The following is a 69954-nucleotide window of genomic DNA, read 5'->3' on the forward strand; positions in this document are numbered from 1 at the left end:
TGACGGGGGAGAAGAAGATGTTCACCTCCTATGTCAAGAACAGGGATTCCCAGGATACGATCATCTTTGGAGATGGGAACCAAGGCAAGGTCAAAGGCTTGGGCAAGATAGCCATCACCAATGAGCACTCCATATCAAACGTATTTTTAGTAGAGTCGCTTGGTTACAACCTCCTGTCTGTAAGTCAATTGTGCCACATGGGCTAGAATTGTTTGTTTACAAATGTTGATGTTTCTGTCTTTAGAAGGAGTGATGGTTCATTAGCATTTAAGGGTGTATTAGACGACAAACTCTACTTAGTTGATTTTTCGAAAGAGGAGGCCGATCTAGATGCATGCTTAATAGCTAAGACTAGTATGGGTTGGCTGTGGCATCGTCATCTAGCACATGTTGGGATGAAGAACCTCCATAAACTTCTAAAGGGAGAACATGTTTTAGGACTAACCAATGTATGTTTCGAAAAATATAGACCTTGTGCAGCTTGTCAGGCAGGGAAACAGGTGGTAAGCACTCATCACAGCAATAATGTGATGACAACATCAAGACCACTGGAGCTTCTTCACATGGACCTCTTCGGACCCATCGCCTACCTTAGCATCGGGGGAGTAAGTATGGTATAGTAATTGTTGATGATTTTTCCCGCTTCACTTTGGTATTCTTTTTGCAGGATAAATCAGAAACCCAAGGGACCCTAAAGCGCTTTCTAAGGAGGGCTCCAAAACGAATTTGAGCTCAAGGTGAAAAAGATAAGAAGCGACAATGGGTCCGAGTTCAAGAATCTTCAAGTGTAGGAGTATCTTGAGGAGGAAGGCATCAAGCACGAGTTCTCTGCTCCCTACACACCACAATAAAACGGTGTGGTAGAGAGGAAGAACAAGACACTTATCGACATGGCGAGGACGATGCTTGGAGAGTTCAAGACGCCCGAGCGGTTTTGGTCGGAAGTTGTGAACATAGCCTGCCACGCCATAAACCGGCTATATCTGCATCACCTCCTCAAGAAGACCTCCTACGAACTCCTTACCAGTAACAAACCCAATGTTTCTTACTTTCGTGTATTTGGGAGCAAATGCTACATTTTGCTGAAGAAAGGTAGACATTCTAAATTTGCTCCCAAAGCTGTAGAAGGGTTTTTATTAGGATATGACTCAAATACAAAGGCGTATAGGGTCTTCAACAAATCATCGGGTTTGGTTGAAGTCTCTAGCGACGTTGTATTTGATGAGACTAATGGCTCTCCAAGAGAGCAAGTTGATCTTGATGACATAGATGAAGATGATGTTCCAACGGCCGCAATACGCACCATGGCAATTGGAGATGTGCGACCATAAGAACAACAAGAGCAAGATCAACCTTCTTCCTCAACGATGGTGCATCCCCAACTCAAGATGATGAACAAGTTCCTCAAGAAGAGGTGCATGATAAAGGGGGAGCACAAGAAGAACAAGTTATGAAGGAAGAAGCACCACTGACCCCTCCAACTCAAGTCCGAGCGACGATTCAAAGAAATCACCCTGTCGATCAGATTCTAGGTGATATAAGCAAGGGAGTAACAACTCGCTCATGTTTAGCTAATTTTTGTGAGCATTACTTGTTTGTCTCTTCTATTGAGCCTTTCAGGGTAGAAGAGGCCTTGCAAGATCTGGACTGGGTGTTGGCCATGCAGGAAGAGCTCAACAACTTCAAGAGGAACGAAGTTTGGAGCCTGGTGCCACGTCCCAAGCAAAATGTTGTGGGAACCAAGTGGGTGTTCCACAACAAGCAAGACGAGCACGGGGTGGTGATAAGAAACAAGGCTCGACTTGTGGCAAAAGGTTATGCCCAAGTCGCAGGTTTGGATTTCGAGGAGACATTTGCTCCTGTGGCTAGGCTAGAGTCTATTCGAATATTATTAGCCTATGCCGCTCACCACTCTTTCAGGTTGTTTCAAATGGATGTGAAGAGCGCTTTCCTCAACGGGCCAATCAAGGAGGAGGTGTATTTGGAACAACCCCCTGGCTTTGAGGATGACAGGTACCCCCGACCATGTGTTTAAGCTCTCTAAGGCGCTCTATGGACTTAAACAAGCCCCAAGAGCATGGTATGAATGCCTTAGAGATTTCTTAATTGCTAATTCTTTCAAGGTTGGGAAAGCCGATCCCACTCTTTTCACTAAGACTTGTGACGGTGATCTTTTTGTGTGCCAAATTTATGTCGATGACATAATTTTTTGTTCCACTAATCAAAAGTCCTATGAGGAGTTTAGCAGGGTGATGACACAAAAGTTCGAGATGTCGATGATGGGCGAGTTGACCTACTTCCTTGGGTTCCAAGTGAAGCAACTCAAGGACGGCACCTTCCTCTCTCAAACAAAGTACACTCAAGATCTTCTCAAAAGGTTTGAAATGAAGGACGCCAAGCCTGCGAAGACACCTATGGTAAACGACGGACATGTCGACCTCAACAAAGGAGATAAGTCTGTTGATCAAAATGCATATCAGTCTATGATAGGTTCCTTGCTTTATTTATGTGCGAGTAGACCGTACATTATGCTTAGTGTATGCATGTGTGCTAGATTTCAATCCGACCCCAAGGAATGTCACCTTGTGGCCGTTAAGCGAATTCTTAGGTATTTAGTTGCTACGCCTTGCTTCGGGATCTGGTATCCAAAGGGGTCTACCTTTGACCTGATTGGATATTCAGACTCCGATTATGCTAGATGCAAGGTTGATAGGAAGAGTACATCAAGGACGTGTCAATTCCTAGGAAGGTCCCTAGTGTCTTGGAGTTTGAAGAAACAAACCTCTGTTGCCCTATCCACCGCTGAGGCCGAGTATGTTGCCGCAGGACAGTGATGCGCACAACTACTTTGGATGAGGCAAACCCTCCGGGACTTTGGCTACAATCTGAGCAAAGTTCCACTCCTATGTGATAATGAGAGTGCAATCTGCATGGCGGATAATCCTGTTGAACACAGCCACACTAAGCACATAGACATCCGACATCACTTTCTGAGGGACCACCAGCAAAAGGGAGATATCGAGGTGTACCATATTAACACCGAGAACCAGCTAGTCGATATCTTTACCAAGCCATTAGATGAGAAAACCTTTTACAGGCTGCGTAGTGAGCTAAATGTCTTAGATTCGCTTAACTTGGATTGATCTATAGCATACATGTGTTCTATGCCTTTGATCATGTTACTTTATGCATTTATGTAATTTGTTGCTTATTTATGGTGCTCAAGTTGTGCAAGGGATCCCCCGGACCTCACAAGTCCATGTGTGTATGATGCATATATTTAGGGGGAGATGTGCTACAACTTGACCCTTTGAGACTAACCTTTGTGTTTAAGTATACTTGATGTAGTCTCAAAGGTGCATTGAAAGGGAAAGGTGAACTTGGACCATGCAAAGACTTCCACTGCACTCCGGTACTAGTGTACTTAATTCCAAGTTCATTCTTATGCTCTTATTGCATGTTTGCTCTTAATTGACATTTTTGGTGAGGCGATGGGGTTAAAGGGCCAATAATGATCCCGTTTTGGTGCTTAATGCCAAAGGGGGAGAAATTAAGGCCAAAGCAAATGGATCAGCTACCACTTGTGAATTTTGAAAACAATAGAGTTAGCACTTTTGATTTGTCCAAAATGCTCTTATTACAAAATTTAGTCTCTTGTGGGGGAGAATTTATGATTATGGGAAAAAGGGGGAGTTTTGGCACTTGTTCAATTTCTATCTTGGATTATCTCTCTTTATGTCCAAACAAGTGAGTTTGACTTAGAGATAGGAAAATGAATTTGATTTGCAAAAACAAACCAAGTGGTGGCAAAGAACAATCCAAATATGCCAAATTATAGTAAAAAACAATTTGGTATTCTATTGCATTGATATTGCACTTCTTTTGGTTGCTTTTAGTTGTGTTGGCATAAATCACCAAAAAGGGGGAGATTGAAAGGGAAATGTGCCTTTGGGCCATTTCTATAATGTTTTGGTGATTAAGTGCCCAACACATATTCTCTAAGTTCTAAATGTGCCAAAGATTGAAAAAGTGCAAATCAAGGCATGAGATATGTCTCTAGACTTAGTACATTTGTTTTTGTATACTAATATATTTGTCTAAATGTTAGAAACAAAGAAAAGAAGAAAAGAAAAGAATTGCATGTGACTTGGCTGTGTGCAGCCGAAGTCCAGCTCAGTCTGGCACACCGGACTGTCCGATGGTGCACCGGACAGCGTCCGGTGCGCCAGGCTGGACTTCGGTGAAAAGGTCGCTCTCGAGAAATGTTTTGCGGCGTACGGCTATAATTCACCGGACTGTCTGGTGAGCCAACGGTCGCCAGCGCAACGGTCGGCCGCGCAATCCGCGGGCGACGCGTGGCCCGCGCCAACGGTCGGCAGGGGGCACCGGACTGTTCGGTGTGCACCGGACAGTGTTTGGTGCGCCAACTGCCCTGGGGCTGCAATGGTCATTTGCGCCAGAAAAGGAAGGAGATCGGCATCGGACCGTCTACAGTGACTGTCCGGTGACGCACCGGACTATCCAGTGCGCCACTCGACAGAAGGCAAGGATGGCCTTCCTTGTTTGCCTCCAACGGCTCATAGCTGCCTCTAGGCGCATGGAGGAGTAACCTAAACTTACAAGAAACATTCTAAGACTCCAAGACTCCAACTTCACGCATTCGAATCTTTGAGATAGTGACTTGAGCTCCATTTGAGTTGTGAACTCCGTGCGTTGTGTTTTGAGCTCAAGTTGTGACTTGTGTGCATGATTGTGCTGTGGATTTGAGTCTTGTGTGTGTTGCTCTCCCCTCCCTTACTTCTGTGCTTCTTTTGTGATAATCATTGTAAGGGCGACCAAGTTGTGGAGATTCCTCGCAAACGGGAGAAAGACTAAGAAAGGAAAAACCGTGGTATTCAAGTTGATCATCGGATCACTTGAAAGGGGTTGAGTGCAACCCTCGTCCATTGGGACGCCACAACGTGGAAATAGGCAAGTGTTACTTGGCCGAACCACCGGATAAAGATCGTGTGTCTCTTGTGTGCTTTCTCTTTGATTGTCTGTGTTCACAAGAGCTCGTTTCAAGCTACTTAGCCGTTCTAACTTTAATAACTAAATTTTGTGGCTATTAGTGTTTAATTTTACAGGATCACATATTCACCCCCCTCTAGGTGCTCTCAGCACCGGACAGCTACAGTGTTTGTCCGGTGAGCCAACGGTCGCCAGCGCCAACGGTCGGCTACGCAATCCGCGGGCGACGCGTGGCCCGCAGCAACTGTCGGTTGGACACACTGGATTGTCCGGTGCGCCAACCGACCCCGAGGACCAACGGTCGGATGCGCCAGATATGGAAGGAGATCGCGCACCGGACAGCTACAATGACTGTCCGGTGGTGCACCGGACTGTCCAATGCACCACCCGACAGAAGGCAAGTTTAGCCTTCCAAGTTGGCCTCCAACGGCTCCTAGCTGCCTTGGGGCTATAAAAGGGACCCCTAGGCGCATAGAGGAGAACAACAAGCTTACAAGAAACATTCTAAGACTCCCAGACTCTGACTCCACGCATTTGATTCTGTGTGTTAGCGATTTGAGCTCCATTTGAGTTGCGAACTCTGTGTGTTGTGTTTCGAGCTCAAGTTGTGACTTGTGTGCGTGGTTGTGCTGTGGATTTGAGTCTTGTGTGTGTTGCTCTCCCCATCCTTACTCGGTGCTTTCTGTGTGATCTCAATTGTAAGGGCGAGAGACTCCAAATTGTGGAGATTCCTCGCAAACGGGAAGAATACTCTAAAGGAAAAGACTGTGGTATTCAAGTTGATCATTGGATCGCTTGAAAGGGGTTGAGTGCAACCCTCGTCCATTGGGACGCCACAACGTGGAAGTAGGCAAGTGTTACTTGGCCAAACCACGGGATAAAAATCGCGTGTCTCGTGTGTTGCTTATTGTGATTGCTTTGTTCGCACGAGTGCGTTCCTTAGCCACTTGATTTTACTAACACCTTGATAATCAAGTTTGTGGCTATTTAGTGTTTAATTTTACAGGATCACCTATTCACCCCCCCTTTAGGTGCTCTCAGTACTTCAACACCCCCATCATAGACATCTCGAATTTTTGAATCATGATCCTACTAAACTCTTCATAACTAGATTTGTTAGTAGACCCAAATATGATATCATCAACATAAATTTGGCATACAAACAAATCCTTTGCAATAGTTTTAGTAAAGAGTGTAGGATCGACTTTGCCGACTTTGAAGCCATTAGTGATAAGGAAATCTCTTAGGCATTCATACCATGCTCTTGGGGCTTGCTGGAGCCCATACAACGCCTTAAAGAGTTTGTAAACATGGCTAGGGTACTTACTATCTTCAAAGCCGGGAGGTTGCTCAACATAGACCTCTTCCTTGATTAGTCCATTGAGGAAGGCACTTTTCACGTCCATTTGGTAAAGCTTAAAGCCATGGTAAGTAGCATAGGCAAGTAATATGCGAATTGACTCAAGCCTAGCTACGAGTGCATATGTTTCACCGAAATCCAAACCTTCGACTTGTGAATATCCCTTGGCCACAAGTCGGGCTTTGTTCCTTGTCACCACACCATGCTCATCTTGCTTGTTGCAGAATACCCACTTGGTACCTACAATATTTTGATTAGGACGTTACACTAAATGTCATACCTCATTCCTCGTGAAGTTGTTGAGCTCCTCTTGCATAGCCAGCACCTAATCCGAGTCTCTTAGTGCATCCTCTACCCTGTATAGCTCAATAGAGGAAACAAAAGAGTAATGTTCATAAAAATGAGCGACTCAAGATCGAGTGGTTACCCCTTTATGAATATCGCCGAGGATGGAGTTCACGGGGTGATCTCTTTGAATCGCTTGGTGGACTCTTGGGTGTGGCGGTCTTTGACCCTAATCATCTTCCTTGTCTTGATCAACTTCATCTCCCCCTTGATCCTTGTCCTCCTCTTGAGGTGGCTCATCCTCTTGATCTTCATCTTCATTGTCTTGAGCCTGATCCTCATCTTGAGTTGGTGGAGATGCTTGATTGGAAGATGACGGTTGATCTTGTGCTTGTGTAGGCTCTTCGTACTCCTTAGGACACACATACCCAATGGACATGTTCCTTAGCGTGACGCACGGAGCCTCTTCATCATCTAATTCATCAAGATCAACTTGCTCTACTTGAGAGCCGTTAGTCTCATCAAACACAATGTCATAAGAAACCTCAACTAATCCAGTGGATTTGTTGAAGACTCTATATGCCCTTGTGTTTGAGTCATATCCTAGTAAAAAGCCTTCTACAGCCTTAGGAGCAAATTTAGATTTTCTTCCTCTTTTAACAAGAATAAAACATTTGCTACCAAAGACTCTAAAATATGAAACATTGGGGGTTTTACCGGTAAGGAGTCCGTATGATGTCTTCTTGAGGATTCGGTGAAGATATAGCCGGTTGATGGAGTAGCAAGCGGTGTTAATCGCCTCAGCCCAAAACCGGTCCGGAGTCTTGTACTCATCAAGCATGGTCCTTGCCATGTCTAGTAGAGTTCTATTCTTCCTCTCCACTACACCATTTTGTTGGGGTGTGTAGGGAGAAGAGAACTCATGCTTGATGCCCTCCTCCTCAAGAAAGCCTTCAATTTGTGAGTTCTTGAACTCCGTCCCATTGTCGCTTCTTATCTTCTTGATTCTCAATCCGAACTCATTTTGAGCCCGTCTCAAGAATCCCTTTAAAGTCTCTTGGGTTTGTGATTTTTCCTGCAAAAAGAACACCCAAGTGAAGCGATAATAATCATCCACAATTACAAGATAGTACTTACTCCCGCCGATGCTTATATAAGCTATCGGGCCGAATAGATCCATGTGGAGTAACTCCAAAGGCCTGTCCGTTGTCATGATGTTCTTGTGTGGATGATGAACACTAACTTGCTTTCCTGCTTGACATGCGCTACAAACCCTGTCTTTCTCAAAATGAACATTGGTTAGTCCCAAAATATGTTCTCCCTTTAGAAGCTTGTGAAGATTCTTCATCCCAACATGGGCTAGTCGGCGATGCCAGAGCCAACCCATATTAGTCTTAGCAATTAAACAAGTATCGAGTTCAGCTTTATTAAAATTGACTAAGTATAGCTGACCCTCTAATACTCCCTTAAATGCTACTGAATCATCACTTCTTCTAAAGACAGTAACACCTAAATCCGTAAAAAGACAGTTGTAGTCCATTTTGCATAATTGAGAAACTGAAAGCAAGTTATAATCTAAAGAATCTACAAGAAAAACATTGGAAATGGAATGGTCAGGTGATATAGCAATTTTACCAAGTCCTTTGACCAAACCTTGATTTCCATCCCCAAATGTGATAGCTCTTTGGGGATCTTCATTTTTCTCGTAGGAGGAGAACATCTTTTTCTCCCATGTCATGTGGTTTGTGCATCCGCTATCAATGATCCAACTTGAGCCCCCGGATGCATAAACCTACAAAATAAGTTTAGGCCTTGTTCTTAGGTACCCAAACGGTCTTGGGTCCTTTCACATTAGAAACAAGCACCTTGGGTACCCAAACACAAGTCTTGGATCCCTTGTGTTTGCCCCCAACATATTTGGCAACTACTTTGCCTGATTTGTTAGTAAGCACATAAGAAGCATCAAAAGTCTTAAATGAAACATTAGGTTCATTTGATGCAGTAAGAGTTTTTTTTAGGCAATTTAACATGGGTTGATTGCCTAGAGCTAGAAGCCTCATTTTTATACATAAAAGCATTATGTGAAACATTATGAGGTTTCCTAGCATGAATTTTCCTAATCTTATGCTCAGGATAACCAACAAGATATAAAATGTAACCCTCGTTATCCTGAGCCATGGGAGCCTTGCCCTTAACAAAGCTAGACAATTTCTTAGGGGCATTAAGCTTGACATTGCTTCCCTGTTGGAAACCAATGCCATCCTTAATGCCAGGGCGTCTCCCACTATAGAGCATGCTTCTAGCAAATTTAAATTTTTCATTTTCTATCTCATGCTCATTAATGCCAGGGCGTCTCCCACTATGTGATCATTTTGTTGTTTAATTAAAGCAAGGTGATCCTAAATAGCATCAACATTAATGTCTCTACATCTACTACAAATTGTAACATGATCAATACTAGATGTAGAGGGTTTGCAAGCATTTAATTCATCAATCTTAGCATGTAACATGTCATTCTCATTTCTAAGATTGAAATAGAAATATTGCAAACATTCAAATCTTTAGCCTTAGAAATTAATTTTTTATTCTCAGTTTTAAGGAAATTGATTCATTTAATTTATCAACCTTAGCAATTAAACTAGCATTTTCATTTCTAAGACTGACAATTGAATCATCACAAACATTTATCTTTTCAACCTTAGTAATTAAACTAGTGTTCTCAGCTCTAAGGTTTGAAATGGTGCCATGGAAAATGCTAAGCTCCTTGGTCAAGTTTTCACTTTTCTCTACTTCCTAAGCATAAGCATTCTTTACCTTAACATGTTTTTTGTTTTCCTTAATAAGGAATTTCTCTTGGCTATCCAAGAGTTCATCCTTCTCAAGAATATCACCTATCAATTCATTCAATTTTTCCTTTTGTTGCATGTTTAGGTTGGCAAAAAGACTAAGCAAGGTATCTTCATCATCACTAGAACTACCCTCATCACTAGATGTAGTATAATTGGGGGTGGTTCTAGCTTGTACCTTCTTTTTCTTGCCATCCTTTGCCATGAGGCACTTGTGGCCGATGTTGGGGAAGAGAAGTTCCATTCTTGGAACTCTCATCGGAGTCCCACTCCCGACACACGTGGGCATCGTCGCCCTTCTTCTTGTAGTACTTCTTCTTCTCCTTCTTCCCTCTCTTGTTGTCGCCCCTGTCACTATCACTAGAAATAGGACATTTTGCTATAAAGTGATCGGGCTTACCACACTTGTAGCACACCTTCTTGGAACGGGGTTTGTAGTCTCTCCCCTTCCTTTGCTTAAGGATTTGGCGAAAGCTTTTGATGATGAGTGTCATTTCCTCGTTGTCGAGCTTCGAGGCGTCAATGGGGAGCCTACTTGATGTAGACTCTTCTTTCTTCTCCTCTGACGCTTTGAATGCGATGGGTTGCACCTCGGGTGTAGAGGTGGTGTCCTGCTCGACGATTTGTTTGGAGCCTTTGATCATCACTTCAAAGCTCACAAACTTTCCTATCACTTCCTCGGGAGACATTAGCTTATATCTACGATCACCACGTATTAATTGAACTTGAGTAGGATTACGAAATACGAGTGATCTAAGAATAACCTTGACCATTTCATGGTCATCCCATTTTGTGCTCTCGAGGTTGCGCACTTGATTCACCAAGGTCTTGAGTCGGTTGTACATGGCTTGTGGCTCCTCTCCTTGGTTGAGGATGAATCGACCAAGCTCCCCCTCGATCGTCTCCCGTTTGGTGATCCTGGTCACCTCGTCCCCTTCGTGCGCCGTCTTGAGGATGTCCCAAATTTCCTTGGCCGTATTTAATCCTTGCACCTTATTATACTCTTCTCGACACAAGGAGGCGAGGAGTATAGTTGTGGCTTGGGAGTTAAAGTGCCGAATTTGGTTGGCCTCGTCCGAATCGTAGTCCTTATCCCCTACCTTCGGTACCTGCGCTCCATACTCAACAATATCCCATATGCTTTTGTGGAGTGAGGTTAGATGATGCCTCATTTTATCACTCCACATACAATAATCCTCACCATAAAAAATGGTGGTTCGCCTAGGGGAACGGAAAGTAATGGAGTGCGTTTGGAAATGCGAGGATAGCGTAGGGGAATCTTACTATACTTCTTGCGCTCATGGCGCTTAGAAGTGACGGATGCCGATTCGGAGCCAGGGGTGGAGGGTGACGAAGAGTCGGTCTCGTAGTAGACCACCTTCTTCTTCTTCTTCTTGTCACCTCTCCATTGTGACTTGATGGAGGAAGAGGATTCCTCCTTATGCTTGTGGCCGGACTCCCTCGAGTGAGTTCTTCCTGAGCTTGCGGACTTGTCATCGCCGGTCACAATCTCCCTCTTGGCGTGATCTCCCGACATCACTTCGAGTGGTTAGACTCTAATGAAGTACCAGACTTTGGTACCAATTGAAAGTCGCCTAGAGGGGGGTGGATAGGCGAAAACTGAAATTTACAAATTTTAAGCACACTTCAAGCTGGGGTTAGCGTTAGAATAAATATCAAGTCTGGGAGAGAGTGGAAAACAAATCAACCAAGAAAATAAAGCGGATGACACGGTGATTTGTTTTACCGAGGTTCGGTTCCAAAAAACCTAGTCCCCGTTGAGGTGGTCACAAAGACCAGGTCTCTTTCAACCCTTTCCCTCTCTCAAACGGTCACCTAGACCGAGTGAGCTTTCTCCTTAATCAAACGGGTCACTTAGACCCCACAAGGACCACCACACAATTGGTGTCTCTTGCTTTGATTACAAGTTGATTGAAGACAAGAATGGGGAATAAGAAAGCGATGCAAGAAAAAGAGCTCAAAGAACACGAGCAAAAACTCTCTCTCTCTAGTCACTAGGAGCTTGGAGTGAATTTGGGACTTGGAGAGGCTTTGATTCTTTTGAATTGTGTCTTGTATTGATTTCACTAGCTCTTGTATTGAATGAGATGTCTAAAAAACTTGGATGCTTCGAGTGGTGGTGGTTGGGGGTATTTATAGCCTCAACCACCAATTCAACTGTTGGGGAGTCTGTCTGTCGATGGGCGCACCAGACAGTCCGGTGCGCCACCGAATACCGTTGAGAGCACCTAGAGGGGGGTGAATAGGTGATCCTGTAAAATTCAATACTAATAGCCACAAAGCTTATATATTAAGGTTAGAACGGCTAAGTAGCTTGAAACGAGCTCTTGTGAACACAGACAATCAAAGAGAGAATAATCACAAGAGACACGCGATTTTATCCTGTGGTTTGTCCAAGTAACACTTGCCTTCTTCCACGTTGTGGCGTCCCAATGGACGAGGGTTGCACTCAACCCCTTTCAAGTGATCCAATGATCAACTTGAATACCACGGCTTTTCTTCCTTATATCTTTTCTCGTTTGCGAGGAATCTCCACAAGTTGGAGCCTCTCGCCCTTACAAGATTGATCACAAAGAACGCACAAGAGTAAGGTTGGGAAGAGCAACACACACAAGACTCAAAAATGCAGCACACCAATGCACACAAGTGAAGACTTGAGCTCAAATGACACACATAGAGTTCTCAACTCGAATAGAGCTCAAATCTCTAACACAACAAAGCGAATGCGCGAGAGCAGAGTCTGGATGCCTTAGAATGATTAGTGAAAGCTTGGGTTACTCCTCCATGCACCTAGGGGTCTCTTTTATAGCCCCAAGGCAGCTAGTAGCCGTTGGAGGCCAACAAGGAAGGCCAAAGTTGCCTTCTGTCGGGTGGTACACCGGACAGTCCGGTGCACCACCGGACAGTCACTTTAGACGGTCCGTGCGGATCTCCTTCCATTTCTGGCGCAGATAACCGTTGCAGCGCCGAGCCAGTTGGCGCACCGGACAGTCCGGTGCCCCCTGCCGACCGTTGGCGCGGGCCACGCGTCGCCCACGGATTGTGCGACCGACCGTTGCGCTGGCGGCCGTTGGCTCACCGAACAGTCCGGTGCACCACCGGACAGTCCGGTGAATTATAGCCGTACGCCGCCGATTTTTCCCAAGAGTGGCCTGTTCACCGGAGGCTGGCCTGGCGCACCAGACACAGTCCGGTGCACCACCGGACACAGTCCGGTGTGCAGACCGAACTGGACTTCGGCTGCACCAAGCCAAGTCATTTGCAATCCTTTTCTTCTTTTCTTCTCACTGTTTCTAGCACTTAGATAAAACATATTAGTACTTAAAACTATGTACTAAGTCTGGAAACATACCTTCTCTTGATTTGCACTTCTCTCTTCATTTAGCACATAAGAACTTATTTAAAATGTGTTGGGCACTTAATCACCAAAACATAATAGAAATTGTCCAAGGGCACATTTCCCTATCAACTGTCCGGTGCGCCATCCACGTCACCCAACCGTTAGGGTTCTGACGGTTTCGACCATTGGAGCTCTGACATCTTGGGGCACCCGACAGTCCGGTGCCGCACCGGACAGGTCCTGTTCACTGTCCGGTGCGCCTTCTGGCACTGCTCTGACTTTGTGCGAACTGTCCGTGCACTGTTCACGTTGCAGGCGACCGTTGGAGTCGACCGTTGCGCTCGCTAGCCGTTGCTCCGTTGGCACACCGGACAGTCCGGTGAATTATAGCGGAGCGGCTTTCCAGAAACCCGAACGTGGCAAGTTTGAAGTCGTACGGCCCTGGGCACCCGACATTCCGGCGCGCCAGACCAGGGTTCTCTTCGGTTTCTTTTGCTCCTTTCTTTTGAACCCTAACTTGGATCTTTTTATTGGTTTGTGTTGAAACTTTAGCACCAGTAGAATATACAATCTAGAGCAAACTAGTTAGTCCAATTATTTGTGTTGGGTATTTCAACCACCAAAATCATTTAGGAAAAGGTTTGACCTTATTTCCCTTTCACCAGGCATCTGCATTGAGTCATGTGGCCTGAACATAGTACTTCCAGGTCCCCGTATGGCACGAGGACGATCATTTACAATATCTTTTAAGCCTTGTACATTGATGGGTGACATGTTTGCAAGAGAACCAAGTCCTAAAAAAACTGATCTAGTAATAGGTGTATCTAGATTCAGTTCGGTCATGATTTGTCGGGGACCATAATTAGGGGTACCCTCAAGACTCCTAATTCTCAGCTGGTAACCCCCATCAGCATAAAGCTGCAAAGGCCTAATGGGTGCGATTAAGTCAGGGATCAGTCCATTCGAGCGACTCGATCACGCCTCGCCCGAGCCTAGCCTCGGACAAGGGCAGCCGACCCCGGAGGATTTCCGTCTCGCCCGAGGCCCCCTCCAACGGCGGACACATCTTCGGCTCGCCCGAGGCCCTGCCTTCGCTAAGAAGCAACCCTGACTAAATCGCCGCACCGACCGACCAAGTCGCAGGAGCATTTAACGCAAAGGCCCTGCCAAAGGCACCATAGGAAGTTCCGCCCGACACAGGGCTCGGACTCGGGCTCAGCCCCGGAAGACGGCGAACTCCGCTCCGCCCGACCCAGGGCTCGGACTCGGGCTCAGCCCCGGAAGACGGCGAACTCCGCTCCGCCCGACCCAGGGCTCGGACTCGGGCTAAGACCCGGAAGACGGCGAACTCCGCTCCGCCCGACCCAGGGCTCGGACTCGGGCTCAGCCCCGGAAGACGGCGAACTCCGCTCCGCCCGACCTAGGGCTCGGACTCGGGCTCAGCCCCGGAAGACGGCAAACTCCGCTCCGCCCGACCCAGGGCTCGGACTCGGGCTCAGCCCCGGAAGACGGCGAACTCCGCTCCGCCCGACCCAGGGCTCGGACTCGGGCTAAGACCCGGAAGACGGCGAACTCCGCTCCGCCCGACCCAGGGCTCGGACTCGGGCTCAGCCCCGGAAGACGGCGAACTCCGCTCCGCCCGACCCAGGGCTCGGACTCGGGCTAAGACCCGGAAGACGGCGAACTCCGCTCCGCCCGACCTAGGGCTCGGACTCGGGCTCAGCCCCAGAAGACGACGAACTCCGCTTCGCCCGACCCCAGGGCTCGGACACCGTCCTGGCCTCTGCCGACGACCTCCGCCTCGCCCGACCCAGGGGCTCGGACTCGGCCTCGGCCATGGAAGACAGACTCGACCTCAGCTTCGGAGGAGCCTCCACGTCGCCCAACCTAGGGCGCAGGCCAGCCACGTCAACAGGAAGCGCCATCATCACCCTACCCCGAGCTGACTCGGGCCGCAGAGAACAAGACCGGTGTCCCATCTGGCTGTCTCCACCAGATAGGCAATGATGGCGCCCCGCATGCCCTGTGACGACGGCGGCTCTCAGCTCTCTTACGGAAGCAGGAGGACGTCAGCAAGGACACAACCGCTCCGACAGTTGTCCCTCTGCCAGGCTCCGCCACTCCTCCGACGGCCACGACATCACACTAGTTGGGTTCCAGGATCTCTCCGGCTGCCACATTGGCATGTACTCAGGGCACTAGCTCTCCCTCGCTAGACACGTAGCACTCTGCTACACCCCCATTGTACACCTGGATCCTCTCCTTGCGTCTATAAAAGGAAGGACCAGGGCCTTCTTAGAGAAGGTTGGCCGCGCGGGACGAGGACGGGACAGGCGCTCCCTTGGGGCCGCTCGCTTCCCTCACCCGCGTGGACGCTTGTAACCCCCTACTGCAAGCGCACCCGACCTGGGCGCGGGACGAACACGAAGGCCGCGGGATTCCCACCTCTCTCGCGCTGGTCTCCGGCCGCCTCGCTCTTTTCCCCCCTTCGCGCTCGCCCACGCGCTCGACCCATCTGGGCTGGGGCACGCGGCACTCACTCGTCGGCCTGAGGGACCCCCCGGTCTCGAAACGCCGACAGTTGGCGCGCCAGGTAGGGGCCTGCTGCGTGTTGACGAACAGCTTCCCGTCAAGCTCCAGATGGGCAGTCTCCAACAACCTCTCCAACCCGGGACGGTGCTCCGTTTCGGGAGTCTTGAGTTCATGTCCCTCGACGGCAGCTACGACATGATACTCCTTCCACCGCCGCGCGACAACGACAATGGTGGCCGACAGCCCGCCCGCCGGCGGCGGAATCGACGACGTCTTCCCCGCGTGGCGGAAGAACAACATTCGAGCTCGCTCCGTCCTCTCCCCCATTGACGGAGGAGGAGGCGGGGCAACCAAGGCCAAGCAGGAGGTCGCGCCTCGTCGGCTGTCGAGCGAGTCGACGTCCCTGGCACCCCAACGGGGGGCGCGTTGGGCGTCGACCTCGCGTTTGAGACGAAGGCGAGCGCCGTCTCCCCGCGACACGCCAATCCCGAGCAAGTGGACGACGCCAGCGCGCTTGCGAAAAGCTTGCAGGACGTCGCCCTCGTACCGGAGGCGACGATGCAGTCAGTCCTCGACGTGACTCCATCGCCGCTCGACGACCAAAAGGTACCAACCAATTCCCATCCTACGTCATTTGTACTCAGCCTCAACCCGCCTAGCAATCTCGCTTTGGCGGGCGCCTTTGTAGAGGCGAGTACAAACCCTCTGGGGTTTCGCTTGCGGTCGCCTTGGGACCGGCTGACGGACGTCTCGACCTACGGGCCCTCTGGGTCCGAGGAAGATGACGACCCCAACATCTGTTGGGATTTCTCTGGATTTGGCAACCCCAGTGTCATGCGGAACTTCATGACCGCATGTGACTACTGCCTCTCCGACTGTTCCGACGGTAGCTGCAGCCTCGACGACGAGGACTGCGGCCCAAGCCGCGAATGTTTCCACGTCGATCTAGGGGGTCCCTCCGAAGGCAACCATCTCGGCATGCCGGAGGACGGTGCTCCCCCTGGGCCGGTGCCTCGCGCTGACATCCCGCGGGAGCTAGCTATGGTCCCTATTCCGGCGGGGGGTTACGACCCACAGCTTGAGCAAGTCCGCGGGGCGCAGGCCAGGATCGACGAGGGAGCAGGAGCGCTTGAGCCGATCCGCCGGGACGTCGGGCAGGCATGGGTGGGCCAACCCCCGGCCGGAGAAATACGTCACCTGCCCCAGGGTCTCCAGCACCGCGTCGCCGATGTCGTCAGGGTCAGGCCACCACCTGCATCCAGTGGGGTCGGTCAGAACCTGGCCGCAGCAGCGATGCTCCTCCGCACGATGCCGGAGCCATCCACCACCGAGGGTCGGCGAATCCAAGGAGAACTCAAAAATCTCCTGGAAGGCGCCGCAGTCCGACGGGCCGAGAGCACTGCCTCCCGAAGGCAAGGATATCCCTCGGAACCTCATGCCGCGACCTCCCGATTCATGCGGGAAGCCTCGGTCTACACCGGGCGCACGCGCAACACCGCGCCTGCGGCCCCGGGCCACCTCGGCAATGAGCGCCATCACCGTGACCGTCGAGCCCACCTCGACGAGAGGGTGCGCCGAGGCTATCACCCCAGGCGTGGGGGACGCTACGACAGCGGGGAGGATCGGAGTCCCTCACCCGAACCACCCGGTCCGCGGGTCTTCAGCCGGGCCATCCGGCGGGCACCGTTCCCGACCCGGTTCCGACCCCCGACTACTATCACAAAGTACTCGGGGGAAACGAGGCCGGAATTGTGGCTCGCGGACTACCGCCTGGCCTGCCAACTGGGTGGAACAGACGACGACAACCTCATCATCCGCAACCTCCCCCTGTTCCTCTCCGACACCGCTCGTGCCTGGTTGGAGCACCTGCCTCCGAGGCAGATCTCCAACTGGGATGACCTGGTCCAAGCCTTCGCCGGAAATTTCCAGGGCACGTATGTGCGCCCTGGGAATTCCTGGGACCTCCGAGGCTGCCGACAGCAGCCGGGAGAGTCTCTTCGAGACTACATCCGGCGATTCTCGAAGCAGCGCACCGAGCTGCCCAACATCACCGACTCAGATGTCATCGGCGCGTTCCTTGCTGGCACCACCTGCCGCGACCTGGTGAGCAAGTTGGGTCGCAAGACCCCCACCAGGGCGAGCGAGCTGATGGACATCGCCACCAAGTTCGCCTCTGGCCAGGAGGCGGTCGAGGCTATCTTCCGAAAGGACAAGCAGCCCCAGGGCCGCCCGTCGGAAGATGCTCCCGAGGCGTTTACTCCGTGCGGCGCCAAGAAGAAAGGCAAGAAGAAGTCGCAAGTGAAACGCGACGCCGCCGACGCGGACCTCGTCGCCGCCGCCGAGTACAAGAACCCTCGGAAGCCCCCGGAGGTGCCAACCTCTTTGACAAGATGCTCAAGGAGCCGTGCCCCTATCATCAGGGGCCCGTCAAGCACACCCTTGAGGAGTGCATCATGCTTCGGCGCCACTTCCACAGGGCCGGGCCACCCGCGGAGGGTGGCAGGGCCCGCGACGATGACAAGAAGGAAGATCACCAAGCAGGAGAGTTCTCCGAGGTCCGCGACTGCTTCATGATCTACAGCGGGCACGCGGCGAATGCCTCGGCTCGGCATCGCAAGCAAGAGCGCCGGGAGGTCTGCTCGGTGAAGGTGGCGGCGCCAGCCTACCTAGGCTGGTCCGACAAGCCCATCACCTTCGACCAAGCTGATCACCCTGACCACGTGTCGAGCCCGGGGAAATACCCGCTCGTCGTCGACCCTGTCATCGGTGACGTCAGGCTCACCAAGGTCCTTATGGACGGGGGCAGCAGCCTCAACATCATCTACGCCGAGACCCTTGGGCTCCTGTGCGTCGATCTGTCCTCCGTCCGAGCAGGCGTTGCGCCCTTCCACGGGATCATTCCCGGGAAGCGCGTCCAGCCCCTCGGACGACTCGACCTCCCTGTCTGTTTCGGAACACCCTCCAACTTCCGAAGGGAGACTCTGACGTTCGAGGTGGTCGGGTTCCGAGGAACCTACCACGTGGTGCTGGGGAGGCCATGCTACGCGAAGTTCATGGCCGTCCCCAACTACACCTACCTGAAGCTCAAGATGCCGGGCCCCAACGGGGTCATCACCGTCGGCCCCACGTACAAACACGCGTTCGAATGCGACGTGGAGTGCGTGGAGTACGCCGAGGCCCTCGCCGAGTCCGAGGCCCTCATCGCCGACCTGGAGAGCCTCTCCAAAGAGGTGCCAGACGTGAAGCGTCATGCCGGCAACTTCGAGCCAGTGGAGACGGCTAAGACTGTCCCCCTCGACCCCAGTGGCGACGCCTCCAAGCAGATCCGGATCGGTTCCGGGCTCGAGCCTAAATAGGAAGCAGTGCTCGTCGACTTTCTCCGCGCGAACGCCGACGTCTTCGCGTGGAGTCCCTCGGACATGCCCGGCATACCGAGGGATGTCGTCGAGCACTCGCTGGATATTCGGGCCAGAGCCCGACCGGTCAAGCAGCCTCTGCGCCGATTCGACGAGGAGAAGCGCAGAGCGATAGGCGAGGAGATCCACAAGCTAATGGCAGCCGGGTTCATCAAAGAGGTATTCCATCCCGAATGGCTCGCCAACCCTGTGCTTGTGAGAAAGAAAGGGGGGAAATGGCGGATGTGTGTAGACTACACTGGTCTCAACAAAGCATGTCCGAAGGTTCCCTACCCTCTGCCTCGCATCGATCAAATCGTGGATTCCACCGCTGGGTGCGAAACCCTGTCTTTCCTCGATGCCTACTCGGGGTATCATCAAATCAGGATGAAAGAGTCCGACCAGCTCGCGACTTCTTTCATCACGCCCTTCGGCATGTACTGCTATGTCACCATGTCGTTCGGTTTGAGGAATGCGGGTGCGACGTACCAGCGGTGCATGAACCATGTGTTCGGCAAACACATCGGTCGCACGGTCGAGGCCTACGTCGATGACATCGTAGTCAAGACAAGGAAAGCTTCCGACCTCCTCTCCGACCTTGAAGTGACATTCCGGTGTCTCAAGGCAAAAGGCGTCAAGCTCAATCCCGAGAAGTGTGTCTTCGGGGTACCCCGGGGCATGCTCTTGGGGTTCATCGTCTCCGAGCGGGGCATCGAAGCCAACCCGGAGAAGATCGCAGCCATCACCAGCATGGGGCCCATCAAGGACTTAAAAGGTGTACAGAGGGTCATGGGATGTCTCGCGGCCCTGAGCCGCTTCATCTCACGCCTCGGCGAAAGAGGCCTGCCTCTGTACCGCCTCTTAAGGAAGGCCGAGTGCTTCACTTGGACCCCTGAGGCCGAAGAAGCTCTTGGGGACCTGAAGGCGCTCCTCACCAAGGCGCCTATCTTGGTGCCCCCAGCTGATGGAGAAGCCCTCTTGGTCTACGTCGCCGCGACCACTCAGGTGGTTAGCGCCGCGATTGTGGTCGAGAGGCAAGAAGAGGGGCATGCATTGCCCGTTCAGAGGCCAGTTTACTTCGTCAGCGAGGTACTGTCCGAAACCAAGATCCGCTACCCACAAGTTCAGAAGCTGCTGTATGCAGTGATCCCGACGAGGCGGAAGTTGCGACACTACTTCGAGTCTCACCCGGTAACTGTGGTGTCATCCTTCCCCCTGGGGGAGATCATCCAGTGCCGAGAAGCCTCGGGCAGGATTGCGAAGTGGGCGGTGGAAATCATGGGCGAGACCATCTCGTTCGCGCCTCGGAAGGCCATCAAGTCCCAGGTCTTGGCAGACTTCGTAGCCGAATGGGTCGACACCCAGCTACCGACGGCTCCGATTCAACCGGAGCTCTGGACCATGTTTTTCGACGGGTCGTTGATGAAGACGGGAGCCGGCGCAGGCCTACTCTTCGTCTCACTCCTCGGGAAACACCTACGCTATGTGCTACGCCTCCATTTCCCGGCGTCCAACAATGTGGCTGAGTACGAAGCTCTGATCAACGGATTGCGAATCGCCATCGAGCTAGGGGTCCGACGCCTCGACGCTCGCGGCGACTCGCGGCTCGTCATCGACCAAGTCATGAAGAACTCCCACTGCCGCGACTCGAAGATGGAGGCCTACTGCGATGAGGTTCGGCGCCTGGAAGACAGGTTCTACGGGCTCGAGCTTAACCACATCGCTCGGCGCTACAACGAGACTGCGGACGAGCTGGCAAAAATAGCCTCGGGGCGAACAACGGTTCCCCCGGACGTCTTCTCCCGGGATCTGCATCAGCCCTCCGTCAAGATCGACGACCCTCCCGAGCCCGAGGCGCCCTCGGTCCAGCCCGAGGTACCCTCGGCACGGCCCGAGGCACCCTTAGCTCAATCCGAGGTACCCTCGGTCTCCGAGGGCGAGGCATTGCGCATCGAGGAGGAGCGAAGCGGGGCCACGCCTGAACGAAATTGGCAGACCCCGTACCTGCAATATCTCCGCCAAGGAGAGCTACCCCTCGACCGAGCCGAGGCTCGGCGGATAGCACGACGCGCCAAGTCGTTCGTCTTGTTGGGCGATGAGAAGGAACTCTACCACCGCAGTCCCTCGGGCATCCTCCAGCGATGCGTCTCCATCGCCGAAGGTCAGGAACTCCTGCAAGAGATACACTCGGGGGCTTGCGGCCATCACGCAGCGCCTCGAGCCCTTGTCGGGAATGCTTTCCGGCAAGGCTTCTACTGGCCAACGGCGGTGGCTGACGCCACTAGAATTGTCCGCACCTGCGAAGGGTGTCAATTCTATGCGAAGCAGACCCACCTGCCCGCTCAGGCTCTGCAGACGATACCCATCACCTGGCCCTTCGCTGTGTGGGGTCTGGACCTCGTCGGCCCTTTGCAGAAGGCGCCCGGGGGCTACACGCACCTGCTGGTCGCCATCGACAAATTCTCCAAGTGGGTCGAGGTCCGACCTCTGAACAACATCAGGTCCGAGCAGGCGGTGACGTTCTTCACCAACATCATCCATCGCTTCGGGGTCCCGAACTCCATCATCACCTACAACGGCACCCAGTTCACTGGTAGAAAATTCTTGGACTTCTGCGAGGATCACCACATCCGGGTGGACTGGGCCGCCGTAGCTCATCCCATGTCGAATGGGCAAGTAGAGCGTGCCAACGGCATGATTCTACAAGGGCTCAAGCCTCGGATTTACAACGACCTCAACAAGTTCGGCAAGCGATGGATGAAGGAACTCCCATCGGTGGTCTGGAGCCTGAGGACGACGCCAAGCCGGGCCACGGGTTTCACGCCGTTCTTCCTGGTCTACGGGGCCGAGGCCGTCTTGTCCACTGACCTGGAATACGGCTCCCCGAGAACGAGGGCCTACGACGATCAAAGCAACCAAGCTAGCCGAGAAGACTCGCTGGACCAGCTGGAAGAGGCTCGGGACAAGGCCTTACTACACTCGGCGCGGTATCAGCAGTGCCTGCGGCGCTACCACGCCCGAGGGGTCCGACCCCGAGACCTCCAGGTGGGCGACCTGGTGCTTCGGCTGCGGCAAGACGCCCAAGGGAGGCACAAGCTCACGCCCCCTGGGAGGGGCCATTCGTCATCGCCAAAGTTCTGAAGCCCGGAACGTACAAGCTGGCCAACAGTCAAGGCGAGGTCTACGGCAACGCTTGGAACATCCAACAGCTACGTCGCTTCTACCCTTAAGATGTTTTCAAGTCGTTCATATACCTCGCACCCACGCAAAGTTTAGTCATCAAGGAAGGGTCGGCCTCGCCTCGGCAAAGCCCGACCCTCCCTCGGGGGCTAAAAGGGGAGGAACCCCCTCTGCGTCGAAATTTTCCTTGAAAAAAGATCTCTTCTGCCAGAATATCTTTCGTGCTTTTTGACTACTTCGAAAAGTGGATCCTGAAAACGACGGAGTACACGTAAGCAGCCAAGGCTGACCGAGCCGAGGGACTTCTACGCCTCCGGGATACGGATACCTCACTCATCACCTTCTGCGATAAGTAACTCGCGTTCGGATAAAGTGATTCCGCGGATCGAACAAGTCTTCATGTTCGGAAGTTCTTCTGCCGAAGCGATCCTTCGAGCCTTCTCGACTGAGTCGGTGGCAGGGCCTCATGGACGGGTGAAAGTACGCGTAAGCGGCAAGACCGACCGAGCCGAGGGACTCCCACGCCTCCGGGATACGGATACCTCACTCATCACCTTCCGCAAGAAGCAACTCCCACTCACACAAACATCCCTGTTACCGACAAAAAAGTCCAGATACTCGAAACAAGAGGAAAGGAGACGCAGCTTTACAACACAGCGAGGGCGTGTATTCTAGCCTCGGTGGCTGCAGAAGGCACACGCTACAAGACACTCTGACCCTGCAGGCTCGGGTCTTGACGCTGGAAGGGGGCAGCAACACCCTCGGCATCGACGACACCTTCGGCGAGGCCCGACCTAGCCTCGGACGGCGACGCGGTACGAGGATCTCCGCTCCGAAGGACGATGTCATCACCACGCCCGGGCAATCGCTGCCAGGGACTTCTCCGGGAATCTGGCCCGAGCAGGCGGCTCGGCCGGTTGCCCCTGGGGCCTCGGCCGACCATCTCCCAAGGGCGCCAGCCCGACCTGAGGCCTCGGCTGATCAAATCCGACGTCGGTCCCGCCAACTACTCGCCCCGTCGCATTAACTCCGCGGCTGGACAGGCGGCGCTTCTGGCAGGAGCAGCGGGCAACGCTTCGCCTTCGCCGAAACAACCGCGCCAAAAAAGGTACGCCGCATTGTTCGGTTTCGTATCCTTTCCCCTTTTTTCCTCTTTCTCTATCTCTTGCGACAGGGACCGGGAAAGGGGGATACCCCGAAAGGGATCCTTCCCCGTGAAGGAACCAGGCTTCGAGCCTCTCTACTGATCAGAGGTTCGAAGGCTGGCCCCCCGAAGGGTTCAACAGCCGCCTCAGATCGCGTGGGCCCTACACCCACTACTGGTCAGAGGTTCGAAGGCCGGCCCCCCAAAGGGTTCCACGGCCGCCTCAGGCTACTCGGGCCCCGCGCCCATTACTGATCAGGGGTTCGAAGGCTGGCCCCCGAAGGGTTCACAGCCGCCTCAGACGCCGAGCGAGGGATGACCAGGGGTACGTTCGATACATAACCAAGGCTCGGGCTGCGCTCCCGAGGTACCCTAGGACATTTCCGAGACCAGCGGGAGCGATCTTGTAACGGAATCCCATCGGAGGGAGGCATCGAGCCCTCGGACCCCGTCGCCAGGGGACCGGGTCCGGCAGATCACCCGCAGGTACTTTTGGGCGTGCCTCTGGGCCCCTAGCCGACCCCTAACGAACGGGGCACGGACGTCCACTCGAATTACCCGCTTGCAGCTCGCCGGAGACACCATGTTCGGCGCCCATCGAGGGTAACATGGCGCTCTCCCCCCCTCCTCCTTGCGGAAAGGCGACGCAGGGGTGTATGTAAAAAAGCCGAGTCTGTCCCTGATCGCCCTCTTGCCCTGTGCAGAGGCTCGGTGGCTGCTCTCGCAAACCCGGCTCCGGCCAAACCGTTGACAGCGTCAACATACCAGCCCGAGAACTTGGGCCCCGACCGTACACCCGGGCTACGACCAGCTCGCATGAGGGAACAACCAGACCAGCCGAAGCATTACGCAAGGCAATAAGACCTCAAAGGAGTGAAACCACTCCTCCGAGGCCTCGGGGGCTACACCCGGCGGGTGCGCTCGCGCGCACCCACCGGAACAAAATGCAACCGAGAAAGGCTGGTCCCCTTGCAAAAAAAGTGCGACGAAAGCCTCCAAGCGAGTGCTAACACTCCCTTCGAGGCTCGGGGGCTACTGTCGGGGACCATAATTAGGGGTACCCTCAAGACTCCTAATTCTCAGCTGGTAACCCCCATCAGCATAAAGCTGCAAAGGCCTGATGGGTGCGATTAAGTCAGGGATCAGTCCATTCGAGCGACTCGATCACGCCTCGCCCGAGCCTAGCCTCGGACAAGGGCAGCCGACCCCGGAGGATTTCCGTCTCGCCCGAGGCCCCCCTCCAACGGCGGACACATCTTCGGCTCGCCCGAGGCCCTGCCTTCGCTAAGAAGCAACCCTGACTAAATCGCCGCACCGACCGACCAAGTCGCAGGAGCATTTAACGCAAAGGCCCTGCCAAAGGCACCATAGGAAGTTCCGCCCGACCCAGGGCTCGGACTCGGGCTCAGCCCCGGAAGACGGCGAACTCCGCTCCGCCCGACCCAGGGCTCGGACTCGGGCTCAGCCCCGGAAGACGGCGAACTCCGCTCCGCCTGACCCAGGGCTCGGACTTGGGCTAAGACCCGGAAGACGGCGAACTCCGCTCCGCCCGACCCAGGGCTCGGACTCGGGCTCAGCCCCGGAAGACGGCGAACTCCGCTCCGCCCGACCCAGGGCTCGGACTCGGGCTCAGCCCCGGAAGACGGCGAACTCCGCTCCGCCCGACCCAGGGCTCGGACTCGGGCTAAGACCCGGAAGACGGCGAACTCCGCTCCGCCCGACCCAGGGCTCGGACTCGGGCTCAGCCCCGGAAGACGGCGAACTCCGCTCCGCCCGACCCAGGGCTTGGACTCGAGCTAAGACCCGGAAGACGGCGAACTCCGCTCCGCCCGACCCAGGGCTCGGACTCGGGCTCAGCCCCAGAAGACGACGAACTCCGCTTCGCCCGACCCCAGGGCTCGGACACCGTCCTGGCCTCTGCCGACGACCTCCGCCTCGCCCGACCCAGGGGCTCGGACTCGACCTCGGCCATGGAAGACAGACTCGACCTCGGCTTCGGAGGAGCCTCCACGTCGCCCAACCTAGGGCGCAGGCCAGCCACGTCAACAGGAAGCGCCATCATCACCCTACCCCGAGCTGACTCGGGCCGCAGAGAACAAGACCGGTGTCCCATCTGGCTGTCTCCACCAGATAGGCAATGATGGCGCCCCGCATGCCCTGTGACGACGGCGGCTCTCAGCTCTCTTACGGAAGCAGGAGGACATCAGCAAGGACACAACCGCTCCGGCAGCTGTCCCTCTGCCAGGCTCCGCCACTCCTCCGACGGCCACGGCATCACACTAGTTGGGTTCCAGGATCTCTCCGGCTGCCACATTGGCATGTACTCAGGGCACTAGCTCTCCCTCGCTAGACACGTAGCACTCTGCTACACCCCCATTGTACACCTGGATCCTCTCCTTGCGTCTATAAAAGGAAGGACCAGGGCCTTCTTAGAGAAGGTTGGTCGCGCGGGACGAGGACGGGACAGGCGCTCCCTTGGGGCCGCTCGCTTCCCTCACCCGCGTGGACGCTTGTAACCCCCTACTGCAAGCGCACCCGACCTGGGCGCGGGACGAACACGAAGGTCGCGGGATTCCCACCTCTCTCGCGCCGGTCTCCGGCTGCCTCGCTCTTTTCCCCCCTTCGCGCTCGCCCACGCGCTCGACCCATCTGGGCTGGGGCACGCGGCACTCACTCGTCGGCCTGAGGGACCCCCGGTCTCGAAACGCCGACATGATTCTAACACCATGAGCAGGTGGCATCATTTGGGCACCCCGATCAACACCATATGGCAACACACCAGGATCAGGAACTCCAAGTGCTTCTACCCTGTATTGAGGTTGGTCTAGGCATGTGTATCTCTGAACATCCCTGCAATTGAGATTTTGCAGTAAGAAATATAAACACATAATGTTTTACATATCAGCTAGAGGATAATTTGGGTTCAATGTCATAACATAAGTAAAAAAACATATTTGGCACAAAGGTACAAACTAGTTAGATCGACTACTATGCTCGTTAGCATTTGTGGAACCACAACTCTAGCATTGCTGCCATTTTGTAGCTCTCCCCAAACATCATTCATGTAAGTTTTTGGGAGGAACCAGTTTTTTTTATCCTTCTTTTCTTTCCGTAATATAAACCCTAAACCCTAAATTTGGAGGAAAACCATAACTTAGATAACAGACATCAGAGGGTAAGGAGCCAAGAACGCTAACAATAACAAAAGGGGGAAAACGAAGTCATTTTTGGAGGTGGGGTGATTCACTTTTCACGCCGAAGACAAGACACAAACCTTGGAGGAGAAATGCGGTTGCAGTTTAAGGCGACCAATGAATCAAAAATCTAAGATGCGAATCGTAAGACTGACAAATCCAATAAAATGTGAAGCGAAAGGAACTGGATCTGCCAGAAGGACAAAGCATCGGGAAAAAAAACAAACCTTTTTCTAACCCGGCGAAAACGCAGGAAGACAAAGTGGCTACAAATAGACAAGACAGAGGGAGTAAGGACGAAGAGGAGCGCGACAGAAAGAATGATGAGAGGCGATTATAGTGGATGGCTAGACTGGCCGGCCGATGCAAGCTGCAGAGGGTCGACAGAGGGAGTGGGGAGGAAGAGAGACAGAGCAAAATGAGCGAGGGTAGGCAGGGAGTGAGGAGGAAGAGAGACGGGGCAAAATGACCGAGGCGAGGTTGACGCTAGTGTCACGTGGAAGTCTCTAGAGGCGACAAGAACGAGGGGCGTACGAGAGAGCAAGTGAGGAAGATGGACCAATGATCTATAATTGAACGGCTACAAAGTTTTCTTATGACAGATGGACTAGGCGCCCATTCTGTTCGTCTTTAATAAGAAGGAAATATATCTAACGATTGTTTTTATGGTATATATCTAAAGTGATTTTTAATGATATAGACCTAATTTTTCCTATAATTTATGTCTTTATAGACATGGTGGTAATTATAGCAGCCACACAATGTACGTATGTACGACGGAGGGCTAGGCCACGCCAGATCTCCAAGTCTCCGTGTCAGGTCACCGCAATCCAAGCCACACAGCTTTCGCCTCCGGCGCTAGGGTTTCGCCTCCCTCCTTGTTCGGTCCGCGAGTGTACCAGGACCAGGTACGCCCCCACGATCCACCCTCGGTAGTCGGTACCCAGCCAGATTCGGGCTCCGGTTCACCTAAATCCGTGTTTTCCCGTGATGTCCAGGTGATTTCTTCCCCTTTGATCTGCTGTGACGTGGGAGATGCCGCCGAAGTCTAAGAGGGGTGGCGCTGCCGCCGCGAGGAAGGCGCCGGTGACGAGGGGCCGGATGGGGAGGGCGCAGGCTGCGGCGGAAGCGGCGCCGGTTGTGGAGGAGATGGAGGCGCCTGCTGAGGAGGTGAAGGCCGCCGAGGAGGTCCCGAAGGTGGTGGAGGCACCGAAGGTGGTGGAGGACTCGAAGGTGGTGGAGGAGCCGAAACCCTCGCCTCTGCTGCCGCAACAGCCGGTGGTGGTGGTGGAGAAAGACTCCGATATCGCAGCCAACGGTGCCAACCAGGGTGAAGGTATTGTTTCTGCTCCTATCTCGTGCATAGGTCGTGACTTCTGCTGTGGTCTGGCTTGCAGCCTCATAGATCTAGATTCTTAGTTGTATCATGGTGTTGTATTATGGTCCAATAATTCCTAGCGGAGCATCGACATATATTTTGGCCATTTTATTGATGACAAGCCCAGTATATTTATCTGGACGCCTGTGGCCATTTGTCATTCTGTTTTGACAATGACTACTCTAGGTTCTACCCAGTCTGAAACAGAACAAAGAAGATTATATGTTTGTTTTAATTATGGTTCATGGGGTCTGATCTATACGGTTTCAATATTGTTCACTGTTTTATCTTTAAAATAAGCTGATGTGTGTGTCTTATGCTCAAATTTTTAGATGACAGAGCTGCAAAAGAAATATATGAAGAAGAGGACAAAGGTGAACGGCTGGAGTTTGAGGATGAACCAGAATATGAAGAGGAGGCTGCTGTAGACTATGATGAGAAAGATTTGGAGCAGTATGAAGAGCAATATGAGGATGGTGATGAAGAGGTGGAGTATACTGAAGACGTGGTTGAAGTGGAGACAGATATGGTGGATGAGGAACTTGATGAAGGTGGTGATGATGTGGAGGGGGAGGGATACGAAAATGCTGACGAAGACCATCATGTGGATGGAGATGATGAGGAGCATAATGAAATGGTTAAAGAGCACCGTAAGCGGAAGGAGTTTGAAATTTTTGTTGGTGGACTAGATAAAGATGCAACAGAAAATGACCTTATGAAGGTTTTTGGTGAAGTTGGTGAGATCACTGAAGTTCGTCTGATGATGAACCCTGTCACAAAGAAGAATAAAGGCTTTGCCTTCCTGCGATATGCAACTGTAGAGCAAGCAAGGCGTGCTGTTTCAGAGCTAAAGAATCCACTGGTTGGTCTTAAGATTGACTACTTTATATTTTAGGAACATATCTGGTGCTCAAAAGGGTACGGTGCTCACGTGCACATTTTAAATCTGAGACATTCATCTTTCATCCAACGGTAGGTTCTAATTTTACAAAAAACTCCTCCCATCATGGGAGGGAGGTGGAAGGAGTTCTTTATACAATTGGTGCTGCTGTTAGATGCTGGATGGATGTCCCAGATTTAAAATGTGCACGTGAGCACCGTACCCCTTTGAGCACCAGATACGCTCTCTTATTTTTTTATGTTTCTGTTATCATAGCCTCAGTTATTCTTTCCTTAGACCCCACTCATGTGAGAGCCACCAGCACTGGGTCTGTCCTGTCCTGTTATCATATCCTCTTCACAGGTGATTTACATGCTTTATTTAATACTCCAGGTGCGGGGTAAACAATGTGGCGTTGCTCCAAGTCATGACAATGATACACTCTTTGTTGGCAATATCTGTAAAACATGGACAAAAGAACATGTAAGACACTTGAGATTTGTTTTCGTGATTTCCAGTTGCTTCTTTGCTGAAGAAATAACTTGTTTTGGCTTTTGCAGTTGAAGGATAAACTGAAGAGTTATGGTGTCGAAAGTTTTGACGACTTACTACTTGCTGAGGACACTAACAATCCTGGGATGAATCGTGGCTATGCCTTGCTTGAGTTTTCTACTCGACCTGAGGCAATGGATGCTTTCAGGACATTACAAAAGAGGGATGTAGTATTTGGAGTTGATCGTAGCGCAAAGGTTTCCTTTGCTGATTCCTACCCTCAAGTCGATGATGAAATAATGGCACAGGTGACTACTTATTTTGTACAGTTATTATGACTAAAACTAAACATGAATTGCTTATTAACACGTGTACTCAGTAGTTTCTATGTGACTTGTATCTACCTCATCTGTTTAAACTTTAAAGTTGTTGTATCCTGATTTATGTTATTTATGATTCAGGTCAGAACTGTATTTCTTGATGGCCTTCCTCCCTCATGGGATGAAGACCGTGTTAAGAAATATCTCAAAAAGTATGGAGCTATTGAGAAAGTCGAACTTGCACGAAACATGCCAGCTGCCAAGAGAAAGGATTTTGGGTTTGTTACATTTGATACACATGATAATGCTGTTGCATGTACTGAAGGGATGAGTAACTCTGAGATCGGTGAAGGTGAACACAAGGTCTGTTTTGCAAATTGCAACTATATCTGCTGTGTCTTTATAAATATATATTTCGTCATTGTGTAAGTCTTTTTTTTGTATTGATTGCAATTTCCTGATTCAGGCAAAAGTAAGGGCTAGACTGTCGAGACCATTGCAGAGACCACCTAGAATGAAACATGGATTGAGAGGAAATTTTAGAGTTGGGCATGGTGCCCCGCGAGGTGGCCGTTTACCATATTCTCGTGCTCCTCCACCTCGCAGGCCTCCGCCACGTCTTATTCGGCCTGCTGTTAGCCGCTTACCATCCATCAGGAGTCATCCGTTGAAGCGGCCCATAGATATTAGAGATAGGCGTCCTGCTATGTCAATGCCAGATAGAGCTAGGCGTTTCCCTCCAGAGAGATCTTATGACAGGAGGCCCCCAGGTTTGCAGGCCTTATATGCAACTGATTAATTTGTGTAGCAGTGCAATATATTTTAGCCATCTCACTTCTCCCACAATTTGTTTGTGTACAGCTCCAGTTTACCTGAAGAGAAGTCCAAGGAGAGAATACGGGAGGCGTGATGAACTTCCTCCTCCAAGGAGCAGAGCTACAACTGATTACATTACCAGAGTTCCGGTTGATAGACGTCCCTCTTTGAGGGATGATTATTCACCCCGGGGATCAGGTTATTCAGACCTCGGTCCTCGTAGTGCTCCCCGTCTTTCTGATAGGCGAGCTTATGCTGATGATAGTTATGGGGAGAAGTTTGACCGGCCTTTAGTGGCCTATAGGGAGGGTCGCGGCCGTGATTATGACACCATTTCTGGATCAAAGCGTCCGTATGCAGATATGGTGAGTGCTGTTTATTTGTTTAAATGTTCAGGCCTTGAAGTTTGGTTCTTAAATCAACTTAATCATTTTAATTTTCTATCAAGGATGATGTGCCTCGGTACCAAGAAATCGGTGTCCGTCAGTCTAAGGCACGTTTAGACTACGACATTGGTGGCAGCAGTGCTCGGTATGGAGATACATATAGTGAGAGGTTGGTGGACTTGAGACTGAAGTATTTTCTTATCTTTTTTGCCTAGTCTTTTATTCTATTCAAGATGCTACATTTTATCTTCATAGGTCTGGACGACCACATGCGGGATATAGTAGCAGCCGATCTATCCCTGTTCATGATTCAGCATATGGCAGCAGCCGTCATGGAATGAGTTATGGAGGTATGTAGTCTTTGAATGTTCTGTTGTTGTTTTTATGGCACCTTTAGTCATGCACTTATCTTAATTTTCATAATGTCAAATTGCACTCTACTCTTGCAGGTTCTGCTAGCAGTGCTGATGCTGGTGGTATGTACCCACCGAGTTACAGTGGTAGCTATGGGTCTCGTGGATCTGATGTGAGTATGAACTACATCCAATTTTACTACTTTTTATTTGGGATTCCTGATTTTATTTGAATTTTCTATTTGGGAAGGTTGGTGGGAGTTCATATTCTTCACTTTACTCGGGTCGCAATTTGGGTACCAGCAGTGGTGGCTACTATGGAGGTAGCGGTTCCAGTTCATATTACTAAGGTGCAAAATCTTATCTCTTCCTCCTTTCCCCAAGTTTATTTCATTGTGCTTAATTATTTGCCCGTCCCTCATCTCTATCACACATGCACATCATGGTGCATTGTTGGGGATGATAAATGTTTCCCCTTGTGTATCGAAAATGCGGGAAGTCCAGAACCATAAGTTACTTTAAGTACACAGATTTGGCATCACCTCGTCTTTGTGGAACAGATTTGGCATCATAGGACTTTGGTGTAGGCCCTGCATTTTATGGAGCTCCTCGATTTAAGCCACACAGATCTGTAAAAGAAGTGCCAAGCACCCAAGTGAGGCAATGTTTTCCAATAAGACATTTCAACGAAGCCAGACCATCGATTTGGTTCGAGCAGTAGTTCTGAGGACGTTCTGGCTTGTTTATGTAATGTAAGGATTTGCTTTATCTGGTCAAGAGTTCTGAACATAACAACCAGATATGGTGTTTTAAGTGTTTCGACATGTTTACTTCCAGTGTTTCTATAACATTATTGAGACAGATATGGAGTGTACTTTGAGGTAGTTTCTGCAATTCAAGTTATTTGGGGATTACATCTTGTGATGTGCCGGCAAAGGCCAGGCTTACAAAAGAAGTTTTGGAATGAGTGCTTCTTGTAAGGCTGTTAGTTTCTGAAACCCTCCCTTCCCTTCTGTCTTCTAGAGGATCAATAATCACCAAGACAGAATGTTGATTGGTCAGACTTAAATTCTGGACTTCTATGTTGCATTCCGGGTACAAATGGTTTAATGGGTTGCCAAATTTTGAGAGAAACTGCTTGTGTCAAAAAATTTCCCAAGCAGTTACTTTGGTTTCTCCAAAGTTTAAGATAACAGAACTTGAAGCAAAAGGACATTTGAAACATTGAGTATAGCCTTGCAATACTATGACTATATAGAGCACAAGGCATCATGTAAATCTAACAAGCAGTGCCAGTATTTTACAGAAGGGTAGGCCTAGTGCAGTGGTGAGAGGCTGAGAGCTGACTCACTGAGTTACCAGGTTGCGGGTTTGAAACAGCCTCTCCGCATTTGCAGGGGAAGGCTTGCCTTGGCTCATCCTTTTTCTAGACCCCATTCAAGTTCGGTTTATCCTTTCCCCAGGCCCCACTCATGTGCGAGCCTTCGACACTGGGTCTGGCCTTTAGTGCTAGTATTGAACACCACCCTGGTTTGATACTTTGATCACCCACTATTTACGATTTTTTTGGAGTGTTTTGTGGAGTATGGATTACTAACAATTTTGAGCTTAATGGGCATTGGATGATTGCAAGCTTTCAAGAATCTTGCTGGAGGTGTAACACACTAACTGATCAAGCTACAGAAAAAAGTATGATTTGTCTGACACCATTAACTTCTAACCATAATTTCACAACATAGTTTGGGACCAAACCTTTAGCTCAATATTGTCACACTTAGCCACTTAGGCTTTAAAGCCACCATATGTGTGATATATCTTATCAGTCTAGTATATGATACCATGCTTGTTTGTGTGGATAATTTTTACTAAATGATAACTTGGCCAAGAATTTACCTTTATATAAAAAAAAACTCGGCCGGGGAGGGAAAAGACCACCCTCCCGGTATTCCATATAAGAAGAGACCGAAACAATGGTCCCGGCCGAGAAAATCCCCGAACCCTGGCCCCTCATCACTAACGGGCCGACGTCAACTGTCCACTCTGCAACGGCCCAACCGGAGGGTGGCGCACAAGACATCGTATCCCGAGAGCGGATGGGGCACAGCGAGGGGTTTTTTTTTTAACCAAGCCTGAAAATTCGCTCCCGATAGGAATCGAGCCCAGGACTTGGAGTTGCTACTCGGAAGTCCTCAACCTCTAGGCTAGAGGCCCTTTCGCAATTTACCTTTATATAAGTTGAAGAAACAGGGTGTGCTGTGTTGCTGTGGTTTGACAGTGACTAATTCTGTATGGTGACCTGCAAAGTAGCTGAAAGATGACTAGTAATATCAATGCCCAGCTATGCAGGCCGCAGAGAGCTTAAATGCAAGCTTAACTTATAACTGCTGGTGTCATCTTTTGAGTTTTAGCAAGGAAAACTCATGCACTAACTTTGGATTTACTTGAGCTAGGGATAATAACACTATTGGATCCTGAGTTCAGACTGAGAGACAGTTTTGTCCTTGAAATTGTTTTTTGGAGATAACCTAGTGATGCCACTGAGTAGGATGAAGGATCAATATGTAGTTTCATGAAGAGAGGCTGCTCTGAGATGTCTTGCAGTATGCAGAAACACATTTTGTGTGCTTATTAATGTACTTGAGGGCCATTATTTGTTACTTATGTGTTATAATAATTATTGGAGTAGGACTTCATGAGGGAAATTGATGATGGTATTAGATCTAGTAGAACTGTTGATTGCCAATTGTGCACAGAAGTAATGCTATATGCAATGACACCAATGAGTTTGGTTACTGGGAGCCAGTATATGTGGGAATCAGCACCTGGTGGTGCCCATTTGAAAAAACAAGTTGAAGGGGATTATTTTTCTTTTGCGTGGCAACGATGATAGATCTGAAAGCAGAAATAATTTCTTGAAAAACAGTAGCCATAGAATTAAGTACAAGAATGCTCTATTCAAATTCTGAGTTGAAGGCTGTTGAATTTTTCTCCCCAGTTGCTGGAGCAAACTCAAGGATCTAGCACATTTAAGTTTAACTATCTAGTCAAGTATTCAACATAAAGATACTTCAGAATCACAGTAAGCTGACAAATACATCTTGTTTCGGAACTGTAAGGCTGCACCATTAGTCCATATCAATGTGATCATCATTAGTGCATGATTTCCATTTTTTGGTCTTTTATTCATATGTTTTTAGTAATGTTATTATCAAAGCAGTCGTTGATCCTTACCTTTTGTATCCTCCCTAACATGATAGCGTTGCTGTTTTGATGCTGTTACTTGGTTTTCATGCTAACATGGCTTCAATACTATCGTTGTTTTTGAGCACTTTGAGAATTGTAGCCACCAGCATGCCTCTCCAAAGACGTGCATGGAGATTCAAACCGGTATCTTGCTTGCTGTCAAAAGCAACCAGATTTGTGAACTCGTCATGTGTGAATTGTGATGTTGTATTGCTCTCTAGTTTACCAATTTGAGCTTGTAAAGAACACTGTAGGGATGAAAGGAACCAAATGTACAAAAACAGAGTATGCTGACGTTTGTCACGCGCGTCTGAATCTGTTCCCCGTTTGAGCTTGTAAAGCACACTGCAGGCGTGGAAGTGCTTATATGGAATATCATATGGAGACGTTAGTCACGTGCATATGAATATGGTAGTTTTAGGGCCGGTTTGATTTCCCGTCTAAGGAGCCACAACTTATCTAATACCCTGCTTGAATTTGGAGCATGGAATTGGTAATTGGAATAAACTTTTCTGAATTCTGTTGTTTGGTTGCATATGGTGCACTGGAAGTGAATTCTGTTGTTTGGTTGTATATGGTGCACTAGAATTGGGATTTGGAATAAGAGATCTAATTCTCTTGAATTGGACTATAACTAGAAAGTCTCTCCTAGTACGATTTGGAATCAAAGACTAAATTCTTTGGAATTTTGGATTATAACTAGAAAGTCTCGTTTCCAATACGGCAGAACGTCATCCATTAAATTGTTTGGAATTAGACCGTCTCTAATTCAGTCACTAAACACAAACAATAGAATTTGAATTACATCTTATTGCAATACTATAACTGATTTAGTTTTGAACCCAATTCAATTTCATGTCAAAGTTTTGCTATTTAGCCCGATGTATCCCGATTTATCACGATATTTACACTTTTGGAGATAAATCAGTGGTGGCAATGGGCAAAAAACCCGATACCCGAACCCGAAAAACCCGAACAACCCGAACTCGAAAAACCCGAACTACAATTTGGGTAGCAACTTCCGGTACCCGAAATTATTTAGGAAATTTCGGGTTAAACAAACCGGTACCCGAATTACCCGAACATCCATATACTCAGTGTATTTCAGAAATAAGAAGTCCTCGACACCTGCCTTCCACACGCAGCAGTGCAGCACGCCACAGCTAGCCGCTGGCCGCCGGTGCTTTCCTTCCAGCTCGTCGCTCGGCGCCCGCATGCTAGCTCGCTCGACAACCCGTATGCTGCTGCCTGCAACACGCTACACGCAGGAACGCAGCTAGATGCCTAGCTAGCTCGGCCGCTCCACTTGCATGCTGCTCACCTGCATGCTGCTGCCTGCGCATCGCCGCCGACCAACTGTCCATCAGCATGTCGCCCAGTGCCTGCCCGTGCATCGCCGCCAACCGACTGGAGCAGGAGCACAACTATACCTGTACAGGACTGCACTGCAGGGGGCAACGGGACTATAGTGAAGCACACAGAAGAACGACATGAACAATGAAGAAGCCAGGAGCCTAGGAGTACAGACTGCCTCGGTAAGATGTCGGGTATCTCGGTTTAACCCGAACCCGAACCCGAAATTTCGGGTACCCGAAATTTCGGGTATCAAGTAATATCGGGTTGAGTTCGGGTTCAACTGCTGAATACCCGAATTTTTAAAAACCCGAACTACCCGACCCGAATTTTCGGGTATACCCGAACGCCCAGCCCTGCAAGTTAGGGAGGAACAAACTGGCCTTTATTCTCGGTCGTTGTGGCAACTACGTTAGTCTTAAGTTCCATCTTCCATCGGCCACGCCGTGCCCGGTGCCCGTGCAGCTCTGTGCGACTGTGCCGCGTGTGGCCTTGGTTCTACACTGCCTCATGGTCATGGAAATGTCGATATGGCCATGTCGTGCTGTGTCCTCGACTCCTTGGACGCGATGGTGGTGCGCGATTGCCCCGTCGCACACTTCAGAATTTCAGATGACGGATCGTCGGCTCCCCAATCATTCTCTGTCGTTGACATGGCCAGGCAGCTCTCGCTGCCACCGCATTGATGCGTTGGACGCTGCCGGCTACCGGGTCCCGGCTGCAGGACAACGGGACGCGGCACGTCACATCACATCGCCCTTGTGCTACGGCCACGCCGCGTCGGCGTCGGCGCCCCCGTCGATTGATCACACACGGACACGGCCCCACGCACACGGAAGCCGCGCCCGCGCGAGTCGCCTTGCCGCTGCCGCACGCTAGGTGGGCAGGTCGCACGCCTATCTGGTGGGCGTGACGCGCCGCATGCCGCCGTGCGCGGCCAGTCGAACGACGTGACGACCAGGCGACCAGCGTTCACCGTCTCCAGAAGCCAAATTCCATTTCGGCCCCCGAAACAAAAACATTATTACCAAGAAGCGGACACAGGCGAACCATTGGAGTCCACGGCGGCGCGCGCCGCCCGTGACCACCCGACGCATCGCAGCCGTCCAGCAGCCGAAATGGGGGACGGAAGGGAACGGAAGCCCACCGCGAAATTTTACGGGTCGCACGTCCCGCGCCGCGCGGCGTGTCGGTCAAGGTGCCCCCACGCGCCGCGGTTGGCGCCGCCGCCGCTGCCGCCCACCGCCGCCCGCGTGCGCCCACCGCCACCTGTTGCCGCCTAAGGGGAACGCCTCCGTTATAACCCAACGCTTCACCATCCATGCCGTCCTCCACCACCGCTTCACCATCCCCTCCAGGCCCACCACCACCATGGCCTCTCCTTCCCCTTCTTCCCCCGCCCGCGCCTCCGGCCGCCGCGTGCCGCCGCCGTGCTGGACGACCGACGAGACCCTCGCGCTCGCGCGGGCCTACACCGCGCGCCGCCTCGCCGTCGGCCGGGAGCACCTGACCTCCACCGACTGGGCCGCCGTAGCCGCGGCCGCCCCGTCCAAGACCGCCAGGCAGTGCCGCCACAAGATCGAGAAGCTCCGCCGACGCCTCCGGTCCAACCGCCGACGCCCATGCCCGCTCCTCGACGCCATGGATCTCCTCGACGGCCCTTCCCCGCCCTTCTTTTCCAAGTCCCAGTCCCGATCCACGTCCCTGTCCTCGTCGCCGCCGCCACCGGCGGCGGTTTCCACGCCGTCTCCCCCTTCCCCTCCCGCATCTCCGCCCAGGAAGAGGCGGCGGGACGATGCCTGGGACGAGGACGGTGTGAGCGACGTGGTGGGTGCTCTGAGGGCCATCGGGGAGGGTTTCCTGCGGGCGGAGGAGAGGAGGATGGAGGCCGCACGGGAGACGCAGAGGATGCGGATGGAGATGGCGCTCCGGCACCTCGATGCACAGAGGAGGCTCATGGACGCGCTTGTCGGCCGCATCATCGACGCCTTGGACTGAAGTGGTGGCACAAAGATGTTTCCTCTCAAGGTTTCTTGCCTGTCCTCGTTGCATGCTGCCTTGCGAGGAGTTTAGGAGTTTCTTAGTGCTGTTTATATGTAGTAGTTGTGATGGATCTGTGATGTAGTTGAACCGGACAAGCTTTAGTGTTTTTTCAGTCTTGCATTTGCTCAAAAGGAGAGTTTCTTATGGAAGTTGTCTTGCCTGTTGCACGTCTGTCGCCTACTTGTCTCCTTACTTTCATGTATCACGCTTTTAATTTGTTTGATTTTTATGTTCTGATGAAAGTGACATGTATACTACTGATAACCTAGGGATGTTAGAAGATTAGCATTGAGTTCTCATAACAATTATGTTTTTGGGCTCTGGACTTGTAATTCCTTGAAGAGAGAGAACACAATTGTCACTGCTACATTACAGACTTATACATCATAAAAAAATGTCTCTGCTACCTTGGCTCCTGCAGCACTTGGACAATAAGAACCGGAGATGTGTTATTTTAATGTCAGGGACTGTATTTTTTTAGTCCTTTGCTAGTGCCTCAACCTGTCAACTGTGGTCCGTGAGGCTAATAGTATTATTTACATTTTTCATGTGAGATCCTGAATGAAATTTCAATACTGAGCTCAACCTATATGTTTTGAGACAGTCATGCCAAGGTTATATTTTCAGTTACGTACCTGGCAGAATACATCTGTTTACTTCTTGATTTTTTTTTTTTGCTGTATGAAGATGAAAAGTCTACAATCTGCATATTAATTGTACTATTGAAGAAACTCAATATTCTATGCATTGCATCTCTATGAAGAGTTGCATGTCCTGAAGTGGGATATCTCGATGACTGGATGGCCATATTGGTACTCAACATCCGCACATTAACATTCCTTGTGTCCATGGTTGCTGCATCAAATATACATTTTGATGAACAATCAAATATCCTCAAGATGGGGTCAACAGATTTCTTTTCAGAAGTGAGACAAAAGTTTGCACACACCTCTTGTATGTAGAACACATGTTTTCTTCAAATATGCCACTCAAAATTTACAAAATTAGATAACTAGTTTATTTGGATGCCACTGAACTAGCTATCTAATTTTGCAAAATTTGAGTGGCATATTTTTTATTGTCCTACAAACCTATTGGAAAAATTGAAGTTGGATTCTACATGCTCTTCTTTATATAATGAGGTTATTCGTGAAAGACAAGTTCTACTTGAAAAATTGCACGGTATAAAAAATGGATACAACTCTTAGCCACATGAATTATTTATGTTGATTACAGGTCCTTCGTTAGATATGTGGCAGTGCTGATAGGCTGTAATCCCAACCTTTATCTTATCTTTTATTGACCACCTTTTTAAAGAAAATAACTTCTACGGATAATATAGTGCCTTCTTTATTACTTTTGTATGCTTCCTTTTGCATCTAACATTTCTATTTGTAAGAATAAACATACCTTGTCATTGTGTTTCTCCTTTGGATCCTTCTCATCTCCACACAAAGTTTCTGCGTGCACATGTGTTATGTGTACATGAATTTGTTTGCTACTGACCGGTGGTATCTTTTCTTTTGTTCTCATTTTTCAGGAGATTCAACTTAGATTATGACTATAATTCTTCACATACTACTCATGTTTGATATATGTAATTTGTTCATCTTCATTGTTTTTGCGGGGGGAAAGCCACATTTTTGTGGCTTCGGCTTCTAAGTGAAAACTGCTTCATCTTCATTGTTTTTTTGCTTGTGTTTTGGCTTCACAAGCCATTTTCACATGTGCACATTTGGCAGGACTTTTGATTAAGAGTGTGGAGAAGCCCTAACAAAAGCCCTGCCAAAGAGAGCCTTGGAGAGAAGGAAAGGCTTTTCATCTAATAACCTCAAGCTTTCCGCAGATCTGCAAGTTTAGTTTCTTCCAATGACAAGTTTGGAACTCTAGGTATTCTGTGGCCTGGTACAGTTTTGTTATTGTCCAGAATCTTCGTATCTGTTGAGAAAACTACATAGGTACTTGAAGCTTTCCAATTAGTTTATTATACATGAAATGTTTATCGATTGAGAACTGCAATCTAATAGTTCTGTTTGTTGTCAGCGGATTTGATGCAGATGAAGGCACCACTATCCACTTAGTACTATCTTGGACTTGTCATTAGAGTATGTGGTCCTTAGGCCGTGCTCAACAGATCATACGTAATGGTCGTGCAAAACACTATTTTACACCGTAGAATACACTGTTTGTCGAGTGGAGTTTGAAATAGGATGTGTGATAGAAAGTAAGATATGTAGTATGCTGGAGATAACCTTAGTAGTATGCTCGCATCTAGTCCTTGGCTCACTGTGCTGTTCGACAAGTGGGCTACCACTTGAGATGTGCATTAAAAAATGAAACTGAGGTATGTACATTGACTCGATGAAGCATGCTGAGTTGAAAGCATGGATTCTGAACAATAACATTCGGCTTTACCCGCATTCCATCATGCATGGTCCTTGAAATTTCAATACTATTATGTATGCCAGTCATTGTGTTGATTTATCCTGTACCACTATTTAAAAGCCTAGTCTATTGAATATTTTCATCTCGTGAGTCCTACTTGTCTTGATAAATTGTAAATACATTCTTGTTTGTGAATGAACCTGGTGTATCTTTTGAAAATTTGTATGGAGTCTCTTTTGATTATAACATGAATACAAAATTCTCAGAACGGAAATCGCAGTCTATTCTTGTGATTTGTGAAAATTTACATATAGTTATTTCCTCGACCAGTAAAGTTAGAGGATGTGCTTGTACGATCTATTTGTTCTTGTGAGGAACTCACATTTTTACTTGAACAGACAGGAGAGTTGTGTGCCTTTTGGGCATCAAACTCTGTGGCATGAAAGGTGAACTGTATCAATGTGTTCATGTGTCAAAGCTATCTGAGCGAACCCTTGCTCTATACTAATAGAAATAGTGTGAGTGAAATAGTAACAGTAATTATTCTGAAGTCTGAACACAGAATATCCGTTTTAGTTCCTTTATTCTCTCCATGCTATGAGTTATACAGAAAGCAAAATCATTAACTTTAGCTTCTCATGTTTCAATAACAATGGTTACCAGTGCCTGTACATTTTTTAGGATATAAAAAATACTTTCCAGTATACTTGGATACAGTTAATTTTCTTTTGCATCCTCACTCCTCCATCTGCAGGTATGGCTTCTGCAGGTGAAATAAATTTCTAGCTGGAGCTAATCAGCCATCATGCTGATGTTTGGTGGTTTCCTGCATTCTAGGGCGTTGTCATTTGTTGCGGTGAATATGGATATATGTTCAAATTACTGGTCAAACAAAACATATGCCTTGCACAATCCTGCATATGTACCTCGAGCAAAAGTAAGCACATGCTAATAGCTTTAGGCCAATCGGAAAACACAGAAGCAGGGAAAATGAGGGATTAACCTAAAGCAAAACTCTTTGCACCATCTATAGGCCTAGGACCATCTCCAAGATGGCCTAATTGCCAATCTATTGAGCTCCAATGTAACTTCTCGCATTTAATTACCCCGCCACTGCTAAGATATGTCCAGATTTGCATGATGGATCATGGCATTGGCAACATCATTTTCTTCTGAAGAGTATGTGTAGTGCACCCCATAGTAGATATAGAAAAGTATGCAAAACCTCTGTTATGATCTGGTGGCTATCAGGAACACATTCACAGGAAGATAGAAGCAGCAGCCGGTCATGGCATTAGATGCCAAACCTCTGGTATGATCTCACCTTGAGGGTTTCTATCAGGAACACATTCAGGAAGACAGAAGCGGCAGCCGGCCATGGCATTAGAGGGACCGACCACTCCAATACGGTCCGTTGACGTCCTGCAATAAATTTGTTGTATCTAGTGACACCGGTGATCATATTAAAAGATGCACGATTTCTTGTCCGCCATCTATACGACATGGAGGCAACGAAGGATTTTTGATCGGCTATTAGAGATTATCTCTTGTTCTGGTCATGAGAGAGACGAGAGATTCACGAAGAGTTATTCTATTAAATTTATAGCTTATTGGGGCGCCTCGATTGATAAACGTGGAGTATCTTACCAATTACCGCAGCTACAGTTATGTTCTGTTTGTTTTCTTTCAAAATTATATAATCTAACTTATAAATTATATAAGCACATAGTGATCTATTTATAGATTATCATAATCTAGATATCTAGATTACATAATCCACTCAATAATCTATGTTGTTTGTTTACCTCTTAACTTATTTAAGCTAGATTATATAATTTAAAAGTAAATAAATAGGGCCTTAGTTACCAATAGCTCATGCATGTGTATCCTTATAAGACATGTCTGTATATAAATCTCTAGGACTAACCTGATTTCACCACCTCTTCCGCATGTCACTCGTCTATCAAAATGAAGGATTCTAAGAAGAGAAGTCTCTTTCTCTTAAACACCAATCTAAATATTTAATACTAATATAGACATATAACCTACACTAACTAAAACCAAACCTAACCATTACAACCGACAAACTAAAACATAAAGATACTAATAAGAATTAATATAAATATGGCAGCTCAAATTTCTAACTAGCTGAACACATGCAACTATATTTTTATAGTGTATTTGATCTACCTAAAATCTTTTAGGTCTCTAACTAAATATATCTTTTCTTTAGACCTTAGCAATCAAGCCTGATATTTAAATCCATCGTGAAAACATGGAATAAAAGGATCATTACATTGCTTTTAGCTAGAGAAAAGTTTGAAGGCGACCAACTACTTGCATGCCTCCATGGTCGACGTGGACAGATAAGACCGGTGGTGCTTGTTGGGAGGAAGCAGGAAGAAAGAGGAAGAAATGGAGGAAGAAGAAGAAAGAAAGGAAATAAGGGTGCCGTATGTAGGCGGAGTGACGCAGGTGTATCATGTGGTTAGCGGTTTGAATAAATGTTTGTACACAGAGCCAGTGCGGATGATCTGCAAAGTTAGGCAGAGCTCCCACGCAAAGCATACTGAGGGAGAAAATGGTTTTGCTTGTTTCAGATGTTGTAGGTAACAGACCCAATAAATGTCTCACCCGTGATTTGATTCTTTATGCGCTTTTGCAAAATTAACCTAAACTGTCATGCCTTATGTCAAAATTTTATAACTTGTTCGGTTGACTGCGCCAGTTGCATGGCTTATACAAGAGTCAAGACCTTTCCCATTTTCCCCAACAGTACTGGAAACAGGTAAAGATCTCTGTAACTGTGTTGCTGTCGGTTAAAGAAAGGCACATGGAATCCGGGAAGCTCTCATTGTGTGCATTCGATGGTTCAGAGATGAGCCAGACCATTCTTGGATCAGGTGCATGCTTCATTTTACTCCCCTCTAATTCTCACCTAACATTCTTTAGAGGAATCCTGTTGGCGCAGTTATATAAGCACATGCGTTCAAGCGTAGCATAGAAGTTCTGGGAGGTTTCATACAATCATTCAGTGACACCGTTATGGCTTTTCTCAAGCCATCTCTCGTGTTCTGCTCTATTCTCACTTTTCTGAGCTTGAACTGGGGTCCATCTCATGTGTTTGCCAAGGTTTATATGGTGGTGATGGAGGATGACCCAGTCATTTCTTACAAAGTGAACCGCAAGCATGTAATGTATGTGCTTTCTGCATAGGAATAAGCTGGATTATATCATCTCCGGGCAATACCAATTACTAAGTATTTTATTCAGGAGAGGCGACGAAGCTCAGAAGTACAAGCGAGTGGCCACAACAAAGCATGATAGCTTCCTGGACTCATTTCTCCCAGTGGGATCTTACAAGAAGCTGTACAGTTACACGCACTTGATTAATGGATTTGCTCTTCATGCTGAATCTGAGAAGGTGCCTTCTTCATTGCTCTTAATTTTTCATACTGACTAGCTGCTTGCAAGAGTTGAAGACGTTATTAGTGAATGCCGGTTATTTGTTTCTATTGAAATTAACAGTTGAAAAATCATATTTGTTATATGTGTAACAGACAGTTAGAATTCTTAGTGGTGCAAAAGGAGTAAGACTTATCCAAGAAGACATCAAAATGGCCAAGATGACCACACATACACCAAGTTACATCGGAGCTACTGGAGTCTGGCCGCTCCTAGGTGGTGCTGAGAATTCTGGTAACGGGGTGGTGATTGGCATGATCGATACCGGGATTGACCCTAAGAACCCAAGCTTTGCTACCAGCAACACGTCAAGCCAGGCGGAACCACCACCGGCTAGTTTCAAAGGAATATGTCGTACCGGCAATAGATTTCCTCCGGATTCATGCGGTGGTAAGATAGTAGGAGCTAGGTGGTTTGCGCGTGCTGCCCAAGCGACTGGAGAGTTCAACGCTACAATTCACTATGAATCTCCTTATGATCCAGATGGTCATGGCAGGTCTGTCCAAATATCTATCTATCATATGCTGATCACTGTATTGGTTCATTTTATCCTCAAAACGCATCGCTAGCTGATCATAACAATGTCTTCACAGCCACACCGCATCGATTGCTGCTGGGAATTTCCATACACCACTAATATCCAGAGGCTACAACTTTGGGTATGCAAGCGGCATGGCCCCTGGAGCTCGGTGAGTTGGACTGAAAAGAACAATCCTTTTTGTCAGCATTTCAGACGTTGAAACTTGGAAGACGAAGAGGGGAAGCAGTGTATATAATCTTACGATCTGTTGGTTGTCCTTTCAGTCTTGCAATCTACAAAGCTGCCTATCCCTTCGGTGGATACATGTCAGATGTGATTGCTGCAGTCGACCAGGTTCTTAGATATACTCTACAGAACGCTACCGTCGTTCAATTCTAGCTGCATGCTAAACTGTGTTACTTGTATGTAGGCGGTAGAGGATGGGGTCAATGTTATAAGTCTTTCTATGGCTCCTTCTTCAGTTTCATCTGGGCCAGCGTCTTTCCTCAATTTGCTTGAGGCACAGCTGCTCCTCGCCACCAAGGCTGGAGTGTCGGTTGTTCAGGCCGTTGGCAATGCAGGACCCGATGCAAACACAGTCGTCTCTTTCAGTCCATGGATATTAAGCGTTGCTGCTTCAATGACAGACCGCACGTATAGAAAATCAATCGTAATTGGCAATGGGAAAGTGTTCTCTTGCGGCGTCCTTTCAGGTAATTCATGCAAACTTATCTTGGCTCTGTTGATCAATAAACTGCAGCATTTTATCAATTTGTTAGCACAATGCCCTCAGTATTTCCTTATGGTGGATGGGGTCTGGGGAATGTAATTTCTAGACAACCTTACCCTTGCATGACTGTACCTGATCTTGGATAGTGCCTGTGTTGCCAGCACCAACACCAGGTGAAACAATGTACCCACTAGCATGGGCTGATGATGTGGTCAATGAGAACTCGACCGATGGGTCTGTCAATTGCCAAGATCCAAGGGTGTTCATCAGACCTCTTGTCCAGGGAAAGGTGATCATCTGCATGTTCGACTCATCAAACTACTACGAAGACGATCCCAACCTCGCCGGTGTCATCCATACGATCGAGAGAATTGGAGCTGCTGGCGTCGTTGTCACTGATCGTTCTTCGGGTGACATCGACATTGACTATGAGCCTACATTTCCCACGACAGTCCCTTCCGCCATAGTTCTCAGGGGTTCCGACATGCGAGTAAGTTCCTGAGCAAGCTGAAATATCTTAAGAGAACACACCACAGGCAGCAGTGTTTTTTATCGCATTTTTTCTTCTTTTTGCTACTGTGTGCAGGCTCTACTGAGGTACTATAACAACAACACGGTTCGAGACGAACGTGGAAACGTGGTCAGCTTCGGAGCGACTATACGGATTACGGAGGGACGGCGTGCGAGCTACTCTGGAGAAGCACCAGTGGTGGCCGACTACTCCTCGAGGGGACCGGACGTGGAGAACGCACAGATGCAGCCGGCAGAGGTGCTGAAACCGAACGTCATGGCGCCAGGGAACCTCGTATGGGGAGCATGGAGCCCGACGAGCAACGCGCTGCCGGAGATCCAGGGCGAGGAGTACGCGCTCCTGTCCGGCACAAGCATGGCCGCGCCGCATGTCGCCGGGGTGGCGGCCCTGATCAAGCAGAGGCACCCGACGTGGAGCCCCGCCATGGTCATGTCGGCGATCATGACGACCGCGGACGTGACCGACCGCTCGGGCCGGCCGCTGATGGCGAGGAGCGACTCCGGCTCCGTGGACCCCGCGACGCCGTTCGACATGGGCGCGGGAGCCGTGAACGCGGCGCGCGCGCTGGACCCCGGCCTGGTGTTCGACGCCGGGTACAGCGACTACCTCCGGTTCCTGTGCGCGGTGCCCGGCGTGGACGAGGCCGCCCTGCTGCGCGCGGTGGGCGCGCCGTGCCCGGCCCCGGCCCCGCCGCGCGCGGGGGCGCCGCGCTGGTGCTCGGACCTGAACGCGGCCAGCGTGACGGTGGCGAACCTGCTGGGGTCGCGGCGCGTGGACCGGCGGGTGACGAGCGTGGGCTCGCAGAACGAGACGTACATGGCGTACGTGCGCGCGCCCGGCGGCGTCGCGGTGCGGGTGGCCCCCTCGCAGTTCGCCATCGCGCCCGGCGCGACGCGGGCACTGCGGATCGTGCTCAACACCACCGCGCCCGGGAATGCGTTCAGCTTCGGGGAGGTGGTGCTCAAGGGCGACAAGAAGCACCGCGTCCGGATTCCCCTCGCCGTGTACCCCGCCGCGGCACTGAGCCCATGATGAACTTGAGCGCAAGAAGAGTATACCGCTTGTAGTTACTCTGTAACGTACGCAGGCAGAGAGCGCGCGTTCCAGCGTATACGTACACGTAGACGTAGTACGTACATGTACTACCCGTTACTTGCTCTCCAATCGAGTTGCAGTTGCAGCCCCGCTCCAACGTCTAATTCTAAGGCCCTGTTTGGTTTTATTAGTCCTAGGACTAAAGTTTAGTCAAGGGACTAATCTTTAGTCCCTACCCTGTTTGGTTCTAGAGACTAAACATAAGCTAAACACAGTTAAAGCAGTATACAAATACTAAAATGCCCTCACGCTTGCCCCTGCTGCTTATACAAACACCTGGGCGTGCTTATACAAACAAACCGAGCACGTGCTTATACAAACACTTGTGCGTGCTTATATTTCAAATGAGCAAATGAGTTTCAAATATTCCAAATGAGTATACAGATGAGAAGCAACCACAAATATATTTCAAATATTCGAAATGCAGCTCGAGGGCAGTAGAGGAAATTTTGTTGTTTAGTCCCGTTTAGGAGCCCTTGGAGGGACTAGAGACTAAAGTGGTTTAGTCCCTCTATTAGTTCTTGTGTTTGGGGAATTAGGGACTAAAAGGAACTAAAAGGTAGGGACTAAATATTAGTCCTATGGAACCAAACAGGGCCTAACTCTGCTACGGGCTCCTTCCCTCTCATTCCACAACTCTACTACGACTATGAGTGGTAGCTCAGCTCCCGGGCGGCCGGGCGTCGACCTTGTCCTAGTATAAGAGGGTGTTTGGTTGGAGAGACTAAAGATTAGTCTCTAGTTTTTAGTCTCTTTTTTGCCAAACACTAGGACTAAAATATAGACTAAAATGATTTAGCCTTTAGTCCTTCACATAGGTGCTAAAAGAGACTAAAAACCCATAATTATCATGTTGTCCTTACCTTTTTTATAGATAACTAATATTATGAGTATATTTTAAGGGCATTTGAGTCTTTGAACAATGTATTTAATGACTTTAGAATCTATTTAGTCCCTAGAACCAAACATGTAGGGACTAAAGTTGTCCTAAGACTAAAGTTTAGTCCTAGGACTAATTGAAACCAAATATGGCCTAATTCCAGCTCCCGTCTCGATCATTCGCTATTTATTGAAAGTAGGAATGATTGATTGTCTATTGATTGTGTACAGACGTACATAGATATATCACAGGAGCAATCACAGCCACAATTACATTGATTTCTTCTTCCTGTCAAACTGATAGAACAATTTCACGTGTAGTAAGTTGAGCCAATCTTCTAGACACATTTTGCGAATATCTAAAACTTTACTTCCTTACAGGTTAATGCTAATTCAACCTGTAAAAACCTATCCAAAATCTGGGACAAGCAGAAAGTGAACAATGAACTAGAGAAGTACATGAGCAGTGCTTTTCAGCACATCAAGGCCATGTGCAAGTCTCTGGATGGGGGCGTTCACCGAGTTAATAGGGTTGCCCGCGCCACCCTCTTCAGAGGCTGGGAGGCGTGAGACCATTGACCGCACATCACAGATTCTTCAGCTGTAATTCATGTTCAACAGTGTTGGAGGACCAGTGTTTTGATACAATAAAATTCATCAGAAAGGGACGGCTTGGAAGGAGTCCGGTTGAAATAACATTCTGAGTGGTGCGTTTGTTGATCCTAGGTTACCAATGGTTGGTTATACAGTTCTTGGTGGTGATTATTAAAATTGTATTTAGCCATTTTATAATATTTAGAAAGTTTATTTGGTTTCGACAGAGTTCATGTATCTTTTCGTTCTTAATGAGATTCTGGTCCGGGGTTTGATGTTTGAAGATTCCAGATGTAAATTATCCGCAAAAGTTGCAGAAGAGATTCAAATAAGCCAGTTATCATCCACAGTTTAAATCGATGTTGTGACTGAGTTTCTCGTAAGCGCTAAGCCACCTAATAATTCAGTAGAAGAGGACACACTAAAGTCAATTACGGTCACCACTAGCCACCACCGCTGATTTGCGGCCCTTGCCGGCTTGCCGCCAGAGTTGAGTGTTGGAGCAGTGCCGGCCTTGTGATGCTGATGAACATCCTTGTAGGTTGCAGAGATGGAGCCTCCGTAAGGCCATCCTTCTTGTCAGCAATCAAAAACCATTAGCAGCAGGCACGAGTGCCAGCTTGCAAGCCCAGCTGCCAGGCTCTGGCGAAGTGGGCGCTGTGCAAATGCTGTCATTCGATTGAAGAAGCATCGGCATCGGCACCGTCCTTGTCCATGGCGGGCGTTGCCGCAGGTTCAGGCACAGGCACCTCTGTGGTGGTCGCCAGAGCCAGGTCGATAGGCTGGCCACCGTCCACAGGCGGCGTGGTTGGAGGGACCAAGGTTGTGCATGGCTTGTCCATGATCGGTGCGGCAGAGCTATCACCGAGGATCACCAGTGCCAGCTCACGCGGAGGCTCATGCTCCTTGTCCTTACATAAAAATAAAAATAAGGTGTAAAATTCTTACCAAATAAAAAAAAGGATGCTAGATTAGAAAATAAAAATAAACTCACATCTAATAAATAAAATAATAAGGGGACTAAAATTTGGAGACAAAAAACTTATAGCTAAGGAAAAATCAAACTACAGTGCAGTCCTTACAAGGAAGGAGCATACCACTAGACTATTATCACATTTTATAGAAAAACATTATTTATAAATTTATCTTTTAAACGTGATAAGCAAGTGTTGTAGACGGGATGCCGCATACCCTGTGGTCCGCCCCTGCCTGCCTGCGAGGCCGGCCACGGCGCTTGGGCTTCAAGGACGGTGCATGGATTTCGTCCTTGCCGGCAACAGCAACCGATGACATTGCAGCAACGGCCAGTGTCGAAGGAGAGCCATCCTTCCGCGGCCTGCCTCGGCCACGCTTGGGCTTGGCCTCTACCAGTACCACCGAAGACCCAACGGACGCCGGCTTGCACGAGCCGGCCTGATCAGCCTGCTCCACCGGGAGCTCCTCCTCATCAGCGTTCTCCTGGGGGCTGCGCTCGAACCGCCCCGTGGCAGTTCGCACGAAGAAGCCCTCGGCGACGTGCTTGCCGAGGTAGTGCCGGAGGAGCCTGTCGTGCGCGGGGGGCACGCCGGGGTGCCTGGCGCGGATAAAGGCAGAGATGGAGTCCTCCTCCGAGCCGCCGTCCTCGGCCAGCGCGTCGGTTGCCTCGCCGATCATCTGCAAACCAAACACGGCCACAATGTCAAGCGTGGTACTGAACCGGGTTGATCGGTGTAACCCCGGAGAAAGGGAAATCCTGCATTGATGGGCGCTCAATGGATCAACGTTAGCATAAGCATGTTCGGTAATAAGGCCGCTCTAGTAGTCTAGTGGCGTGGCCTCTAACTCATTAGAGGTGGCTGATATATACAACTAATTTCCTAGCACGTTCGATTGAGCAGATATTAAGAACGAATTAATCGCACTATGAAACTAATTAAGCCGTACTGATTAAGTACAAAAAACCAAAACAATATTTTTTGGATCAAAATAAAGAAATATCAAAAAGCAAAATAAAAGGGGAGCAGAAGAAGAAACGAGAATGGGGTGAACCGATCAACGAATCCGCGGTGAGCAGGGGCGGCGGGTAGGTATTAGTATTACCCAGCAGTAGGGTGGGTGATCCGGCGTGGCTTGGCGGCGCTTCCGCGCGACCACCATCGGCTGCGGCGTTCGCTGCCCCTCCTCATCCATCGGCCCCCGCTTCGCCTCTTGCACCGCGTCCACCTAGACAAGGGCCACCATTGCTGGGTAGGAATGCGGAATATCGGGTTCGGGCTCGGGCTCCTGCTGTTGTTCGGATGGAGGGCGAGGAGCAAGATACTACGGCCGATGGGCTGCCGTTTGATGGTGTTTGTATGTATGACTGGCCTAGGAGACCCGACTTTATTTTACCATACTGCCCTTTTGGTTACTTGCTTCCGGACGCCCGGTCTCCTTTATGTGACTGAGGTGTGAGCAGAGTTTGGTTGGTTAAAAAAAGGTCCCTGGGCTCAGGGCTGCAAAGCCTGTAAGGACTCTAGGAGTCAAGGTGAGTCAGTGTCCTACACCAAAATTTCACTTAACTAGAAAGGAAAAAGCAAACTTCAAACTTGAGTCGTCATTAACAAAAAAAACTTGAGCAGTCAATAGCAAATCCAAAGAATAAAAGGTTCAGGATTCAGCATCTATGTGTCACTGACACCAAAAGAGACAAATGGAGCTAGACGGGTCAGTCCAACATGTAGCGGTTGTGTCTGGTTAGGTGACAATAAACTCTAAATTTTACAGTATAATATTAAAGATTGTATCGAATCGGAGGATTAATGTCGGACCATATTTCTATCCATTTTGAACTAGATTTTATTTAGAGTCTAAAAAATTGTGAAGAAACATTACCAACCGGACAGTTTTTCTGTGTTTCGCAAAAACAAAACAAATCACCAGTGTGAAAGTGTGTGTTTGCGTAGATACGAAACAGAGGTCGACTAAGTCGCAACTCGCAAGCAATAGAGAGCGAAGACATAGCCAAGCGACGTCGTGGCCCCGTCCTCTCGTCAAGCAGATCTTCGTCCACGGGCGGCATGGATGGCCCGAGAGGCCTCGCGCCGGGGCGCGGGCGCGGGCGTGGGGAAGGGTGGACGGTGCCGCCGGAATGGATCGGCGGTTCCGGGTCCGGCCAGGGCGCCGTCCCCGATGGCTCGTGGAGTTACAGCTGGGGGTGGACATCGGGGCCCGAAGGTGGCTGGGGCTATGGCCACGGCTCGGCGCAGGGCCCCCGCGGCGCTGCAGACGGGTTTGCCTACGGCTACGGCGGCAGCGGTGGTGGAGGAAGCGGGCGTGGCGGATTTGAATTCAGCTTCGGTGGCCTATCTGGCGGTTTTGGCTGGCGAGCCGGTGGCGGGCCGTTTGGGGTTGGAGGAGGCCACGGCAGCTGGAGCGCGCGCGGTGGTGGGTTCGGCGGCGGCGGGAGGCAGCGGCCACCGCGAGGCCGCGGACGTGGCAGCAACTGAAGAAGGCCGATTAGCATCTGGGAGCATAGTCTATACTGGTTGTGGCATCATGGCATGAATGACTGTACCCGTAACAGTAATCAATACGCCTTTGCTTCAAACTGTGTTCAACAGTTAACACTCTTCTAATATATATTACTCCATCTGTTTTTTATTTATCGCGTTTTAATTTAAAAATAAAACGGATGACAAACATTCGAGAATGAAATTAGTATTACTTTTTTTTGAGTAAGCTACTCCCTCCGTTTCTTTTTATTTGTCGCTGGATAGTGCAATTTTACACTATCCAGCGACAAATAAAAAGAAACGGAGGGAGTAGTAGAATCGTGTTACTCCACGCTCCATGGAGCGAGAATCTAACGATGGTAGAACTCTACTTTTTTCTAGAGTAACATGGATTTACCCCCGGCAAAAACGACTGCTAGTCCCACTGAGCTTTTGCTTCTGAATCTGAAGCTCTGAGTTCATCACACCTGCCTATGTGAGCATAAAGCCAAACGCGCATAAAACAAGCTTTCAGGAGAAGAACAGCATGCGAATCAACTCAAGGGTGCTGAGATGTCCACAGCTGTGCAGTTCTGGGTCTATGTCAAAACTGTAAAGTCATTGCTGGTGCTGAGAACTAGACGATTTTTTTTGGCATCTTTACGAAAATCACTCAAAGTCCATTCTTGTGCCCATATTAAGAATGATGCTCAAACAACTTCCATATATGAAAAATGCTTTAGGAACCTGTAGCACCTAGCAGTAAGCCAGCGACAGTGCAAAATGCTCAAGGAACATAAAATGTTGCAATTTGCGCGGGCCTGAAAAACTTGAGAAAAGAAAACATGAAATCATGATACAATAGTATTTATACTGACGATGTTAGTCAAAATGAAATATCAGGATCTAAAAAATAGTTGGCAAGATGCTGAACAAGTGCAAACGAAGTTACACTTTGCAAATAGCAGTAATGAAACATGTAATATCTCATTCCATATTGCAAAGCATGATTTACAGCTATCCACGTCATTTGGCTGAGCTATTGCAAGCCCGCTCTAAAAAATAAACTGTCATAGCATGACCACAGGTTATCCTCCAACTATAAATTCATGGTAGAGTGGCAGCTAAGAATACAACAAATAATAAGGAATGTATGTAAATTGTCAAATATAGCAAATTCACTTGAACTTATTGCCATGTATATTCACACATTATTCTACATATTGAAAGCTAGACATATAAAATAACGAATAGAATGAGAAAGGAAAAAACTTGACCCCCATTGGCAACTAAAAACACTGATGTCTTATTTTACATTTTGTCACAACATGATCTAGATGAAGGCAAAATGAAACAAGTTCAAGTTCAGTTATGCTTAAAAAAACTGCAGATTCTAAACGTAATACAGCAAGTTTTTAAAAAATCAATACAGCCAGCCATCACACTCAACCGAGCCACAAAGGCATTTCTTCTTCTTGATGTTCCCATTGGCATCATGAACCTGATCTATTTTATAATTGTAGTGGTATGCTAGTTCTTGATTGGGTCGAATATCATCGCAAGCAAAGAACATGATATGAGGCACACTGATATCTTCGTGATCATAAAGGACGTTTTGTGCATATATGTTTGGGGTGCAATTGTGATTGATAAATTTTGCAAAGTTCCCCATCTCTGAAGCATCAACAGCAAATCCAGTTTCATTTTCATCATCTTTGCCCGGACCCTTCTGAAGTGACGGTATAGATCTTGATAGGCCCTCCCAAAGAGACTTATCATAATAATTGTGCCCAATAGCAAATAAATACTCATCATTCGTCCTTTTTTGTGCTTCTTCATCCTCCAACACTTCACCTATATATTCACACACAAAGCTTCCAGATGGTATGAATTCAAGAGTTCTCACACCCCAACCCATTGATTTTGTTTTGAAGATTTGCAGCCGAAACTTGAGCCCATGTTGGCCAACTCTGTTGTGACATGTAGGAGGGCACTTGCAAGAAGGACCACACTCATAAACGAGAGGTTTTGCTTCTACAATACGGCCTTTATCATTGAAAGGGATTTCTCCACCATTTTTCACTGCACATGCACACTTGTTTGAGTCTGAGCACCCACCTACACAATTACAACCGGCTGGAGGAGTTGGCCGGTAGTTACGGGGATATCGAAGGTGTGAAATGTAGCAATAGGGCATTGGACGCTCATCGGATATTTTGTTAACAACAGGTAGAGGAACTCTCTCCAATCCACGTGATAGATCTTTGATAATAACATTGTCGTTTGATCCAGAGTTCCCTGTTTGCAGAATTTCTTGGATGTCAATGTGCTTTTGTCCTTCCATTCTTCTCAGTCGGAACATATACACATAACGGTCTCCATGCTCTTTCTCCCTCCAGTACTTCTCAACAAGGTATAAACCACCATATATATATGCAGGAAATTTCTTTTTTCCATTAAAAGTGGTGAACCCATGGATAACACGGACTGGTGTATTAGTATCCATGCTCTTTTTAAGAGCCAAGTTGGTACCCTCTATCCTCTGATTGACTGCAACAGCCACCAGTCCAGTATATACGAAGGCATCCAGATTATACTTGATGTCATGAGATTGTGCGCATGACACGATACTAACAGCCACAGTTGTACCATCATCCTTCTTGGTACAATCAATACCTACCCTATGTGGGCGATGGAGACCAACAACACAAAGCTCTACCCTCAGATGGAAGATATCACCAGGATATATTCCAGGCACACTGCCAATATATTTCTCATCATCAAAATCTGTGCAGAACCGCTCCCTGAAGATTCTGTAAGCCTTTAGATCAGGCCGCACATTAAGCACTTTTTCCCTAGAATTATCTTCTTCATCTAAAAGGTCCCGATAAATTAAACGGAGATCCTGTAGAGACCGCATGATGCGTTCTCTAACAACGACACCTCCATTATTTAGCATTGATTCATCCTGATAATCATTATTAGTTTTCCTCTTCTTACATTCAGTATCACCTTTCACTGAGAAGTTATTCATAGCCGAAACTCTAACACCAGAATGAGCACTCGCATAACACCGCACGGTGCTTCTAGTTGCTGGGGTGCACTGTGTTGAACTACTGTCAAACATGTATGCTGGAAGATCAGGAGATTCATTATTGGAGCCAAAAGCATCAGAGAACGATCGCTTGTACCTGGCCTGAAATCTCCATGGTACAGCTGCCTTCCGTCCCTTGCGGACGTACGTTCCATTACCAATGCTGCCAGGAGTCGCCGAGCTGCAACCATTGGCTGTTGCTTCATTCTCCTTGGCTGCTCCATCTCCCATGCTACACCCCTTTGCGGCTTGATAAGAGGAATCTTCCAAGCCAACATTTCCCTCAGGGTCCTCTGACTCGAGTCCTGGAGCAGAAGAACCATTGCTCTTTGACCCGGTCTGATCCATAAACGGCTTCTTCAAACCCTTGGCAAAGCACTTCTCTGCTCCTACATTGCTCTCAATCACCTCAGGATCGCAAGCTGCTCCATCACCAGCACCCCTGAATTCCTGGGTGCGAGCGTCCTTCCAACTAGCATCACAGTTAGAGCTCCCCAGATTGTAGTCCTCTCCAGCCTCGACGCCACCATTTGCACCCCTGCTATTTCCAGTACCTTCCAATGGGGAGCTCTTCACCCAGCCTCCCCTTACAGACTCGCCCAGATTGCATGCATCTCCGGGTCCAGGGCGACCGCCATTTTCTACATCAGGACTCTTCAAACTCTGACTGCTAGTGCATCTCTCCGAATGCTCCTCTCCTCCGTCAACTTCCCCATTCTTCCCGCGGGTAGCCCTACCCGATCCGAATTTTTTTGCGTCTCGGAAAACGTTGGTCTCACCGCCGTCGCTCGCCGCCCCATCCGCTCGGCAACTTTTAGCATCAGGCGCGCCGGCGGTATTACCTCCGTCGCCGTTGACCGCTGCGTCATTGGCGGCCTGCTTGAGCGGCTGCCTGACGAAGCCGGGCTGGAAACGCCAGGGCACGAGTATTTTGCACCTCCGCACGCCGTCCGCCCTCGATGCCGGTGCCGCCGCCGCCCCAGTCTCCATCCAACGCCGCCGCTGCCCTGCTCGGACCCACCAGCAGACCCCCTCCAAGATCCCCTGCCCCTGGACACAGATTTGGAAGGGGGGGGGGGGGGGGGGGGGGGGGGGGGGGGAAAGCACGCGATGCCTCAGTTGAGTCAGTTCCAAGGTGAATATTCGGGACCGAACAAGCGGGCGAGCCGGTAGACCGGAGGTCTCCCCGATGCTTACCTGGAGATGGAAGCGGCCCGCGGTGCGGCGGAACGGTTCCGGGATGGGGGTTGTGGAGGATTTCCTTCCGGAATTGGCGGAGCTGGCAGAAGTGCGGCTGGCGGGCTGGGTGCCTCCCCACTCGACTCGAGCGGATGCAAGGTCGCGCTGCCTCGAGACGAGCGGTGCCACGGGTTGGCCCTTGGCCGAGCCGGCTCTTCGTCCGAAATTTTTTATTTTAGTCTTTTTTTTTCAAAAAAATCACGTTTAAGCCATTGAACGTCTTATTTTCTGTTTTGTACATTTTACTTGGCACCGTAAGATGTGACGGCGAGGCAACGTAGCTCGACGCTGATATCTAACGTGGTAGCGACGGTGAGGACGGACAAGACACCAACGTAACCTTCAGCTCGCTGTCACAGATCTTAGCGCTATTGCGCTAAGCTAGGAGCTTATAAATCGGTCGTTTCCTGATCGAGAGCTGCACTCAGTCATTTCAATCTTCTTCCAAGCCGCTAAGAGTTGCTCGAATCTTCGTATTCGAGTTGGAAAATTTTGTAGACCAAGGTATGGTGTCTCACTGATTCGTTTGTTACATATATTGCGTTGTATGGTTTCGATTAATTAGTTTTGATTATTGCTCATATTGCTATTAGTTATGATTTCTAGGATATATGGTCCATATGATGACTACAATTTGCTAGATAGTTTGTAAAATACGTGTATTTATAAGTTAAAATCATTTCTGATGTTTTCATATAGTTGTGTTAATATATAATCGTGTCTTAGATGAAAGACATGTATCGGGAGTCGTTGTGGCAGAAAAGAGGTCGTCATCGGGAGTTATATCCGAATGTATCTAGTAAGGATGGTCATTGTCGGGTACCGTAATTAGGGGTACCCCCAATGCACCTAAGCACGGCTGACAAGCGTCTTCAGAACAAACCATAAAGACTGACAAGCACGGTTCAAGTCAAGGCCTCGTCTACCAAGGGACGCGATCTCATCTCGCATGAGCCCGGCCTCGGGCAAGAACAGTAGTCCCGGACGGATTCACGCCTCACCCGAGGGCCCCTCAGGCAGTGGGCGCCCCCCGGCTCGCCTGAGGCCACGCTCGGGCAAACTTTGTCGTATAGCAACCTCGGTCATATCGCCTTGCCACCGACCGTATCGCATGCGCATTTAATGCGGGGATCACCTGACATCTTATCCTGACACGCACGCCTCAGTTAGCAAGGTCGAAATGACCATAGTCACTTCGCCCCTTTACTGATCGTTCTGACAGGAAAAGGACACTATTCACCCTGTTCTGACTACTGTGCCAACCACCAAGGTAAAACTAACGACAGTAAGTCACGACCTCCCCCGAGTTCAGCCTCGGGCGCAATGCCTCGCTCGACCTCAGGCCTCGGCCTCGGGAGAAGGTCTCCGCCTCGCCCGACCTCAGGCCTCGGCCTCGAGAGAAGGTCTCCGCCTCGCCCGACCTCGGGCCTCAGCCTCGGCCTTGGGAGGAGTCACAACCTCGCCAGACCTCAGCCTCGGCCTCAGGAGAAGTCTCCGCCTCGCCCGACCTCGGCCTCGGACCGACTGCGCCACAGGGGATACATCATTACCCTACCTCTAGCTAGCTGCCTCAGGCTACGAAGGAACAAGACCGACGTCCCATCTAGATTACTCCGGCAACAGGTAATGATGGTTCCCTACATGCGTTCATGACGTCGATTGTTCTCAACTCCCTACGAAGGCAAAGAAACGTTAGCAGGACCCCGGGCCGCACCGTCAGCTACGCTTCTACAGGGCTCAAGCACTTCTCCGCCGGCCACGTTAGCATATAGCTACACCCCCATGTACAGCTGGACCATCTCCTTGTATCTATAAAAGGGGATGTCCAGGGCCTTCCCAAAGGGGGGGCAAGCAGAGAAGGCGAGGGTGGGCGCGAAGGAGGCCAACTCAGACGGCTCACTCCAAGGCCAAACCCTCTCTCTCTCTCGCGCGACGCTTGTAACCCCTACTACGAGCACCCCGGTGCAAGATAATTGAAAGGGAAATGTGCCCTTGGGCCATTTCTAAGTATTTTGGTGATTAAGTGCCCAACACAAGTGCCTAAGTGTTAAATTGTGCCAAGGACTCAAGAAGTGCAAATCAAGATTAAAGGTATGTTTCTAGACTTAGTACATTGTTTTGAAGACTAATGTATTGTGTCTAAGTGCTAGAAACAGGAGAAACAATTTTGGAGAAGTTGGCTGTGTACAGCCAAAAGGCTGCTCGGTCTGGGTGCACCGGACTGTCCGGTGCTGCACCGGACAGTGTCCGGTGCGCCAGGTTGGCGTCTGTCAACTGGCTGCTCTTGGGACTTCGACGACGGTGTACGACTATAATTCACCGGACTGTCCGGTGAGCCAACAGTCAGCCGGGCCAACGGTCGGCAGCGTAATCCGCGCGCGACGCGTGGCAGTGCCAATGGTCAGAAGAGGGCACCGGACTGTCCGGTGTGCACCGGACAGTGTCCGGTGCGCTAACGGCTCTGAACCGCCAACGGTCGGCTTCGCCAAAGAAGGAAAGAAATTTGCACCGGACAGTGTCCGGTGGTGCACCGGACTGTCCGGTGCGCCAGGCGACAGAAGGCAAGAATTGCCTTCCTGGAATGCTCTCAACGGCTCCTAGCTGCCTTGGGGCTATAAAAGGGACCCCTAGGCGCATGGAGGAGAACACCAAACATTCCTTGAGCATTGTTGATCACTCACACTTCATTCTTGCGCACTTGTTCGACATTCTTAGTGATTTGAGCTCCGTTCTAGTGAGAACCTCGAGATATTGTCTTGAGCTCAAGTCTTGATCTTGTGTGTGCGTATTTGCTGTGGATTTGAGTGTGTTGCTTCCCTCCCTTACTCTAGTGCTTCATTGTGATTCTTATTGTAAGGGCGAGAGACTCCAAGTTGTGGAGATTCCTCGCAAACGGGAAAGAGTAAAGTAAAGAAGAACACCGTGGTATTCAAGTTGATCATTGGATCACTTGAGAGGAGTTGAGTGCAACTCTCGTCCATTGGGATGCCACAACGTGGAGTAGGCAAGTTTTGTACTTGGCCGAACCACGGGATAAATCCTCGTGTCTCTTGTGCTTGTCCTTATTGTGTCTATTGTGCTTCACAAGAGCTCTCCTCTCTACTCACTTGATTTCATTGTTCTAACTCTTAATCAAGTTTCTGGTGTTAAGTTTTAAGTTTTACAGGATCACCTATTCACCCCCCTCTAGGTGCTCTCAATTGGTATCAGAGTCGTTCTCTTCAAGAAAGGGACTAATCGCCCGAAGAGATGGATCCTAAGGGCAAGGGGATGGTGATCAATGATAAGGAGAAGGAGTCCTTCGTCAATGATCCAAAGGATGACAAGCCTACTGACTCAGGCTCGGGCCACAAAAGAAAAGATGGGAGGAAGAAGAAAACAAGGCGCATCAAGGAGATAGTCTACTACGACATCAACGAATCTTCCTCTTCCCAAAAGGACAATGACAACGACTACGAGAAAAAGGAGACGGTTAATTCAAACTTTTCCTTTGATTATTCTTGTATTCCGCAAAGTTCCAATGCTCACTTGCTTTCCATTCCCCTCGGTAAACCTCCCCACTTTGATGGAGAGGACTACGGATTTTGGAGTCACAAAATGTGTAGCCACTTGTTCTCTCTCCATCCAAGTATATGGGAGATTGTAGAAAATGGAATGCACTTTGATAGTACAGATAGTCCCATGTTCATTAATGAGCAAATTCACAAAAATGCACAAGCTACTACTGTTCTTCTAGCTTCATTGTGCAGGGATGAATACCATAAGGTGAGCGGCTTGGATAACGCCAAGCAGATTTGGGACACCCTCAAGATCTCACATGAGGGGAACGACGTCACCATGCTCACCAAGATGGAGTTGGTGGAGGGCGAACTTGGGAGATTCACAATGATCAGGGGTGAGGAGCCAACCCAAACGTACAACCGGCTCAAGACCCTCGTCAACAAAATAAGGAGCTATGGAAGCACGCGATGGACGGACCACGACGTCGTCCGCCTAATGCTAAGGTCTTTTACTGTCCTTGATCCACATCTTGTGAACAATATTCGTGAGAATCCTAGGTACACCAAGATGACGCCCGAGAAGATACTTGGAAAGTTTGTAAGCGGGCGGATGATGATCAAGGAGGCTAGATATGTTGACGATGCGTTGAATGGACCAATCCAAGAGCCTCAAACCATTGCTCTCAAAGCAACGAGGAGCAAGGAGGCGCTACCTAGCAAGGTGGCACAAGTTGAGGCGGTCGGGCTTAATGATGAAGAGATGGCACTCATCATTAAGCGTTTCAAGACGACGCTAAGGGGTCGCAAGGAGCATCCAAACAAGACCAAGACGAAGGGGAAACGCTCATGCTTCAAATGTGGTAAGAATGGTCATTTTATCGCTAACTGTCCCGATAATGATAGTGACCAGGAACAAGGGAACAAGAGGGAAAATAAGAAGGCTTACAAGAAGGCTAAGGGCGAGGCACACCTTGGAAAGGAGTGGGACTCGAATTGTTCGTCGTCCGACTCCGACAACGAAGGACTCACCGCCACCGCCTTGAACAAGTCGGCCCTCTTCCCAAATGAGCATCACACCTGCCTCATGGCAAGGGAAAAGAAGGTAAGCACTCGTGATACTAGTACTTACGCTTCCTCAAGTGATGAAGAATCTAGCGATGATGAAATAGACTATTCATGTTTATTCAAGGGCCTATATAGAACTAATGTTGATAAGATTAATGAATTAATTGATGCCTTGGATGATAAAAATATGTTATTAGAAAAGCAAGAGGATCTTTTGTATGAAGAACATGATAAGTTTGTAGAGGCACAAAAATCCCTTGCTTTAGAAACTAAAAGGAATGAAATGCTTTCTTGTGAATTGTCTGCATGCCATGACTATATTTCTAGCTTAAATAGCATAAATGATGATTTGAATGCTAAGTTAGAAATAGCTAATAAATCAACGTCTTGTGTAGAACATGTTGCAATTTGTAATAGGTGTAAATATTTTATGTTGATGCTTGTAGTGAACATCTAGTTTCAATTTCTAAATTGAATGATGAAGTGGCTAGTCTTAATGCCCAACTTAAGACTAGCAAGAGTGAATTTGACAAACTAAAATTTGCAAGGGATGCCTACACGATTGGTAGACACCCCTCAATTAAGGATGGTCTTGGCTTCAAGAGGGAAGTCAAGAACTTAACAAGTCATAAGGCTTCCATCTCCGCCAAGGAGAAAGGGAAGGCCCCAATGGCTAGTAGTGCTCAAAAGAACCATGCTTTCATGTATCATGATAGGAGACATTCTAGGAATGGTTATAGAAGTTATGATGCTGTTGATTCTCATGCCATGATTGCTACTAGTTCTTCTATTATGCATGATAGAAATTTGGCTAGGAAAAATGTTGTTCATCATATGCCTAGAAGAAATATTGTTCATGTTCCTAGGAAAGTAATGAATGAACCTTCTACAATCTATTACGCTTGCAATGCTTCCTTTGCTATTTGTAGAAAGGATAAGAAGGTAATTGCTAGGAAATTAGGGGCCAAATGTAAGGGAGACAAGACTTGCATTTGGGTCCCTAAGACTATTGTAACTAACCTTGTAGGACCCAACATGAGTTGGGTACCTAAGACCCAAGCATAAATTTGCCTTGCAGGTTTATGCATCCGGGGGCTCAAGCTGGATTATCGACAGCGGATGCACAAACCACATGACGGGGGAAAAGAGGATGTTCTCTTCCTACGTCAAGAACAAAGATCCCCAAGATTCAATCATATTCGGTGATGGGAACCAAGGCAAGGTGAAAGGGTTAGGAAAAATTGCTATTTCATCCGAGCACTCTATTTCTAATGTGTTCTTAGTTGAGTCGCTCGGATATAACTTGTTGTCTGCGAGTCAACTTTGTAATATGGGATATAACTGTTTATTCACAAATGTAGATGTGTCTGTCGTTAGAAGAAGTGATGGTTCATTAGCTTTTAAGGGTGTACTAGACGACAAACTTTATTTAGTTGATTTTGCAAAAGAGGAGGTCGGTCTAGATGCATGCTTAATTGCTAAGACTAGCATGGGCTGGCTGTGGCATCGCCGTTTAGCACATGTGGGGATGAAGAACCTTCACAAGCTTCTAAAGGGAGAACACGTGATAGGTCTAACTAAGGTAACTTTCGAAAAAGATAGACCTTGTGCAGCTTGTCAAGCAGGTAAACAGGTGGGAAGCTCTCATCATGCCAAAAATGTTATGACAACATCAAGACCCCTGGAGTTACTTCGTATGGACCTCTTCGGACCCATTGCCTATCTAAGTATAGGAGGAAGTAAGTATGGTCTTGTTATAGTTGATGATTTTTCCCGCTTCACTTGGGTATTCTTTTTACAGGATAAATCTGAAACCCAAGGGACCCTCAAGCGCTTCCTAAGGAGAGCTCAAAATGAGTTTGAGCTCAAAGTGAAGAAGATAAGGAGCGACAATGGGTCCGAGTTCAAGAACCTTCAAGTGGAGGAGTACCTTGAGGAGGAAGGAATCAAGCACGAGTTCTCCGCTCCCTACACACCACAGCAAAATGGTGTAGTAGAGAGGAAGAACAGGACGCTACTAGACATGGCGAGGACAATGCTTGGTGAATTCAAGACGCCCGAACGGTTTTGGACGGAAGCCGTGAGCACGGCTTGCCACGCCATAAACCGGGTCTACCTTCATCGCCTCCTCAAGAAGACTTCATATGAGCTTCTAACCGGTAACAAACCCAATGTGTCTTACTTTCGTGTATTTGGGAGCAAATGTTACATTCTAGTGAAGAAATGTAGGAATTCTAAGTTTGCTCCCAAAGCCGTAGAAGGGTTTTTGTTAGGTTATGACTCAAATACAAAGGCGTATAGAGTCTTTAACAAATCATCGGGTTTGGTTGAAGTCTCTAGCGACGTTGTATTTGATGAGACTAATGGCTCTCCAAGAGAGCAAGTTGTTGATCTTGATGATGTAGATGAAGAAGACGTTCCAACGGCCGCAATGCGCACCATGGCGATTGGAGATGTGCAGCCACAGGAACAAAAGGAGCAAGATCAACCTTCTTCCTCAACAATGATGCATCCCCCAACTCAAGAAGATGAACAGGTTCATCAAGAGGAGGCGTGTGATCAAGGGGGAGCACAAGATGATCATTTAATGGAGGAAGAAGCACAACCGGCACCTCCAACCCAAGTTCGAGCGACGATTCAAAGGAATCATCCCGTCGACCAAATATTGGGTGACATAAGCAAGGGAGTAACTACTCGTTCTAGATTAGTTAATTTTTGTGAGCATTACTCTTTTGTCTCTTCTGTTGAGCCTTTCAGGGTAGAAGAGGCCTTGCTAGATCCGGACTGGGTGTTGGCCATGCAAGAAGAGCTCAACAACTTCAAGAGAAATGAAGTTTGGACACTGGTGCCTCGTCCCAAGCAAAATGTTGTGGGAACCAAGTGAGTGTTCCGCAACAAACAAGACGAGCACGAGGTGGTGACAAGGAACAACGCACGACTTGTGGCAAAAGGTTATGCCCAAGTCGCAGGTTTGGATTTTGAGGAGACTTTTGCTCCTGTGGCTAGGCTAGAGTCAATTCGCATATTGTTAGCCTAAGCTACTCACCATTCTTTCAGGTTGTTCCAAATGGATGTGAAGAGCGCTTTCCTCAATGGGCCAATCAAGGAGGAGGTGTACGTGGAGCAACCCCCTGGCTTCGAGGATGAACGGTACCCCGACCACGTGTGTAAGCTCTCTAAGGCGCTCTATGGACTTAAGCAAGCCCCAAGAGCATGGTATGAATGCCTTAGAGACTTTTTAATTGCTAATGCTTTCAAGGTTGGGAAAGCCGATCCAACGTTATTCACTAAGACTTGTGATGGTGATCTTTTTGTGTGCCAAATTTATGTCGATGACATAATATTTGGTTCTTGTGATACCCGATTTGCAAAGAAGAGAAGTTGGGGGTTGTTCTTTTTGTATTTTTTCCTCATCCGGTTGTTGTTTTGGGGATTTGGAATTTGTGGAAAACTTTCACAACTAGGGCAGTAGAATTTATTTGGTTTGGCGCTTGCGATGGGGTCGGGAGCTGTCGCGTGGGCTAGTTGGGCCGCGATTGGTGATTCGGCCCATTATTCCTCTCAAACCCTAGCTGCCCTCCCTTCTAACCCCCTCCCCCTTTGTGCAGCCGCCCCCCATCTCCTCCTCTCTCAATCCTTGCAGCCACACCACCATACCCTAGCTGCCCCCCCAATCTCCTCCCAAGGTGCCAATCCTTGCCGCTCGGATCATCGTCACATGGTGTGAATCTTCAATCGTTTTGGTGGAGGGAAGAAGGGAGAAAGGAAAGGGGGAGAATCTAAGGTGATTTTTGTGTTCATCCCTTGTTCATTTGCGCTGCAATTCAATTGATTAGAGGTTGCGTTTGCGATTGGGTAGAGGGGGCTGTCCAGGATTTTAGGTGGTGGATGAACAACAGTAGTTCTAGCAGTTTCTGGTTTTTTTTCGTGAGAAATTAATGGAAATCAGTTTGGGGATCATGTAGAACTTTGTCTTACCTTTCCAACGAGAATTTATACGCTCAATTTAGAGTTATAAATTGAAAGTTATCACCGTTTGAATCCGGGTATGTGGCTGTCCAAAAAACAGATTTTCAGGGGATGAACAGCAGCAGTATTAGCAGTTTCTGGGTATTTTTCGGAAGTAATTAGTGTTAATCAGTATAAGAATCATGAAGGGCTCTTTCTTATCTTTCCAACAAGTACTTATGCGCTTGATTCGGAATTATATTTTAAAAGTTATCGCTGTTTGAATCCGAGTATGTCGCTGCCCAAAACAGGAAAAACAGATTGCAGGGTTTATTTTGTGGACTTGGAATTTAATCATAAATTGTATACAAAACTTGTGGGGAATTTTATGTAGTTGTCTCTGGAGTTTTTGTTTGACACCACTGCTGTCTTAATTTTAAAGTTATGGAATTGTTAATCAGCGCCGCTGCAGTTTGGTTGGTGTGGGGAGAATTGTTACCCGCGGCGGGGTTTGAGATTGCGCGTAGGTGCGGCGTTGTTTTGAGGCTTTTTGTGTGAATTTGGTGCACTAAGTTGGGTGTCAAAAACAGGTGGTGGACTTCCGGATCGTTCTTAGGGATTTGCCCAAACTTCCGGTGAAGGCAAGTAAAACTGTGATGGTTATTCCGTCTGTCAGATGAGGAGTCTCATACTTGATTATGTTGTGCTATTGTGTTCATATTCATATTGTTTTGAGTACCATCATTTGAAAATGTTCATGTTTCATGGATTTCATATGTTGAGTTTGAGGTTTGATTATGTTACTCAAGTGGTTATTATGTGGAATGGGTGGAAGTATATGTCTAGCACATTTTTATTTGGGAAGAACTCATGATGTTGTCATGCATAATGCACTCATCATCCATTGCATTGAAGTTTCGTCGCGATCTTATGGTCCGACCGTACCGGTACATTGAGCATCATATGTTGCCTGAGAAGGGGTATGGTGCAACTTCATATCCTTAGAGATATGGAGGCAGAAGTCATTATTGCATCTGTAGCCATGTGAATTCATGGGAGAGGTGTGGAATCTATTATGTGGATGTGGATAATTTGGATTGTGCCTGGTGATTCTTCTTGGCGTTAAGTATTTAGTTACTTGTTTACTTGCTGCAATTTACTGTTCAAAAAAGAAAGAAGTTCTGAACCACGTGGTTGTGTAAGCACAGTTGATTTACAATGTCCTATTTGTTGTTGTTATGTTTACTTGCTGAGATGTGTTATCTCACATCTTGCATTGTTTGATGCAGGCACCTAATTTCTGCTTTGAGAATAGAGGGATGTAGCAGCACGACCACTATACCTTTAATAAAGGAACCACCATTTAATAATGTTGTTAATCAGAGTTGGTCAAGACTAGTGAATTGCTTTGTTCTTGGTTGAGCGTTTATTTTGGGTGGGCTGAGTTCCTTATCCCATTTGTTTTGCTTCAGTTGGGGCATAAATGAGTTTTACCACTTTGCATTTAGTTTCTACTATGTGAATTATATGTCTTTATATCCTGTATGAATTTCATGTTTTCCCCTCCTTGTTATGTTAGTTACAAAGGAGGTGCTGCCGGATTTTGCTATATTTTCTTTCTTTATTACGCCTCTTGTGTTGAGTAAGTTAGGTGGGTGGGGTTTTTGGTAATATCTATTGTGTGTGACCAGTGGGGTGTTACATTTCTACTAACCAAAAGTCTTGTGAAGAGTTTAGCAGGGTGATGACTCAAAAGTTTGAGATGTCGATGATGGGCGAGTTAAGCTATTTCCTTGGGTTCCAAGTGAAGCAACTCAAGGATGGGACCTTCATCTCCCAAACGAAGTACACACAAGACTTGATCAAGCGGTTTGGGATGAAGGACGCCAAGCCCGCAAAGACTCCAATGGGAACCGACGGACACACCGATCTCAACAAAGGAGGTAAGTCCGTTGATCAAGAGGCATACCGGTCTATGATAGGGTCTTTACTTTATTTATGTGCTAGTAGACCAGATATTATGCTTAGCGTATGCATGTGTGCTAGATTTCAATCCGATCCAAGGGAATGTCACTTAGTGGCTGTGAAGCGAATTCTTAGATATTTAGTCGCTACGCCTTGCTTCGGGATCTGGTATCCAAAGGGTTCTACCTTTGACTTAATTGGATATTCAGACTCCGACTATGCTGGATGTAAGGTCGATAGAAAGAGTACATCGGGGACGTGCCAATTCTTAGGAAGGTCCCTGGTGTCGTGGAGCTCTAAGAAACAAACTTCTGTTGCCCTATCCACCGCTGAAGCCGAGTATGTTGCCGCAGGACAGTGTTGCGCGCAACTACTTTGGATGAGGCAAACCCTCCGGGACTTTGGCTACAATCTGAGCAAATTTCCACTCCTATGTGATAATGAGAGTGCTATCCGCATGACAGATAATCCTGTTGAACACAGCCACACAAAGCACATAGACATCCGACATCACTTTTTGAGAGACCACCAGCAAAAGGGAGATATCGAAGTCTTTTATGTTAGCACCGAGAACCAGCTAGCCGATATCTTTACCAAGCCTCTAGATGAGTCGACCTTTTGCAAGCTGCGTAGTGAGCTAAATGTCTTAGATTCGCGGAACCTGGATTGATTTATAGCATACATGTGTTTTATGCCTTGATCATGTTCCTTAATACATTTTGTTGTTTATTTATGGTGCTCAAGTTGTACAAGCACTCCCCGGACCTCACAAGTCCATTTGCAAGTGATGCACATATTTAGGGGGAGATGTGCTTCAACTTGATCCTTTGAGACTAACTGTGTGCTTGAGTTTGCTTAATTTAGTCTCAAAGGAGGTTTGAAAGGGAAAAGGTGGACTTGGACCATGCAAGACTTCCACTGCACTCCGATGAAAGAGTAACTGATTCCAAGTTCATCTTTGTACTCTTATTGCCTTTTTACTCTTAGTTGAAGATTTTGGTGAGGCAATGGGGTTAAAGGGCCAAAAATGATCCCGTTTTGGTGCTTGATGCCAAAGGGGGAGAAATTAAGGGCCAAAGCAATAAATGGATCAGCTACCACTTGAGAATTTTGAAAATAGTAGAATAGAGCTTCTGGTTTGACAAAACTCTCTTATTGTCTCTTATGGGAAGAATGGTTGATTATGGGAAATAGGGGGAGTTTTTGAATCAGTGATCAATTTCTATTGGAACAACTCTCTTTATGTCTCAACAAGTGTGTTTGAATTAGAGATAGGAAATTGAGTCTGATTTGCAAAAACAAACCAAGTGGTGGCAAAGAATGATCCAAATATGCCAAATTTGAATCAAAACAAATTTGAGTTTTCATTTGCATTGATGTTGCACTTCTTTTAGTTGCTTTTTATTGTGTTGGCATAAATCACCAAAAAGGGGGAGATTGAAAGGGAAATGTGCCCTTGGGTCATTTCTAAGTATTTTGGTGATTAAGTGCCCAACACAAGTGCTTAAGTGTTAAATTGTGCCAAGGACTCAAGAAGTGCAAATCAAGATTAAAGGTATGTTTCTAGACTTAGTACATTGTTTTGAAGACTAATGTATTGTGTCTAAGTGCTAGAAACAGGAGAAACAATTTTGGAAAGTTGGCTGTGTACAGCCAAAAGGCTGCTCGGTTTGGGTGCACCGGACTGTCCGGTGGTGCACCAGACATTGTCTGGTGCGCCAGGCTGGCGTCTATCAACTGGCTGCTCTTGGGACTTCGACGGCGGTGTACGGCTATAATTCATCGGACTGTCTGGTGGTGCACCGGACTGTCCGGTGAGCCAACAGTCAGCCGGGCCAACGGTCGGCCGCGTAATCCGCGTACGACGTGTGGCAGTGCCAACGGTCAGAAGAGGGCACCGGACTGTCCGGTGTGCACCAGACAGTGTCCGGTGCGCCAACGGCTCTGAACCGCCAACGGTCGGCTTCGCCAAAGAAGTAAAGAAATCCGCACCGGACTGTCCGGTGCGCCAGACGACAGAAGGCAAGAATTGCCTTCCTGAAATGCTCTCAACGACTCCTAGCTGCCTTGGGGCTATAAAAGGGACCCCTAGGCGCATGGAGGAGAACACCAAGCATTCCTTGAGCATTGTTGATCACTCACACTTCATTCTTGCGCACTTGTTCGACATTCTTAGTGATTTGAGCTCCGTTCTAGTGAGAACCTCGAGATATTGTCTTGAGCTCAAGTCTTGATCTTGTGTGTGCGTATTTGTTGTGGATTTGAGTGTGTTGCTTCCCTCCCTTACTCTAGTGCTTCATTGTGATTCTTATTGTAAGGGCGAGAGACTCCAAGTTGTGGAGATTCCTCGCAAACGGGAAAGAGTAAAGTAAAGAAGAACACCGTGGTATTCAAGTTGATCATTGGATCACTTGAGAGGAGTTGAGTGCAACTCTCGTCCGTTGGGACACCACAACGTGGAGTAGGCAAGTTTTGTACTTGGCCGAACCACGAGATAAATCCTCGTGTCTCTTGTTCTTGTCCTTATTGTGTCTATTGTGCTTCACAAGAGCTCTCCTCTCTACTCACTTGATTTCATTGTTCTAACTCTTAATCAAGTTTGTGGTGTTAAGTTTTAAGTTTTACAGGATCACCTATTCACCCCCCTCTAGGTGCTCTCAATAATATAAGCCTCATCCTCCCTCTTGTGTTTCATCTTGCATCAACCCATCTGGGCAGGGACACGCAACATCAAATTCACCGGTTGGTTGAGGGTCCTCGTGGGTCCAAAACGCCGACAGTTGGCGCGCCAGGTAGGGGCTCGCTGCGTGTTGGCAATACTTTCCCGTTGAGTTCCAGATGGATAATCTTCAGCAACCTCTTCGGCCTGGGACGGTGCTCCGCTTTGGGAGTCTCGAGTTCATGTCCCCCGACGGTAGCTACGACATGGTACTCCTCTCCCCGCAGCACGACAACAACGACGATCATTGGCTCGCCCGGCGAAGGCGAACTCGACGATGACTTCCCCCCGTGGCAGAAGAGGAACACCGGGGTTTGCCCCGCCACCCTCCTCGCCGGAGGAGGAGGAGGCAGAGCAACCATGGCCAGGCAAGAGGCGGCACCTCGTCGGCTATCGGATCAGAGCGAGTCGACGACGTCGGCACCCCTGCGGGAGACATGTCGGGCGTTATCCTCGCACCTGAGACAACGAAGGGTGTCGCTTCCCAGCAACGTGCCAACCCCAGACGGACTAATGACGCCAGCACCCTTGCGAGGGACTTGTTGGGCATTAGTCTCGCGCCTGAGATAACGGCGCATTCCATCCCCGATGCGGCTTCACCACCGTTCGTCGACCAGGAGGTACCATCTGTTTCCCATCTTGTTCCTTTTAAATTCAGCTTCGATCCACCAAGCGACCACACTTCGGCGGGCGCTTTCGCAAGGGCATATCCTGACCTTCCAGGGTATCATATGTGGTCAACTTGGAACCTGTTGACGGTCGCCTCAACCTCCGGACCCGCGGGTTCCGAGGAAGAGGACGACCCCGACTTCGGTTTGGATTTCTCCGGACTCCGTGATCCCAGTGCCATGCGAGACTTCATGTCCGCATGTGACCACTGCCTCTCTGGCTACTCTGACGATGGCCACAGCCTTGACGATGAGGGTTACGACCCAAGTCGCGAGTGTTTCCACATCGATCAGGGGGATCACGACGAAGACAATCACCTCGGCATGCCAGAAAATGACGACGCCCCTATGCCCGCGTCTCGCGTTGAGATCCCGCGGGAGCTAGATGTGGTCCGAGTCCCTGTGGGGGGTCAGGGCACACAGCTCGAGCAACTCTACGAGATGCAGGCCAAGCTCGACGAAGAAACGGGACGACTTGTGCAGCTCCGACAAAACATCGAGCAGGAGTGGGCAGGCCGAGCACTTGCCGGAGG

General features: G+C 48.8%; 6 protein-coding genes across 12 annotated transcripts; 4 read left to right on the forward strand and 2 right to left on the reverse strand.

Moving 5' to 3' along the window:
* Positions 1-26768: 26768 nt before the first annotated feature.
* LOC541976 (RNA recognition water-stress protein 1) lies at positions 26769-40225 on the forward strand. Of its 7 annotated transcripts, XR_002267003.2 has the most exons (14): positions 27037-27215; positions 27306-27643; positions 28018-28547; positions 28959-29048; positions 29126-29365; positions 29519-29740; positions 29844-30147; positions 30239-30558; positions 30642-30748; positions 30835-30929; positions 31029-31105; positions 31183-31282; positions 39314-39529; positions 39615-40225. XR_002267003.2 is itself a non-coding variant. In XM_020548002.2 (13 exons), the coding sequence occupies exons 2-12, from the start codon at positions 27343-27345 to the stop codon at positions 31279-31281; spliced, it is 2385 nt and encodes a 794-aa protein (XP_020403591.1). In that variant the 5' UTR covers positions 26769-27215; positions 27306-27342; the 3' UTR covers position 31282; positions 31493-34570. The 7 variants fall into 7 exon arrangements, 6 of the variants coding, with proteins under 6 accessions (XP_020403591.1, XP_020403595.1, XP_020403593.1 ...); XM_020548002.2 differs by lacking the exons at positions 39314-39529; positions 39615-40225 and adding an exon at positions 31493-34570 and having other exon boundaries at positions 26769-27215; XM_020548006.2 differs by lacking the exons at positions 39314-39529; positions 39615-40225 and adding an exon at positions 33928-34692.
* LOC100277445 (uncharacterized) lies at positions 36674-37715 on the forward strand. Its single transcript, NM_001151006.2, has one exon. It carries the CDS (start codon positions 36900-36902, stop codon positions 37524-37526), a length of 627 nt encoding a protein of 208 aa, NP_001144478.1. The 5' UTR covers positions 36674-36899; the 3' UTR covers positions 37527-37715.
* A 2708-nt stretch (positions 40226-42933) lies between the features above and the next one.
* On the forward strand, positions 42934-46423 carry LOC103646128 (subtilisin-like protease SBT2.5). Its single transcript, XM_008670847.2, has 8 exons — positions 42934-43153; positions 43230-43380; positions 43517-43917; positions 44015-44110; positions 44226-44295; positions 44372-44654; positions 44833-45161; positions 45258-46423. Exons 1-8 carry the CDS (start codon positions 43002-43004, stop codon positions 46233-46235), a joined length of 2460 nt encoding a protein of 819 aa, XP_008669069.1. The 5' UTR covers positions 42934-43001; the 3' UTR covers positions 46236-46423.
* Positions 46424-48103: 1680 nt separating this feature from the next.
* On the reverse strand, positions 48104-50106 carry LOC100276457 (uncharacterized). The gene is given in 3 exon segments (NM_001150244.1): positions 48104-48682; positions 48963-49424; positions 49851-50106. Coding segments are annotated over 3 exon segments (792 nt in total). The 5' UTR covers positions 49941-50106; the 3' UTR covers positions 48104-48442.
* A 426-nt stretch (positions 50107-50532) lies between these two features.
* LOC100278161 (glycine-rich cell wall structural protein 1.8) lies at positions 50533-51394 on the forward strand. The gene has a single exon (XM_020548205.2). The coding sequence runs from the start codon at positions 50810-50812 to the stop codon at positions 51236-51238; it is 429 nt and encodes a 142-aa protein (XP_020403794.1). The 5' UTR covers positions 50533-50809; the 3' UTR covers positions 51239-51394.
* A 1111-nt stretch (positions 51395-52505) lies between these two features.
* On the reverse strand, positions 52506-55578 carry LOC542090 (uncharacterized). The gene is made up of 2 exons (NM_001111723.2): positions 55515-55578; positions 52506-55367 (listed from the first exon to the last, which is right to left on the reverse strand). Exon 2 carries the CDS (start codon positions 55305-55307, stop codon positions 52647-52649), a length of 2661 nt encoding a protein of 886 aa, NP_001105193.2. The 5' UTR covers positions 55308-55367; positions 55515-55578; the 3' UTR covers positions 52506-52646.
* Positions 55579-69954: the final 14376 nt, after the last annotated feature.

This window comes from Zea mays, chromosome 2, assembly GCF_902167145.1.
Source record: "Zea mays cultivar B73 chromosome 2, Zm-B73-REFERENCE-NAM-5.0, whole genome shotgun sequence".
Taxonomy (NCBI): Eukaryota; Viridiplantae; Streptophyta; class Magnoliopsida; order Poales; family Poaceae; genus Zea; species Zea mays.

Bases quoted from the DNA above. Each gene is read 5' to 3' on its own strand.
- LOC541976 (XM_020548002.2), top strand. From the start codon at position 27,343: ATGCCGCCGAAGTCTAAGAGGGGTGGCGCTGCCGCCGCGAGGAAGGCG. The intron at 29,366-29,518 runs GTGACTACTTAT...TTTATGATTCAG, and splicing joins ATGATGAAATAATGGCACAG to GTCAGAACTGTATTTCTTGA. The intron at 30,930-31,028 runs GTATGTAGTCTT...CTACTCTTGCAG, and splicing joins TCATGGAATGAGTTATGGAG to GTTCTGCTAGCAGTGCTGAT.
- LOC100277445 (NM_001151006.2), top strand. From the start codon at position 36,900: ATGGCCTCTCCTTCCCCTTCTTCCCCCGCCCGCGCCTCCGGCCGCCGC.
- LOC103646128 (XM_008670847.2), top strand. From the start codon at position 43,002: ATGGCTTTTCTCAAGCCATCTCTCGTGTTCTGCTCTATTCTCACTTTT. The intron at 43,154-43,229 runs GTATGTGCTTTC...TATTTTATTCAG, and splicing joins GTGAACCGCAAGCATGTAAT to GAGAGGCGACGAAGCTCAGA. The intron at 43,918-44,014 runs GTCTGTCCAAAT...ATGTCTTCACAG, and splicing joins GATCCAGATGGTCATGGCAG to CCACACCGCATCGATTGCTG.
- LOC100278161 (XM_020548205.2), top strand. From the start codon at position 50,810: ATGGATGGCCCGAGAGGCCTCGCGCCGGGGCGCGGGCGCGGGCGTGGG.
- LOC542090 (NM_001111723.2), bottom strand. From the start codon at position 55,307: ATGGAGACTGGGGCGGCGGCGGCACCGGCATCGAGGGCGGACGGCGTG.